General features: G+C 43.8%; 1 protein-coding gene across 4 annotated transcripts; it reads right to left on the bottom strand.

Annotated features, from left to right (window-relative positions):
* Window positions 1-1,894: 1,894 nt before the first annotated feature.
* LOC135260947 (mitogen-activated protein kinase kinase kinase 3-like) lies at window positions 1,895-52,115 on the bottom strand. Of its 4 annotated transcripts, none has more exons than XM_064346703.1 (19): window positions 51,637-52,115; window positions 38,130-38,217; window positions 37,103-37,150; window positions 36,439-36,483; window positions 28,296-28,402; window positions 26,327-26,364; window positions 22,835-22,934; window positions 21,449-21,559; window positions 20,923-21,040; window positions 19,169-19,302; window positions 16,173-16,246; window positions 15,412-15,473; window positions 13,452-13,517; window positions 12,819-12,974; window positions 12,178-12,326; window positions 10,694-10,825; window positions 8,771-8,900; window positions 7,988-8,165; window positions 1,895-6,723 (listed from the first exon to the last, which is right to left on the bottom strand). In XM_064346703.1, the coding sequence occupies exons 2-19, from the start codon at window positions 38,146-38,148 to the stop codon at window positions 6,495-6,497; spliced, it is 1,896 nt and encodes a 631-aa protein (XP_064202773.1). In that variant the 5' UTR covers window positions 38,149-38,217; window positions 51,637-52,115; the 3' UTR covers window positions 1,895-6,494. The 4 variants fall into 4 exon arrangements, with proteins under 4 accessions (XP_064202773.1, XP_064202774.1, XP_064202776.1 ...); XM_064346704.1 differs by having other exon boundaries at window positions 51,784-52,115; XM_064346706.1 differs by lacking the exon at window positions 51,637-52,115 and adding an exon at window positions 50,798-50,821.
* Window positions 52,116-62,474: the final 10,359 nt, after the last annotated feature.

The raw sequence follows: 62,474 nt of genomic DNA, 5'->3' as shown, positions 1-62,474 counted from the left end.
TTTGTAAATGTGCTTATGGGTTGCCACTGTGTCCTCTAACCTGCAGAGGATAAATTATTTCTAGAAATTCTTCAAATATTTTTTTCCTATTCGTTTTCAAAGGTCACGTTGCTTTTTTCAGTTTCTCAGACACATTTGGAATCTACCCCGAGAAGAGTGTAGCCTTGGATATGACTGTTATTATCTGCTTATCTTGGAGACGGAATCGAATCCACCATGAATAAAATACCTGGGATCACTGTGGCCTAAAAATATTTCCCCTTTCTCTTGAGTGAGTAATATTCAGTACAGTAATAGAAGACAGGTGGCTCTTTTATGATAATGTATTAAACCATGAATGCTTTTTCATACCAGTATTAGCTCATCACCTCTCGATGGCATCCTGTCTTTTCAGAGTGTCAAGTAGAGTTCCTGGGGGAGCGGCTTTTATGTTGCTTTTCCCTTCATCCTCTGTTCAGTTATTCTCTCTGGCTGGCATTTTTTTTTATTGTGTAAGAAGCCAGTATGCATATCCTGTGATAGGATCTGTGCCCCATCTCTAAGGAGGCACACATCATCACTGCCTAATAAAGAATACGGCTCTGTTCCGAGCAGTGGGTAGCATTACGCAGTTTGGACACGGTGTGATGTTTAGAGGCACTAGAACGCAGTCGAGTGTTATTCTGGTTGATGGTTGCTTACCTGCGGAGGGTAATGTCTGTCCAATGTGCAGAGTGCATGATGATGATGAGATAAGACTAACGCTGAGGACACAGAATGGAAATACAAAATGTTACATTTTGTTTTGTTTCACTGGAAGTGTCAGAGTGGTATTAATGGAATATAATAAGCAAAGGCACTTGCTTTGTGCTGAGACAACATTATCTGTGTCTGAATCTGTTCAACCAACAAAAATATGCATCTAGATGGTTAGCCTCAGCAATGCACGAAATCAGCCCTATATACAAAAATAACCTGGCCCAATATCTGTGTGCCTTCAGTGTAAATCAATAACAATGATCTACAGTATCTATGCAATGCAAGGTCAGTGGAGAGTTTAGTGATGTAACCAACACTATGGCTTTAGCAGGCTCGAAACTGGAATCTATCATTTGTGGAAGAGGGTGCACATGTCTGCCTTATATCTAGCGCCGCTTTGGAAATGTCACCTTGTTCTCCTCACCATCTTCAAGTGTACTAAATTCAGCTTAGAGAAAACGTCAGTCAAGGCGCAAGTTTGCCACTGCATTCCTTAGAGATCACACCGAAAGAAGATGGAATGAGGACAAAAGGAAGGAGTGAATAATAATAATAGGCCAGTAAAAATGACTTGATAGCCTGTTTGCTGAAAGAACTGAAAGATAAGGGAGATGGTGGAGGGAAACAGTAGAAATGAGATGTGAGTGTGAGAAGTCCGGCTGTACGGGAGGACAGAAGAAAAGTAGCTGGGGGAACTCCGGAGAGGAAAGAGACTGAGAGATAAAAGGCAGATAAAGAAGAGAAGAAAACAGTCCGCAGCCAAGAGTCTAGGCAGGAGTACAGAGAGAAGGAAACAGAGGAAAGGGAGGAGAGATGGATAGTAATAAAAGCGAAGGGAGGGAGGGAGGTAGTGGCGAGAACTACATCCTAGAAGGTCAAACTGGGCTCTGAACAGACAGCTGATGAAGGATTGACCTATTAAACACATCGCAAAACTCTACAGCTCAAACAGGAAGCAAGGTTTTCCCAGTGCCTTGAGCAGTGCTGAGAGACAACTCCCTTTTACAGAGCACGCCAGGGAAGAGGGTAAGACCTCAGGAAGACGAGAAATGTTTCAAAAACACAACGCTACACAGGTCAGAGTCACTTTCTACCCTGCAATTCTCATCCTCTCGTCTTCTATCATTGGAAGAAAACAAACACACAACTCAAAACATTCTGGTCTGAAAAAATGAGTTTATTTCATCATCCTTGTACAATAATTCCTTATTTGGCAAAACCTTTTTGTGGTTTGTCATTAGAAGGCATACAAATGTCAGTGAGCCTCACTCAAAACAATTAATTCCATACCACCTTCATTCTGTGAAATACCTGGTCTACAACCACCATTCATTACAATCTGCAAAGACTAAGCAAACCATCTCAATATACAGAATAAATACCTGGACTCCACCCATTTGTATAAAATTGAATACACATTCCATCATCAAATGCAAATAAAAGAGGGGTGATTTATTCCTCCCAAGATCAGATTTGTAGAAGGCACAAACAAAACATCACAATCTCCGGCTATTCATGACCCTTCAAGGAATTGTGTGTGGAAAACATAATGTTCAATCCTACTTTTTCATGTTTTAAAATCATCCATTGTTCATTTGCAGTTTTGAGATATTAATCCAAACCTCAGCTGATCAAATATTGGAAACAATCACAGGTCATGGCATTCTTCAGATACTTTCAAAGAACGCATAATTGACCTAGGCATTGGCGACAATTGGTGATAAAAAAACAAAAAAAACATTTCCTCCTATAACCATATCGGGCCATAGGCCATTGTTGCAATCTAATGAATGAAACCAAACTCAAACCCCCCCACTAGGTGGCGGTTCAACTCATCACTTTGGAAAGATACACCGAAATACTGCTGAAATAAAAAAAATCCACAGCCATTCCACCACATATGAATACTGCTGAATTTCAGTTTTTCTCAAGATAATAAGGATCCAATCCGATTACTGCCCCATAAGTTTGATTAATAATGACATTAAAATCATCAGTAAAGTACTAGTCAACAGAATGGAATCAATAATTGCACATCAAGTTCACCCAGACCAAAAAGGCTTCATCAATGGCAAACACTCCCCAAATAACATACACCGCCTATTCATTCGAATGAGTATATCCAAAATAAACAAGCTGAATACAGTCATGGCATCACTGGATGCCAAAAAAAAAAGCATCTGACAGATTTAACTGAAACTTTTTTGCTATATTGAAGAAGTTTGGTTTTGAAGAGTCACTCATTCAAATCTGTATAACTCCATATTCACTAATGGTCTTATTTCACAATGTTTTCACACTGCACTGTGGCACGAGACAAGGATGTCATTCCACTCTCTCCAGCATGTTTACAGCACGGCAAGCCACTGCATCAGCCAAAACGATTATCAGAATACAGACCATAGATTCATCCCATAAAGTAGGTTGGACCTCGGATCTTGATGGTTCACGTGTAAACATGTATATCAATAAAATTATAATAACATTGACCTCCAAAGCAGGGCTTGGGGAGGTGGTGGGCAGGGAACAAAAAATGAGTTTGCTTCATCATCTTCCTGGTATGACAATTCTTTATTTGGCAAAATCTTCTGTGGTTTGTCATTGGAAGGCCTGCGAATGTCACTGAGCCTCACTCAAAACCGTTCATTCCATAGCACCCATCATTAAGTGGTACACCTGCTCTACAATAATCTTCATTAGAATCTGTCAAGAGCAAACTGTCTCAATACACAGAATACATTCCTGGACTCCACCTATTTGTATGAAAGTGAATACACATTCCAGCATCAAATGCACATAAAAGAGTGGTGATTTATTCCTCTCAAGATTAGACTCGTCGAAGGCACAATCAAAACATCTCTGGTTATTCATCACCCTTCATGCTCAATTCTACGTTTTCACGTTTCAAAATCGTTTATTGTTCATTTGCAATTCTGAATGATCTGCTCCTACACACCAAAAACAAGTTATATTTTGTCATCGTATTATAACGTAAATGACGATTAATGAGTTTAACATCAGACGGAGGAGCCATCAGGTGTCCTGTCACATGACTCGTTCTCAGTGTCGCCGCGCTCTAAAGCTTGCCACCCGACCCTGACCGTGTTGACGGCGCATCACCGGCCACAGCGAGGCAGGGAGGGCTCCCGAAGCAACGTTCTCCACGAGACGCACGAGAAACACGCGAGACACGGCCCTGCCTGCCCCTCCCTGCGCCCGCCTGCGACTGCCTGCGCTTGCCTGTGCCTGCCCGAGCAGGCAACGCAGTGCGCCCTCGCAGTGACTAGACGGCGCAGCAGATTGGGAAAGAATTTGGCAGGGTGCATCTTGGAGGACAACAGGCTTGTCCACCCTCTCTGACAGGCAGGACACTGCAGCGACTGGGTAGGACTAAGAACATACCCAATATGGACTAAAAATACCTGCTCATAGAAACTGGTAAAGAAAAAAAGATTGATTTCATATGAATTTTCCTGTGACAATTTTCCAAACAAGATCTTGCTATAACAATTGTAAAGTAAGAAGTTGTGTTTGAGGAAGCAAATGAGTCACACGACAGAAAAAAAATGCTCTGCTCACGTTCCATATTTAGACGAGTAATGACGCAATGATGCAATTGAACTACATAGGGTGTAACACCTCTCCACGTCCAACGTACACTCATCTGTGATCATTTTTTAAAGGTCCCTGGCGTTGCTTAGAGGGGAAAATGAACTATGTTACAAACGTATCTGAGCTCATATATCCAGTGGGAGTATTAACATAGTTAACAGACAATCAAAGAAATAAACAAACTGAGCATTGTCCAGATGTAACTTTAAACACTGTTCAAAAGCATCCAAACCGGGCCCCCTGGCATTCTATGTGCTTAGTTCAGTGGTGCCTATGGTTTGAGGAGGGTATCTATGGTGACATATTGAAAAAACTAATTTCTGTATGATAACATAATTTCCACTGGTTATCACACCAGGCAAATCAAATACAGCAGCTGCTACCCACACTTCACTAGTTAAAGTGCGAACGGTTGGTTTGACTCTATAAATGCATTTAGACATTTTATTATTTTATTTCACTCATCCCACGGGTTGTGAAAAGTTCTGGAGCCATCCAATGAAATGTTCAAGCTGAGAATTATTTCTTGGGCACAAATGAGAAGATAATTCCTAAGACTGATAAACCCTTGTGAAAATACACTATGCTGAAAATATATTGAAGTAAAATTAAAAAAGTATTTTCAAGACACCGCATGACTTCACAATATATGAGCAAATATACAAATTATTGTCACTTTCAGATATTGCAAATGTATTTTTCCACACATTTACAACATATTGCCATGTACATTGCAGCAAACTATTGTACAATATTATATGGTACATTTGCAACTGCTTTCTGGAGCAAACAAAGGGACAATTTAATAAAGATCATATTTCAAATATGAACAGGCTTTAGCACGTAACTGGAGCGAGTTCACTGACTGTCTTTGGCCATTTGCGTCAAGTTCGATTATTCTCATACAGATCAGCCTAATCCAATCCAGAAACCTACTTCATTGTCTGTGTTGGGAGTATTGCTTGCCTTTTCCCTATCTACAACGTGTAACCTACAGGAGGTTTCTATTCCTATGTAAACAGTACAGTGACCAATAAAAACAGCTTGTGTTATTAAATTATTTAAAAAATGAGTTTTATATTATCAAAAATATTCCTTTCCGTAATTTCAATAGATTATTCTACATATTTTTCTCCTTATGAATATACAATAAAAAGTGCAAGGACAAAATGTCATTCATTCATAAGGGTCATTTTCGAGTGTGCATTTTTGAGTCAGGGAGCTCATTTAATATAATACAGTACAATGTAGGTGTGTGTGACCTTCTCAAGACAAACATGTTCACTTCTGTTGGCAAGAAGTAAATGCACTGTGGCACATTTTAACATCAGTCCAATTATGAGAAATGAATGTTAATCATAAAACAACTAAATTAATGGGTAAACCCATAGATTCCATGCCCATTCATTTCACAGTAAAATGTTCAGAGTTAATTCAACTCTGAGTTTGTACAAGTCCAATAGGGATCACATTTACTCTCTTGGTAACATGTACACAATCAGAGTCGATTTAAAAACGAGCAGTTTTACAGTGTGGGCAGAGAACATTTCCTTATGACATGATTGGCATCAGCCTATGTTTTTTTTTCTTTAACAAAGACATTTCTGACCTGCTACTGAGTTCAGGGCATAAGGCATCTTTTGAATGATTGGCAGCTCTTACTACTTCAGGCCAATTTCAATACACTGACCAGTGTTGCTAGGCATTAAAGAAAAAGGACCACTTTGTCAGTGGAAGGTGCAAACTGTTTTCAGCTAAACGCATAAGCATCTCATCTGAAAGCTTTCAGCCACTAGGTGGCACAATGGAGCCGTCAGGGCTCTGGGCTGAAGGCTCGATGGGCTGGGGGAGGGGCTGCCAACTGGGGCGGTGCTGATGCCCTCTCATCCCTCTTGCTCTTGAGAAGGAACATGCGACAACAGCTCGATTTCGTGAGGGGGTATCGACGCCCCATCCCCGTCAGGGACGCCCTGTACCCACTGCACGGGCTGGAGGGGTGGGGGGTAGAGGGGGGAGGCTGTAAGCTACAGCGCGGCCAGATGGCCGGAGCCCCGCAGAGGCAGCTTTCTCATGGACGTGCTGGTGACTCTGGAGGTCAGAGCGGTGCTAGTGGAGGTGCGGGAAGGGGTGGGGGCGGGTGGAGGCTAGAAGCCCCCCAGGATGAAGGGGTGGCTGAGCAGCTCCTTGGCGGTGGGCCGGTGCTTCTCCTGCACGAACACCAACCTCAGGAAGTCCCGGCAGGAGTCGGACACGCCCTCGGGCAGAGAGGGCTTGGTGGGCTGGGTGGCGATCTTAAAGATGGCGGCCATAGCCTCAAACTCCGCCCACGGGGGCTTCTGGGTCAGCATCTCCACCACAGTGCAGGCCACGCTCCTGAGACAGACAGACAGACACACACACACACACACAATATGCCACCCGGTCAGCTTAATCAAGCGACAATGTAACTGGAGGTCAAGCTCATCTAGGCAAGCTAACATTAAGTATACACAACACAAACAGCTGCCTTGTTGAAGTGTTTTGGAGATGTTATGACCTGAGAATGCGGACAAAGACAGGATTTACGGAACTTGTTGAGCAGGTTTGGGATGAGGTAATGCAGGAATCCCTGGCCTGTAAACCAACCTGTCTCCCAGGTAACAAGGCTGTGTCACGATTTCATTTTGGGATATGCATGAACGCCGACACACTTAATATTAACTGTAAGTTACTGCACGACTCCAGAAGTACAGATTTACTGCTAAAATATAAATAAAACAATAATTGACTGATTTTAATGTATGTTTACAAATACACAGATTATATCACCCACTTCCAGGAAGTTCACCTTATACTGTATTATTAAACACATAGTGATCTTTTTGAGATTCCTTAAGGATTTCAACATCAAAGTCATGCCCGGACAAAGCTTCAATCTCTAAAAATAGTTCATTGTACACCAATGAAAACGCAAGCAGTCTATACAGACCCCAACTGAAATACACAATGGATTAGCCTTTAAACGGGAGCCATGCACAGCACCCATTGTGCCTGCACTCGGGGCGACAGGGTTAAGGTTATCAGAGGAACTCAGACCCGCCAAAAGGCCCGAGGCGTTTCACGTTCTGCCAAAGTGGGAGTTTCACAGATGCGGCTCAGTATCGAGCGGCCAACGTTTGGCCCTTTGTCAAAATTCTTCCTTCACATTGCAATGCAAGTATGAAGTAAGTCTAAAGTTATTGATGTCAGCAGCACGAAGCTTTTTTTCCATTAACGCTGACAGCAATGCGCCTGCAAGGTAAACTTTATGCAGAGTCATTCAGTGAACAGCAGCAACCACATTCATTCCCGGACAAAATTTGTAAAAAAAAATATGGCTTTATGCAATAGCTAGCCAGAAAAAAGTAACATTTGATTATATGTATATGGTAAAAACATGAAAATTACCATTTGAATCCACAAAAAAAACAGCTAATAGGATTATGCAGTAAGATGATCCTTCATCAGGCTTCATCAGAACAATATAATCTGTGGTGGATAACAGCTGCATCAACCAAGCGAATGGCTTTGTTAATCATGGGGGAAAAAAGGCCGCTCTGTATTTTAGAGCACCTGGAATTAATGCTTGAACCACTGAAGAGCCGTGGGGATTCCTCACCAGACATCTGCCTTCCGTCCGTATCCCTCCCCGCTGATGACTTCCGGGCTCATCCAGTAGGGGGTGCCGGTGACAGACTTGATCCCCGTTCCGGACATGCAGATGGTCTGGATGCGCTTGCTGGCACCGAAGTCGCCCAGCTTCACGTTCCCAGAGGAGTCCCTCAGAATGTTAGCGCCTGTCAGGCACAGAATGGCACAATAAATATCTACTTCATGAAATGATGACCAAAACATTTTACATGTAAGAACACTGATTCATTTTAATTGTATTCCACCACGTTTAATGCCTGGCTGTTAGGTCTTTCTCCTTCACCCTGCTTTGCTGTGATTTGTAAGCAAGCCGGCCTGTTCGACTCGCCTTCTCAGACGTGGCTGTCTGAACGGTGACTAACTGGCCCCAGAATGGCAGTTCCTGGCAGAGCCATTCTCACAGAATAAAGACAAAATATAAACAGAAGTGTCGTCTGTTCCTGTCACCTGTTTTATTTCCTAAAAAAAATTATTATGGGAAACTTCCACTGTTGTCCAACCCCATGATAAATATAAACTAAATGGTTACTGTTAGTGGACTGACTGTTCGCAGACACTTTGTGGTCTTATATTTGTAAACTGAGGAATTTCAATTAATATTATTTATGTTTTTTTTTCTTAGACTTTAATTTATTTACATCTGTCGACATGTGAAGGAAATTTAACCAAATATGTTCTCGCAACAGACTTACATACTGCACCTTTAAGATCGCGAGTAGAAGATGGTTACAAATTGCTTGCCGTGTGTTACCTTTGATGTCTCTGTGCACGATCATGTTTCTGTGGAGATAGAAGACCCCTTGCAGGATCTGCCGCGTGTATCTCCGAGTCACTTTCTCCGTCAGGGCGCCGTATGCTTTCAGCTGATCCTTCACCGAGCCCTGTCCCCAAAAAACATAAATATGAATGGGCTTGACAAAATATGAAATATTCATGCAGTACTATGAATTTTTATGAATTTGATTTCCCATTAGTTTCCTGCAGAACTGTATTTCGAGTCATTTGTCCTCTGTTGGTGCTAAAAGACAGAATAAAAGTATAGTATAGCAGTATTCTTGGCAAAGCTGTCTGCTGCACATTTTGCAATACAGTCCCGGTGGACATTGTGAATTAACAATAGACTGGGTTACACAGTTTAATTTAACATTTAAAACCTTCACATAGCTGCATATTTACTGGGGCATTTCTGTCTAAGCACCTGGCCATTTAAACTGCATATTTAAACTGATAACAGGTCCAGTTCTTTAACCACTCTGCCACACCACTGCCCACATATGTACACTACTGATTCTGGTACAGTGAGACTCTGTGTGCACTGTGACTCTGATACACTGTAACTCTGGTACACTGTGACTAATTCACTGTGACTCTGGTACACTGTGACTCTGATGCACTGTGACTCTGGTGCACTGTGACTCTGATACACTGTGACTCTGGTGCACTGTGACTCTGATTCACTGTGACTCTGGTGCACTGTGACACTGGTGCACTTTAACTGATACAGTGTGACTCTGGTGCACTGTGACTCTGATACACTGACTCTGATTCACTGTGACTCTGATACACTGTGACTCTGATTCATTGTGACTCTGGTGCACTGTGACTCTGATACACTGACTCTGATTCACTGTGACTCTGGTGCACTGTGACTCTGATACAGTGTGACTCTGGTGCACCGTGACTCTGATACACTGTGACTCTGGTGCACTGTGACTCTGGTGCACTGTGACTCTGGCAAAGTTCACCATTCCCCCGCAGTCTTCCCAAAAACACCCTTGAGATGTGCTGTTTTTTTCTTTTGTTCTTTTTTGTTACCCATTTTTTATGCCCAACATAGAAACCATTTTTCACAAGAAAAGTGTTCCACAGATGTCTGGAGGGTGAAGCCAAGCACGCATTTAGACAAACACAGTCTCTCTCACACGCACACAGGCACGCGCACACACACACACACACCCACACACACACACAGTCAAGCACACATGGAGACACAAAGAGGTCTGCTTTTCCACTGTAGTCTTCAGGAAAGCACCTTCCGGAAAGACGGTCCAATCCCTCTTCACTCTTTCCTTACTGGAAGCTTCCCCTTCCAAACTCCAACTTGCACAAAAGTGGGCAGAGAATCTTATGGAGGTATTGCAGCGGAAGGTGGGGGGGGGGGGGGTTAATGTAGTGGAACAATGCCAAGGCCCTGACCGTAAAAACCAAAAGCTGCCAGGAATCTCCTCCGTAACATAAACACCCCCGCCCCCCCCCCCGGCCTCAAACAATGCATGACTAAGACGCTAGCTGATGCGCTGCAGATTACCGCTGCCCACTGCTACAACACCATCCATTAAGGGACAAAGCAGCGTCCTCAAACGCACGCGCAGTAAAACGAGCTTCAGAGAACACGCATGCTAATCTGCGTATCCCCAACTGAAGGGCTGGATGCTGCAGCAACGGGTAAAAACAAAAACGAGTTTATATTCACCTAATATTCGGTTTAACTGAGCATTACAGGATAGTCCACGCCTCCGATGTTCAATGATTAAATAATAAAATTTGGCATAATAACTTATTCTGAGTAATTTATTAGGAATGATCTGTTTATATGGTATTTTAGTTCCTGTGTATGCAGTAATCCTGTGGGGACTGTTTTCTGAGGTTACTGTGTCTCCAGGTTCACACTCACCCCTGCCATGAACTCCACGAAGATGGAGAGCTTCCTGCTGTCGGGGTCACGCAGGCAGCCGTAGTACTGCACGATTCGCTCATGCCTCAGTTTCTTCAGCAGCTGAATCTCACACTCCAGAGCGTTCACTTCCTGCACAGAGGGAGAGGAACCAGGAGCCAAGGCATGTAAGCCACAGTAAGCCACAGTAAGCCCCTACAGTCTCTCTGATAAACCACGTCCCCCCAGGAGTCTCCCTGACAGACCCCACCCCCGTACAGTTTCCCGAATAATCCCTGCCCCCTACAGTCTCCCTGATAAACTCCACCCCCTACAGTCTCCCTGATAAACTCCACCCCCTACAGTCTCTCTGATAAACTCCACCCCCTACAGTCTCCCTGATAAACTCCACCCCCTACAGTCTCTCTGATAAACTCCACCCCCTACAGTCTCCCTGATAAACTCCACCCCCTACAGTCTCTCTGATAAACTCCACCCCCTACAGTCTCCCTGATAAACTCCACCCCCTACAGTCTCCCTGATAAACTCCACCCCCTACAGTCTCTCTGATAAACCCCACCTCCTGCAGTCTCTCTGATATACCCCACCCCCCTACAGGCTCCCTGATAAACCCCACCTCCTGCAGTCTCTCTGATATACCCCACCTCCTGCAGTCTCCCTGATAAACCCCACCTCCTGCAGTCTCCCAGATAAACTCCACCCCCTACAGTCTCCCTGATAAACTCCACCCCCTACAGTCTCTCTGATAAACCCCACCTCCTGCAGTCTCCCTGATATACCCCACCCCCTACAGGCTCCCTGATAAACTCCACCCCTACAGGCTCCCTGATAAACTCCACCCCCTACAGTCTCCCTGATAAACTCCACCCCCTACAGGCTCCCTGATAAACCTCACCTCCTGCAGTCTCTCTGATATACCCCACCTCCTGCAGTATCTCTGATAAACCCCACCCCCTACAGTCTCCCTGATAAACTCCACCCCCTACAGTCTCCCTGATAAACCCTGCCCCTACCATCTCCCTGGTACAACTCCACCCCCTACAGGCTCCCTGGTACAACTCCACCCCTGAACAGTCTTTCTGATAACTCCATCCCTGAGTATTGTCCCTTATCAGGGTTGACGTTCCTTAGATACACAAGTGTTCCATGGAGCTGTGATTCAAGGTTCTGTAATTTAGGTTTCCAGGATTCAGGGTTTAGAGATCCGTGCATTGCTTCTTTTCTTTTTCTGGGAGTGGTCTGTGCTTGAATTCCACAACCCTCCCACTGTAGGCATTTATTAAACAACTCTGACAGGCTTGAGGGTTTCTCAGTCATGATTTTTTCCTTTACTGCGCCCAGTCACTTACTGATAATCTCGTAACTGGTGCCAGCGAGCTCTGTAATATGTAAATGTGCATAACCACCAAGCTCTTTCACCCTGCTGACACCTCTCCACCCTGAAAAGGGACAGTTGGGGCACTTGATGTGGAACGCAGGCTCACCTTGCTGGTCTCCTTGCAGTCGGGATCAAAGGGCACCTGTTTGACTGCCAGCTCCCGGCCGGTGTCGGCGTCATAGCACAGGAACACCTCTCCAAAGGCCCCACGACCCAGCAGCTTCCCCAGCCTCCAGTTCACAGGAGCGTGAGAGGCTGGAGGAGGAAAAAAAGCCTTAGGCCTGTCTGTCACATGGGCCAATCAGATCGGAGATGCCCACACCCCTGGCTGGCTCAGTTACAGTGAAGAAGCCACATTCTTATTCAATGACAGACTACCAGAATGTACTGATAGTGTTTATCCAGCAGGAGGCAGTGTTGAGAAACAAAAAAACATCTTTTTTAGTAAATTAGTCTTCCTGTTTGGGAGAAGTTTTTTGTTGAGGGGTAAGTTAAAATTATTTTCAAAACAAACAAATTGTTGCACTTGATTTATGACAAATCAAATTATAAAGTCATTATTCAAGTATTTCAAGTAAGTTAATGGTAGCACTCATTAAAATGATTTCTTATTCTATAATGAGAAATAAAAATTGAAGTTATCAGTGACTGCAAGCACAAGCATGGCTGATTAAACCTTCTGGGCTGATGGGTTTATTGTTTTATGATAAGTGAAGAGGAGGCGGTGTGTTAGGCAGGAGGGCTCACAGTTGGAGGGGGAGGTCTTGTCGGGGGGCCAGCCCAGGAAGTTCCGGTCGCAGTACTGCAGGGTGCTGTCCCCGTTGTAGCTGCGGGTTCGACTGGAGGGGACGGGCGGAAACAGGCTCTCCTGAGGCATGAAACTGCGTGGGAAGGTCCTCCGACCTGGACGGACACACACACACGCACATGCATGCACACACGCACACACACACACACAAACACACACACACACGCACAAAGTCACAGCCAGAAAAAAAATAACTGTGAGTCAGGGCTGATTGCCAAGAAGAAACCAGTGCAGTCGTTGAGCATAATGCTATTCTCTCTATACACTCTTCCTCAAAGAGGAAGCAGACCTGAGAACTTTTATAAAAGCCAATATCATAAACTAGGGAAACATAAAGCCCAGTACTGCAAAGGCCCAGATTCAGCAGACCACTGCAAGCCAGTAAAAGTAAGTCAAAAGTAATAGATTCTGACCCGCATTACCTCTAACCTGGTCAAATGTACCCTGCCCACACACCAAACACACTAAACACTTTTAGTTCCCCTAAATGAGGTCATGCGCCAACAAAGCCATCACTAAACACGCAGACAAGACTTTCTCTTCCCCCGCAAGACGGCCGGGCCTGGACTCACCGTCATCTTTCCTGTGGCTGGACAGGTGAAACTGCCTGGGGAACGTTCCGCCTTTGCCGTGTATGCCTGCAGGGGGGGCAGTGGAGCACAGCGTTAAGACGCACCAGCGCAACCGGAGCTCCGAGCTGCCTGCTGGCTGAACACGCGCTCCCCTCTATTCAAAGCGGCGGCGTGTGACTCTCAAACGGCCGTGGGACTGAACAAAATGGGGGCCGGTGGGATTGAAAGAGGCCCGGTCGCCGCTTAGACAAGCGTCAAACCGGAAACGGGCCGATCCGGCAGAGCCAAACGCCGAGCGCCCGGCCGTCTTTTCCGTTTCGCAGAGAGCGAACGCAGACGGGGCCGACCGCCGCTGGCTGCCTGATGCCGCCATGCGCCAGCTTTACATGGGAAACGGGCTTAGGGGCCGGGAGGCACCGCACAGAGGCCTGCTGGGATTGAAAACAGCTGTTAAGTGAGCAGAGTAATTCTCTCTCTGTTTGTGTGGTGGTTTGCCATGGAGATGGAACTATTTATGTCTGTTTTGCAGGGGAGGGAAGAAAATTCACGTTTTTCAACGCACCTCATATCCCCCTGTTCTGGAAACTGAGAACCTGTTTTAATCCATGTGTCCAGCTTTACCTCACTGGTAGAAGAATGTTGACTACACGTGCATGTGTGTGTGAGAGAGAGAGAGAGCACGTGTATGAGTATGTGTTTGCGTCGCCTGTTCTGCACACGTGCGAGTGTGACTCAGTGTGTACGTGCACATAACATCTGTACTTCTTTAGTGTTTGCATATTGAATGTGTGTGAACATCTTTGCACTGAATGAACGTGTACAGGTTCAGTTAACATGGCTCTGTTTTACGCATGTAGCCACAAGTCAGCGTGAAAAAAATGTATGGAAATGCAGGCATAGGAGTTATGTGCTTTTTCATACGTCAGTGGACCAATTTGCCTAATCTTCGCGGGTCTTTAGGCCACGGTGGAAACGCAGTCAACAATGGGATGAAGGAACCTTTTAGTGCCTTGAAAAGTAGTACCTGGGACTAAAAGTTCCGGGTACTTTGGGTGGAAACGCGGCTCATGTGACACTGCAGGTGCGTTCATGTGCGACAGAACGTCGCATTGCATCCCTGCGGTGCTGCGTGGCTGTCTGTAACTGTGCATGTGTTACTATGTCAACCACTTCATTCTTATTTGAATTTGGACTGAATTTTCACATAACAAGTGTGCACTCATGGTGGCTCGCTCACCATACTAAGCAGCCATGCTGAAGCGATACATGAATGCTTCCAATCTACTATCTATTCTACTGAATTGAAAGCAGCAAACTGCACGCTGACTAGCAAACAAAGGTTTATTAAATTTGACAGATTATGTAGTACTATTACCACTAATTTACTTACCTTACAAAACAGGGGAAAATAATCAGAAGTGACAGATGTTTAAATTTACCCGAATTCTAAAGTGTGTACAAATTTTTGCATAATTCAGTGGAAACGAGTTTTAATGCATGACTTGTTCTTAATGTCTACTCAATGTACGTATTCAAGATAATAATGAACCACTGTTGCTATGGATACGCAGACAGGGGGTTGTAGGTTCAAGCCCTGAATACGGCACCGTTGTGCATCCTGGTTTTGCACACATTTTCTCCATTAAAATATTCAACAAGAAAACCTGTAAAAGTACAATTAAATCTTAAACATACATATACGCAAAGCACTGCATAAGGGCCACAATTCAGCAAAGCAAGAGCAAAGTGTTCCGCTTTCATTCATAACATTCCGTATTCTACTGGAGAATATGTTCACTATGCAGTGTTACGCAAATAAGGACGTCTCTTAGATGACAAATACATTCATAATGCTGAACTGCAGCATGTGAATCCCTTAAAGCCCGGGACCTGCAGCGCTTGCGGACAGTGAGAAGCAGTGCTGTCATTAACGGGCAGGTGAAGCCAGGGGGAATCTCACCTTTATACTCCCAGGCGATGTTCAGGTAATTATTGTCCCGGCTGCCCTGGGAGTACGACGGGCTGGAATGACACACATAAGCGGGAGGAGACAAATGAGCGGGGCTATTTCTGCCTCTGCCTCCCCCAGCTCCCCACACCGCTCACAGCTCACAGAGCAGCCTGGCCTACATTCCCCATTCTGCAGGGGACCGGACCCTTTCACACGGCACGACCCCAGATCCGTTTACCGCGGGGTAACCCACTCCCCCCCTCCCTGCTCTGCAGGATGGGAGGAAACGTCTGGATCTGATTTAAATGAGGGTTCAGGGTGAACGCGGCTTGCGGTTTTACCAGAACTCTCGGGATGCTCTGCTTTCTGTAGTCCCTGCATCAGTTATCAGCCGGGGGAAGGGGGGGGGGGAGGGGGGCTGGGCACTGAAGTGGGACATCAGATGAACAAAGAGAGGGAAATGTGGGGCAATGGGAAAATGGGGGGGGGGGATCTCCATGCAGCTATTTCCTGCCATTGTTCTAGGGATGAGGGTCAAGCTGAGACCCGCTCAGGTACTGCCACTTCCGGCTACCTCACGACAGTAGCAACTGGTCACCGGGGCAACTGTGTGTGTGTATGGGGGGGGGGGGTAGTTCACCTTTGAAGTGCAGCATGATTGATAAAGGCCAGACTGACACAAACACACACACACACACACTCACAAACCCACACATACAAGCACACACACACTCACACTCACGCTCACAAACCCAAACACACACACACACCTGTCCAATGCCTGATCCAGTGATTGACAGCTGTCAGACAGTGAGTCGTCTCCACTCCCAAAGGGATCCAGGATCTGAAAGAAGATATAGGGCCGATCATTATACAGGTCTCTGCCCTGCTCTTCTTAGACAATCAGCAGTTTGTCTATCTTGTGATTGGGATGGCAGGTAGTTACGCCTTGGCGGGGGCATGCCCCATACCTATACAGCACCGAGAGTTTGGCACTTTTCAGGGTTCCCCACAGAAATAACCACAACAGCCACAGACACTCAGCCCTTAAAAACATTAAATTCTGTACATTCTGACCCCATTTCAACAGACAGAGTTCATAAACAACTTCACATGTCCACACAATAAAGCCCCAAACTAAGGGGATTTTGCGTTTTCTCCTTCTTCTTCTTCTCTTTCTTCTTCTTCTTCTTCTTCTTCTTCTTCTTATCATTCTTATTTTTCCTTCCGCCTATCCCACTTACAACATGTCTCCCCATTGGACATTTTACCGACACCAGCCAAATCTTCACCTACACGACCCAATCAAAAACTTACATACACATGCGAAATACCCATACCTTTCTACTCTGAAACATTTCCAGTACAAACAGCTAGTCTGCCTGTGGCCTCGTGGGCAAGGTTACAGTCTTGGGAACATTGGGTAGTAGGAACATGTTTCTTTAACCTGATTTTACCCTCACTAATAATTGTCTACTACTTCTCAATTATTGCTTTTGCACCATATCTACCCGCTGTTCACCGAACGTATACACTGCATTATGACATACCGTCTGCACGTTCAGTTATTAACCGGCTACAATACTGCAAAGCCATATGGATTCAACCAGAGCTCTTCTGTGCTTACTGGTCTGTGTTCTTCTTTAAAACCAAGGACAGGTTTGCTAATGATATTTCACGCATTGCATAGCTATGTCATGGTGCTGCAGTAACAAATTCACAGACTGGTAAATCTCCGGTTGAAGGATTGAATCCCGCCTCGCCCTCAGGCAGATAATTTCCTCTTTTACACTAACGTTTTCTTACGCTTATATTTGCTTTACCAAAACTCACTCATGGCCACCCATATGCATTTCATGACGGCAAATGTATTCCTTTTATTAAAAAGTTACACCAGTTCACCACTGTGCTATTTCTACTAACTATATATCTTTACTTGGCTACCGCACAAAACCTTCTTATCAGCAAACGCCACGTTTCTACATTCATGTTACCTCGCCCTGTTCTCTATCTAGCCACATACAAACAATTACTACCCGTACGTTCTGGAACTTCCCATTAAAACATTACACTTTTTAAATCATGACTCACTCATAATTATAACTACTACTACTGAACATGAGAAAAGCACATCAGTGAATAGATTTCACACGTTACTTACCGCTCCACTTCAACGACTAATGCTTTATACAGACTGTTATATATACTGTTCGATAAGGAAACTAAGCTCGCTCATGGTCACTTCATTTACTTCGCACTATAGTCTGTGATCATGTCAACCTTCACCTACATGCCCATTCTGCTAAAAACATATTGTTTCAACTACGCAATTTAATTTTTTCTCCTAATTTCTCTCACTCTGTTGTTATTTTCTCATATGCAAAGCCTGCTGGGACATATGCGTCTGCTCCTATTCTCCACTATCAAGTTTTCCGGTTCTAGCTTAGCAAAACAGCGAAGATGATTCCTACCTGCAGATAAGCCAATCAAAATGCCTTATAAACCTTACAAACACTAAAAGTGCATCTCCATGAAGTAACAGACAACGGAGAAGGACAGAAGGGTTCTGACTCACAAGTTCTGACTTAGGGAGCTCTAATTCTACGGGCTTGCTGATTCTTTTGTCAATCAAGGCTCGTTGGATGGCCGTCAAATCCGTGAGTACATACACTGGCCATATTTCACCTGCGTTTTTGATGCGTTTACACTTACGCCACCGCACCCTTTGTCACAGCTACTGTTTTACATATATAGCAAACCGAAACTGCTAAATGGTACACGCTCATCAGACTGTACAAATTCACACAAGGATAGCCATAATCCACAACCGTTTCTTACAGGGTCACTTTGCATTTCTCACTCTCATAATAAAACACTTTGCAAAAAGAACTGATATCTCATAAAAAAAACACGTTTTCAACGTACAAAAATGCCAAGTTACTCACACGTACAAGACATACACCGTCTATAACTCATTCACTGCCAAAATCCAGGTCTGCCATTAAAAGTATTGATATCAAAATGACGCCAAGTTATGGTACTACAAACTTGCCTCACCGAAATTAAATAAGATGTATTCCAAAGCAATGCTACCCAATATTTCCTCAATTCTTTCAAGTCACTTGGCCCTGTGTTTTGTAATCTCACCATTTTACAATGTCATGCAAACTTTGTGTCAGATCAAAGTGTCAAATATTTCGAATTGCCTCATGGAACACATTGAAATTCATGTAGAAAACTGCTGGTCAGTTTTTGTATGTTGAAAACGTGTTTTTTTATCAGATATGGTGAGATCAGATAAGCACAGAGCGTCAGAGAAAAGTGTCACAGACTCATACTCTAAAAGAGAGTTCCTTTCACTTCCTCATTTCACAGTGAAAATAAACAGCTCTGTCACCAGTACACATTATCCTCTCATAACATCCACCTTCCCACTGAAATGCAAATCGTCCCTATTACATTACATCACATTACAGGCATTCAGCAGTCCCTCTTATCTGGAGCTCATATCTGGAGTGGCTTACACTTAACTGGCTTTTTAAGTTAAAAAGCCAGTTCCCCTAAGCAGTATAATACCCTGCCATCCAGTACCCCTATCCGGTAAAGGGATTGGGTTGGGGGGAGGTAAAACCAGAGAAGGGGTAAAGGGGAGGACTCAGGCTGTGGTTGAGGAAAGGAGAGGGGGTGGGATTAGGGTGAAGGGGGGGACTCAGGCTATGGATCAGGAAAGGAGAGGGGGTGCGATTAGGGTAGAAGGGGGACTCACGCTCTGGTCCAGGGTTTCGGGGATGAACTCGCCCTCACTGTGGATACTGGTGTAGGAGCCCTTCCTGGCGATCTGCTGCTGCTCCTCCGGAACGCTTCCAGGAGGGGGGGAACTGCGGCCAGTGTGCAGAGAGCCTGGGGCAGAGACAGGAGGAGGGGGGAGAGACGGGCTGTCAGCGATCAGGGAGATAAGGAAACGCCTCACTTCTCAGAAATGCCGTCAGCTGTCTTCAACATCCCACACGCTGAACACCCCTCCCCCCGCCCCCCCAAGAACACACTGTAATGTCATCACTCACAGAAGTATGAGCGGTAAACTCGAGCACTTTTCACACCAAACAAATAAAAAACAAACGGCACCGGCCACCATGCAGGGCAGAGAATTTCCAAAACACGGCCCGACAGCCAGGGCGATGAAGAGCTTCGCAAGGAGCCCCTGTTCCGTGCCGTGGCCCCAATCTTCCCATCACCACGCAGAGGGGGAAACAGCTGGAACAAACCCCCCCCCCCCATGGGGTTATCACAGACGCCCTCACACGCAGCTGCGGGCCATCCAGGCGTGACCGCTATAGACCGGGTTCATATCGACGCTTAAAGCGCGCGCAGCAGAGGCGTGCCCCACGGCTCCTCCTGGTCGCTCTCCACATTACGGCCTCTACTGTGTGAGCGGGAGACCAACTCGCGCTGGGGCAGGAAGTCCTGAGGTTTAAAGCTGCGCTGACACAGGAGAGCTGCGACTGCACATGCACATACACAGAATGGTTCTCCCAGCATGCACTGGAAGGGACTATTAAAACTGAGGCACCGCCCCATTTTTCCAAGGCTTCACTGCAGTCTGTGTGAGAGGGGTCTGTTCCAACCTACCCTCCTCTCAATACCAACGTATGCACACTGAAACCAAAAGTGTTTCATAAACAAATGGACAAGAGGGGAAGGATGGTCCTTCCCTACAACCGTGTGTTTGAACAGAGGGCAGGAGCCACCTGATTGGATGTGGAAAACTGCTATAATGTCCGCCGTCGTTTGATAGGAAAGATCGGGTAATATCTCCGTCAAGACTGCCTTCTACGAGCGACAAATCACCCTGCAGCTTAGCCAGAGTGTTTGAGTCTGAAACCTGCACTTCCTGATTTAGCCGCGTTGCTTGGCATCGCCGCACGTGCGTCTCAGCTCTGTTCTGCACACCGCCCATCAATCGGTCGCCTTGGTCACGCATCGGCAGTTCCGGCTGCTTCGCTTTGGCACCTTGGTTACGCGTCGCTGCGGACCGGCGGTGGAGATCGATGTCTCTGAGCAATCTCACGGGGGGCATTAGCCTGACAAATGATCCCTGGGAAAAGCAGGTACTTCTTCTGTGGCGGATAAGCATGCGTGGGGGGGGGGGGCGCCGCCATCGCACACCTGGGCTAATTCCATGAAGGATACCTGAGCGGGATGTTAAGGTACTGAACCGCACCGCTACGTGAGCAATGTGCAGACTGAGCACCGGCTCCACAAAACAGACACACATTAAGGGCTCATCAGGCAGCTCTGACAATGTGGCAGAGAGAGAGAGAGATTGGGTAAAGAGCGATAAAGGGACACTGTAGAAGTAGACTGAGATAGAGAGAAGGAAGACTGAGAGGGAGCGAGGGAGAGAGAGGAGGGAGGACAGTTTAAGAAAAAGTGTGGAGAGAGAGAGAAAGAGAGAGACAGAAAGAGAGAGGAATGCTCTGTAAGTTTTTTTTGACAGCGCACTGTGGACTGTGGGCTCACCTGTGGAGTGCTTGCGTACCCTCTCTGAGCCTTTGTAGGGGGAACCCTTCAGGTCACCCAGCGATTTGGATGACCTCATCTCAGACTGCTTATCATCCCTGCTGCTGACCTGCAGGAACTGCTCAGAGGGAGGGAGAACGGGAGAGTGAGCGCCCCGCCTGGAAATAATCAGATAATCTAGATAATCACCGCATAATTACTACTCAGCTGGTTTTGGGCCTAATGTAAATCTGAAAGCACTGCTAATGGCCACTTCACACTCACATGCTGTTAACAGACTTATACGGGTCAACCGCTAATATATTTAGCATTTTTAAATATATTTTCTAGACAGGAAACCTCTATAAATTTTCCAAAGTGGGTGCGTACATGCAAACATGCAAAACCTCTTTAAAATAAAAGCAGTGGAAGTTTTTTTTCCACTCTGCTTCCAAGCTGGAATATAAACAAATAATTACATCCTAGGAAAGCCTAGCCAACAAGAGAGTTGTCAGCAGATGCAAGACGTTCAAATGATGTGGCTCACGTGGTTCTTTGGACTCTTGACCAGGACTCTCAGACTGGCAGAGGCTGGGGCTCGGTCCAGGGTGTGCACGGCCCGGTCCAGATCCCCCTGGCACTGAAGAGGCAGCAGGACCTGAGGGACAGAGAGAGGGGCTGAGTCCAGTACCACTCAAGACCATGGCACTGGATGTACAAGCAGGGGGCTGCAGGTTCAAATCCTGTTAGAGGTGGGATTCTTGAAATGACGCTTGTGCTCAATATCCTGTGTAAATGTGCATTATACAGTTAATCTTATAGGACATGGGAATATACATAAACCCTGAAAATAAGACTGGGTTTGATTCAGAGATGTCAAGGAGCACTTTCAGCAGGGGAAATGTCCCACACAATACTGAGAAATGTCCAATTTATTGGGCAATGGCCTGTTATTTACAATAGCCATCCCCGCCTCTGTTCAGTCAGTTTTTTCTGGTAACACTGCAAGTAACACTGGTAACAGTGCAACTTTTATGAGTGAGTATTTAACAGTGTCGAAGGTGAATTGGAAAGCTGATGCCCCACCATCCAATTCGTTATTTATTTCATTGTAAGTGAAACCAAAATATACTTGTTAAAGTATGCCTTAATATCATAGTTATTACCAATATACTTAAAACCTTGAGGGCATTTTAAGCTTGAAAATCAGCTGGGTTACAGAAGTCAGCTAATAGCTTACTAGTCTCTGTGAATGGTGTATATTAGCCTCACTTGCAAACTGTACTGTGATGACATGCAAAATTAATTTTCATTCAATTTGTCAGAAAGCAGCTGGGGTTAATTACACAATTCTCCTTCAATCACTAGTTCCTTAGCGACGAAAAAGGCTGTACTGATTAGGCTGAACTGTATCGGAAAGTGCCACACTGCTTTGGGTCTCCCCTTTGTCCTTGGTTCCATTCCACCGTAGAGGTTTACAAATTGAACAAAGGCCTTGTTGGTGACCTCACACCACGAAGAATCTCAGATTAAGGGAAGTGCTCGCGGTCAGTCAAATTGAATAGTGAGTGTATTCATGCCACAATGCAAGACTCTGTAAAGCGTAAAGCAACTGCACTTGACCTTGTGTTAAATGGAGCTGTGATATCTTGAATTCAAACCCACGCTTTTAATTCCAGTTGCCTACCACTCAAACAGCAAACTGTTGGTCTTGTCAGTTCAGTCACACGCTCCATTGAACTGGAGCACAGCTCACATAAATCACTGGCAAAGTAGGTCATCTGACAGCAAGTAATGTTAAAACTTGCATTCTAAATATACTCGGTAGTATTAGCGCTATTCTGGTGTTGCAGCCCTATATTTTTTTCCACCATTAGCTAGAATTCTCAGTCTGAGAAGCGGTTCTCCGGGCAGTCCAGGGTGAGAGCTCTACCTCTTTATCAGCGTAGAACAAGTCCATCTTCTGTCCAAAGGCATTGGTCACCTTCTCAAGGAGCTCTTTGTGCTTCAGGGGCCGCTGGCATAAGATTATCCTGAGCGGGAAAGAAACGGTGAGCTCAGCCACCTTGTTTCAAGGGGCTGTGTGCATTTTCACAACAGACTTGTATAGTGTACAGCAGGAGTACTCCAACTGTGTCCTGGAGAGTTGCAGGGTCTGCTGGTTTTTTGTTTTCACTTTAAAATCGGATCAAATCTGACCTAAGAAACCAGATAAGATGAGTCTATCGAGTAGCAAATGGCTTTAGTTTCTAAATTAAGTGCTGAGCAACACTGAAAACCAGCAGACCCAACAGGCCTTCAGGACCACGATTGAGAACTCCTGGTGCATACACTGGGTCCACAAATTTTGGGCTTCCATTTCTACAGCATGACTGCTTGCTGACACAAAATCTGCCTGCTCACCCTGATGCCCCTTATCAAACTGTTCCCAGATCAACTGCGCTCTTATCTTGACCTAACAGGTCATCTTGCATCACTTCCTGTTTACTTCCTGACTCACGTCAGGCTGTGTCATGTGTGCTCAGCTTCAGCACATCCTACATCTCTGACTCTTCTATATCTACAATGGAATTCAATAGCTCCCAGATTCACCTGTGCTAGGCTACAGCAGTCATCCATCTTAACCTTTAATATGTGGGGAAACACTTAATCCTTGTTCAAATCTTGCACGGGAGGTTCCCTCAAGCATTGTTTTTTCTGACATCACTGAGACAAATCACTTTTTAGGCGGAGGGTAAGGTTGGAGTAGGAAAAACTTCATTGTGGGACACACATTTATTTGCAATGAGCACAGTTCAATATTTTTATAAAACGACTTTGTTGGTCTGTGAAAACAATGCAGGTTTTTTTTTGTGTGCAAAGCAATAAATAACAAGCTGAACTGTACTGTTATCTTGTGAGCCCAAACCTGGATAACATCTATCATGAAGAAAAAGATCTATTTGTTATTCTAACCACAGCTATAACCATACGCAGTAGCTATAGTCACTGGGATTATGCATTCTCTGTAGACAGTTAGCGGTTGAACCAGGTCATTTCTTTCCACAATATCCAGAGTAATGCATTAGTTAATAAAGTAATTTATGTCCTCTCTTACGTATTTACCATTTAATGGTAAAGGAAAACATAACCCATGCATTACACTTACACTGTACATGCATTTGCCAAGTTTTTGACTGGGGTTTCTATGTTCATTTGAGTAGTCTCTGTTCTAAACAGGGCTCAGTATACTAGTGGCCTGTGAAGACAGATTAGCCAACGAAAGCGCAGGGGACCCAAGTGACTGACAGTTTGGGATGAGCTCACGGTGCTATGAGGTCATTAATGAGGCTCAGGAAAAGGAGTGTCCTGGCCTGCACTTGTAGAAAGAGGCTGCTAGCCCTGAGCGATGACCCCCCAAACAGACAGCGGGGGCCCCCGTCACAACGCCTGCCAGCCCGCAGTCTCGAGGAGGTGGGGAGGTGGGGGGCGGGGGGGCACAGGGCTGATGGAACGCTTAAGGTCGTGGAACAGTAGAAATGCTACAGGAAGCTGTTTTACACCTCTGCTCTCGGCTCACCGAAACACAGGCCAGCGTCCCCACATGGAGCATTGCCACACTCCCAACGTCTTCCCTTAACCCAGAAAACCTCAGAAACTTGCACCATTACTCATACAGCAACAGCAAGACCACTGATCTAAGGTCAGTTTAGCCTTTTTCTTTACAATAGAGGAGGTTAGGGTATGGTCCAGGAGAAACCTAATCCTAGATCAGCACCCCTATTCAGAGACGCTTTATGAATGTGCCTGCCCATGAGACAGATGGACAGGGCTGGATATTCTGTTAATCAAAATGCTTTCTAATCAAATCTCCACAATATCTAAATGAATCTCATTGCTCACCTGCGTTCAGTGATACAATTCTTAGTACAGAATGCAAACATTCAGTGGCATCTGGTCAGAACAGGAGGGTCATCATTTATACCCTTATTTGGTGGGAGGCGGTAGACTGCAGCAGTCGCAGCATTGAGGAGAGGGGGGCCCTCCAAATGAGACGCGCTTCCTTCCTGTGTGAGGGCGGCACAAGATAACGAAGCCATTTGCCCTTTTCACCCCCGGACGCGACCCTTCAAAGCGTGGAGCCTCTTCCCTCCTCCCCGTTCTGCCCACTTCAGTTCTGCAGAATTAAGTCGAATGCCTTGTCGACTGTGTCCAATTAGGACTGTGGCGTCTGATGCTCTGAGTCGACATTCCCCTGGCTGTGGGTTTTCACTGAGAGCCCCTGAGAAAGGGCCCTCTCTCCAGCCCGTTTCAGCTCCGTCTCCGCAGCTCGCCTGAGCGGATTTACTTAACGAACGGCGATGTCATCTTACGCGCGGACCTCCATCTCGCCGGCCGCATGCAAATCAGTGCCGCCTCAGTGCTTCAGCTCACAACAGAAAGGGATCTCAGTCAAATCAGGGACTGTTTTCATTTTGTTTTGCACACAAAGCTGTTTTCACAAAACCAGTCAACACATCCAAGATGTTTTTAAAGGCCTTCACTTCTGAGGAAGCAGTCATCCCCCTGCCTGAACCACGGTTCTTCCCAATTAATTCACAAAGTGCCATCTGAAGAAGTGTCATCTGATCTGGCCTCAGGAAGAGCACACATCATTTGACCAGGAGCAGTTTAAAAGGTTCTTTTGATTAGCCAGGACCTTTGGCAACCACAGTGGAGCAGCTTTGTTGCATGGGACAATCTAGATGTGAATTGTGTCTGCTGTCATTCAGGACAGCAGCATAGAGTAAAAGCAGGACTTGTAGTTTCCCACATCTGCCATTTGGGTGGTCTGGCAGAGAACTAGTCCGACATCTGCATTCACTCGATCCATCATGCATTCCAAAGCATAGTATCTCATTTCAGAATAAAACAATGCAGGCTCTCGGAATGGTAAAAATATTCAAACGAAACCTCCAAATGACGTTGCACATGCCGATGAATAATCTCAGGAAAAACAATCCAGAAAATTCCAGAATAAAATGAAGTTCAGCATACTTTTATACGAGGGTGGAAACAAATGGTTCATAAAGCAGCCTAACTTGATGAAGGAACATTCTGCCTTTTTTCACCTCACAGGTTCTGAGAAAACCTCTACTCAAGCTTAGAACACTGGCCATAAGGTCTACTACAAACTGTCTGCTGGAAGTACAGAATGAATACAGTCTGGACTTTTCTACTCCCACTCCCTGATGGGTTCCCCACCTGTCAATCATGTGCTGTCTGATTATTCCTCTCCCCATGCCTGTAAAGTGCCTCCACTCAATCGATGGCTGAGTGACTGAATGACCCTGTATTTTTCAGCTTTCTCTATGTGCAGCATGATGCTATCAGCTTCATCTGCTCTCACCCACATGAGGTCTCTGTTATCACAAAAAAAAAAAAAAAAGGGAAACTTCCAACTCACCTTTTCTCCTTCTCGTGCTCCAACTTTATTCGCAAGTCCTGAGGGTGCAAAAAAGAAGAATCAGCACATAATGTGTGAATGCATACAAGAGTGTTGGACATGTTCTGATCTGTGCTTCAAGGTCAGGAAATGTTGTGTATTGAAACCCGAAAGCCAATGTTATGGTTTCCATAGCAGTGACGAGAGAAAAACAGGAAAACGAGGACTAGAGCATCAAAAATGGAGGGCAAAATTCCTTTGTGGAAAAGGAATGAAAAGGACAAAGGTCAAATGCTAATAAAAGCACATTCCTTGACGTGGACCTTAAACCTGGAGCTGTGTTATTTATATAGCACACAATGAACTGCAGAGCGATAGGAATGGGAAATCACCCTGAGGACTTAGGATCTCACAGCACGTCTTCTGTGATCATAAAAATTAGGAGTCAACTCAAACCATTAAAATGTTCAGTCTGTAGTCATAAATGAACTTGGGACACAAGTCACATTGCACCTGGGTAGGTAAGTATGAGGTCATGCAATAGGAAAAGAAACCTTGCCTGCAGACAGGGGTGATAGCAATGTAACACTAAAGACAAAAGGGCTTGTGGGCTTCACACTAGCTTTACTCAGAAAACACAGTATTTTGAGGACTGCTGCAAAAGAATGAAATCTTCTGGACTTGAGATCCTTTGAAACATGAGGGATCTCTCTCACGTGACAGCAGTTTCAGTGTGGAAAGAGAATCCTTGGTGACCACGAGGCAGAACGCCACAGCTTGCACCGGCATTAAAACCAGGCTTTGTTGCCGTGCTGTCCGAAAGCAATTGTTCCAGAAGCATTCAGGTCTGCAAACTGTTTGTGTGAACTTGGCTGTTTTTTTTCTGTCTGAGAAAGGATGTAACACTACTACCACTTGTAGGTGGAGCAGATGGGGTATGACTACTCTTCTGTGTGTGTGTGTGTGTGTGGGTGTATACTTGCGCACACGCATGTGTGAACAATTTAACTATGGATTTGCATGGTTGATAACTCGGAATTAATGACGCAAATATTTTGGGGCTGCTACATAATGCACACATAATTACAAACAGGCTTCTCATTTGATGATGAAAGGAGGGGTCCTCTGGTTTTAAAGGGGCCCTTAACTAGGCCACCTGGCAAGAAGAGACAATTGTCATGGGTAGAGGGTGAGTGAATTCTGTGCCAGTTCTGCCTCAGGCAAAGTTCAGAACTAAGCTGGTTTCGTCATCCCAGGTGATGGCAGAGAGTGCATCATGCAGAACGATGCGAAATAACAGCAGAAAATACACTCAAGCTTCCAGTCACCTTTCAGCTTGCATGCTGCCATGGTTTCAGGCTCATATCTGGAGTTCAGCAAGGGAATGTATCACAGAGATTTTTGGTTATGAGTTCATGCTGTACTGCTGGGACGAATCTCGATCAATTTTTCCTCCCGCTCCCGCTAACTCTCTGCAGGCCACTCTCTGAGTGGCTCTGTTAAAATGAAGTTCTATCCAAATGCCTTCCTAACCATTCTAAATCACTTTTTTTCTGCATCAAAATAAATAATTGGGAAGTTGGCTTCACACAGAACTCTACCAAGACACAAATGAGGAAATGGAAACATGCCTCTGCTTTAATGCAGAGTGAGGTAAATTCCCTGGAATTAAGCTCTGCACACTGCTCATATCCTTTTTACTGCCCCAGGCAAAATCAAACCAAAATAAAGTACCTCGCCACAAGCGCTCTCTTGTTGGCTATGTCATATAGTGACACTTCCTTTGGCCAATTTTCACAGAACCCTCCACTGACCATTTATAGTCAGAGGTTAAAATGCAGTACTGACTCATCGGGCAATGAGGTAATCATCACCCCTGAATGGCAGGGATAAGTAAGGATGGTCAGGTCTTCAGCAGGTTTCCCATTCATGGTATCCATGAGACAATGGAAAGGAGAGCAGGGAGGACTGTGGGTAAGCAGAAGCGTACCTGTTTGAGGGGCGGGGCCTTGGTTTCAGGCTTGCTGCCACTGAAGTTGCAGCAGCGACCCAAAGCTGCCAGGTCCTTCATGATGGAGTTAAGAGCCTTTTCATCATCTGGGGACACAGAGGGGTCACAGAGGTCACACAGCGGTGCATACTGGGGTCACACTGGGTATTTCTGTGACACACAGTCAGAAACACTAAGGGTTGTAGCAGGTATTCCTTTTCCTCAAAGAATCAAAGTCACCTGAACTTTTCTGAATAACCTATGGAAAAGCCCTGGGACAAAACACAGCCATGATACACAAACAACACCATGGGAACCCACTGCTAGACTGCCAGCTCTAGACTACTGCAAACCGCAGGCATACCTCAAAATATTTGTAAATAGCATGCTCAGGACATTCAGTATGAAGCCATCTTTAATAATAAACTTTATTTTATAATGACTAAAGGGGATATAACAAGATATTACACCAATAGTTTATGATGTTATTCAGTATGGCATCACAGTCAAGTTTTGCAAGATAAATAAACAGAGCTCTGGGGAGAAATTATTTTCAACTGGTGACACAGCTGCACTAAATGGCAACAGGCTACAAACCCAGGTCCCCAACTGAAAAATAAGAAAAAAATTCAGAGACATAGACCAAACCATAGGTGTACCAAAATCATCATTAAAGACAGCGCTGGTGAGCTCAGTAATTGCAAAGAGCCTGGTAGGCCAAGAAAGACCTCTTGATGACTGAATAATTCTCACAATAATGCAGAAAGGCCTGCAAAAACTCCTGTTCAACAAATCAGAAACACTCTTCAGGAGCCACGCTTGGATGTGCCAGTGATTACTGTCTGCAGAAGACTTTATGAACAGAACTACAGAGGCTACACTGCAAGGCACAAACAACCAATTAATTAATTTCCCTGTTGAGGCTATGCCAGGCATGTACTGCAGCCATCTTCAGTTCTGGTTTGTTTTAGAGATGTTTGCCTTCAGTCTGGTCTTCAGCAAGTGAAACGCATGTTCAGTTGGATTAAGGTCAGTCAATTGGCTTAGCCAGTCAAACAATTTCCACTTTTTTGACCCTGAAGAATTTGGTTGCTTCAGCAGTGTTTTGGTTCATTTGACCTGCTGCAAGGTGAAGCACCAGCCAATGAGTTTTGAAGCATCTGGTTCGATCTGCGCAGGTGTATGTACAAGACGTGTATGTACAACTAAAATTTCATCCTGCTGCTGCTGACAGCAATCACATCATCAATAAAGAGAAGTAAGCCAGTTCCAGTACCAGCCATACACTAAGCCCAAGCCATAACACTACTTCCACCATGTTTCACTGGTGATCATTAGCAGTTTTCTTTCTCCACACTTTCATCTTTCCATCACTTTGGTACATGTTAATATTAGTCTCCTCTGTCCATAAGACTTTGTTTTTTTAATATACTTTTTAGCAAACTCTAAACTGACTGTTCTGTTCTTGAGGCTTACCAGTCATTTGCATATGGCAATGAACCCTCTGTGGTTTTGTTGACATAGTCTTATAATAGTATTCCAATAAACATGTATGCCTACACCCTGGAGAGTATTCTTGATCTGTTTGATAGTTGAAAATAGTTTTTTCTTCACAACTGAAAGTATTCTGTCACCCACTACAAGGGCTTTCTGTGGTCTACCAGGTTGTTTGCTATTGCTCAGCTCACTTTTGTTAAGAAGCATTCTTGCTTCTTAACAATGTATCAAACATATGATTTTGGCACACCAATGTTTTGGGTTTATCACTGATCAATTTATTCAGATTTTGCAGCATCATGAAGGCCTGCTTAACTGGGCTGCTTTTGTTAGCTTTCTTGTGCATGCACTAAAAAATATCACATTTTTCAAATAGCCAAAAAGAAACATCCCCCCTGCAAATCTTCCCACAATACTCTTTGATTGGCACACATCAAGAAGCTGATCAGGAGGCTGAATCCTCAATCTGATGGATTTTACCCATCACTGGAGAGTCTTGTTGGCACTGCAGTCATTCTCAGGGTACTGCTTGATTAAAAGACTACTTCACATCACAAGCTTAAATGTGCCTTTTAGATCCCTCCCTTTTTTTATATGAGAAACAGTGAGATGGCAGAGAGATCGTCTTTTCTGTTATAAAAAGCACCATCTGTGAAGACCAGTTGCAGATGAAGCCGTGCAGGAAACCAAATATAGTGCTCTTGAGCTGATCATTAATCACTACAACCAGAGCAATGCAAAGCAGCGCTTAAAGAACTCTTAAAGAGTGGCATGACCTGACAGGATGAAGTGATTTTGCATGAAACTATGTGCCACAGTCCAGTTTCAGAATACATGAGTACAATATACTTTCAGCTGACAACAGCTCAGCCTTGTGTCTTGAGTAAAGAAAAAATGATATTGATAAAATTATTTCAAACTGGTATTTCAAATTGCATTCTATTAGACTGTGATATTGAGTCAGATAAATTGTGGCAGATTAACTAACATGGGTGCCTTCAGGTCTAATATCCTGTTATCTGAACTCAGTGGCAGAAAGCTACTGAACAACGTGTTTGCAAAAAGGATCCTCATTACATTACATTACATTTATTTGGCAGACGCTTTTATCCAAAACGACGTACAAAAAGTGCATTTCATGGTCATAGACAACTGCTAAACACAGGTTCAGTAAGGTACAATAATTATTTTGTACAGCTATTTCTAGGCAAGAACACAGTTTAGTTCACACAGTGAACACTATTCAGACCTAACCTCTGCAAAGCCAACTAGGCAGAAGAATAAGCTACAGTATTAGGACAAATACAAATTACCAAAAAGTGCTGGGATGGAGCAACATGTAACAAGTGTCTCAAAAATACTCAAAAAGGATACTATCGGCAAGTGTGGAATATCTGGAAACCACAATCTGCAGCTTCTATTACTGTTATAACCTGACTGAACTGTCTCAGAAAATACTGAGTTGTTTTAAACACATTAAATTTGTGCGCAAAGTAAGTCACCCAGGGTAGTGAGGTCAGAATTAAGCTGCTTTCAGTGTCCCAGGAAATTTGAACGACGATGGTGACATCACAAATAAATATCAGCGCAACAGACTTGAGAAGGCATCATCATTCAAAACAGCCTCCCGTTCATCTTCTTGCTACAAAACGCTTTGTAAGAAGAACAATCAAGCTGATGGGGAAGTCATGAACTAACATTTTTAGCTCTGAGGATATCTAATAAGCATATTAGCTGAATCAGGTAATCATGTTTGAAATGCAATTTGCCACAGCCATTAACACAACAAGCATCTTGACAAAACGCGAGAGAGTGTCATTTCCATGGTAACGGCAGCAAAAATTTACAAAAAAATATTGAGAATTCCCTCCATTTATTCTGCACTTGAATCAAGCCCCCACCCCCTCAAAATGGCAAACACACAATTATAAAAAGCAACCTGATGAACGGGTACATTCCAATAAAAAGTGGCAGCAATATATTTGTTATCTGTTAAGTTTTATTCTTCTGATATTATTCATTCTTGCCAAAAATACATTTGTGGTGCCATATCTGCCGTTTAAATTTATTTGTGTAAACTAATCACAGCAATATCCACAGCCCCTGTACTCAAACACAATAAACAACGGAAGACTGCTTCATAAATGGAAAACAAGCTTCAGACAGAGAAGCGAAACTGTGTCGGCATCCCTCTGAGGCTGAAACAATGTCAGTGTGTCACCCTCCTTCTCTACTCTGAAATCCCTTTTGGCGAGGCTGATGAAAGAGGTGTTCCTCAGTATTCAAAGCGATAACCTCTATTAAGCCTGATCAGGAAGTCTAGGGACAGCAGACACCAATTAGCTGGCTCGTAGGTAGACTCTGAATTATATATGAGAACAAACTAAAAAAAAAAAAGAGTCTTTGCAGGGAGAGAGAAAGAGAGAATGAAAGAACAAGAGTGAGTGAGAGAAAGAGAGTGACAAGGAAAGAAGGCAAGAATAAGAGAGTGTGTATGAGAAAAAGAGGGAGAGTGAGAGCCACAGAGAGAGAGAGGGAGGGAAAGAGAGAGCAAGGGTGAGAGAGAGAGAGAGAGAGAGAATAAAAAAGGAGGTAAACGAGGGTGTGAACAAATCTGGTTGACGGAGTTGTGAATTTCCTGTGCTGGATTGCCCTGGAGCAGAGAGCAGAAGGCCAGACCTACATCAGTGTCTGAGTCTCCGCCAGGCAAATAGCACTGTGGAAAAAGCTCTGCCAGCACACAGAGAATCAAACCCAATATTTACCGTTATAACTAAGATATATTTTTAAACTAATGCAAAAAAAAAAATAGCCATTTCTGGAGTCATTCTAGAGTCCAACTCTGTTACTATTTGTTCATAGAAGCACCTGGAACAGGTGTGATGATGGGTCCTGAGAACTGGGAATATTCCAAGGATGATGTTATTTAATGAGCCCTTTGATGTGGGCTGAGTGCACTGGTGACAATACTGAACTGACGAAGCTCTTCTGAATGAGCCTGAAACCATGGGGGTTCTACTGTCCCCCAAGTTCTATCGGTTGTGATTCAACGTAGTTTACAAGTCTTTACAAGTCATAAGAACTTAGGACCCTGAGAGAAAAGCAGCAGACAACCTTGGCTATGCCCATCCCACAATACCTTTTGCCAATATGCTTCAGTGATAAAAGAAAGGCTTTTATTGACCCAATACCAATCCAGGAACAGAATGGTATTATATTCAGCCAAGCTCAAAGGTAGGAGAATTTAGACTTAGACTTTCTTCTCTTGTTCCGAGTCTAGATTTGCAAACCCACCAGAAAAATGTGGAAACCCTGCCAAGCATTTTGTAAGAACACATCTGTGTTTGTTCCTCGTCTCTATTATCCTTGTTATCTCTGTAAAATAGTTATCATTTTCTTGAGAAAGGCAGGACATTTGAAACTTTGACTTTGTAAAGCAAGTGCATAAACAACTTCTATGAGAAGAACTACAGCTTTGATCTCCACAATTATTCCAAGTGAATGCTTGTGAGGTTGGCTGAGAATGTGCTTGGCAATGGGTGGATTCCATCCCTTACAGTACCATGAAAAAGTATTTGTCCCCTTCCTGATTTCCTCTATTACAGCATATTTCCCACAATGCATGGTTTTAAATCTTTAGACAAAATGTAATATTAGCCAAAGGGCAACTAAATGAGCACAAAACACATTTTTAAAATTATTATTTCATTTATTTAATGAAAAATCTAATCAAGCATCTATATCACCCATGAGAAAAAGTAGTTGCCCCCTTAGTTACTCAATCAAATAACCAAATTTAATTGATAATTAGATTCAACTGATTGAACACAGTCAGGTTTGATTGCAGTCAGCCCTGTTGTATCTAAACCTTATGCATACTGAACCTTACCATCAGATTGAATTCTGTCTTGATTTGGCTCGACTCCACAATTCAAACACATGTGAATCCATTTGCCCCAAACATTATGGCGCTCTGAAATGGGGGGTATAAAAAGCAGTGCAATTCCTACATGGTGAAACCAAAATGTATAAAAATACCCATAAATAAAAGATGAGAATTTTCCACAAGTGAATTGTTTGATTACAAATCCAAAACTGTGGAATACAGAGCCAAATCAAGAAAAAAATATTTTGGAGCTCACTGTACATGTGTGTGTATAGATACGATATGTTTATAGTTTTTTTAATTAATGTCCATGATACTTGTCTATTTGTATTAACTAGAGCTGTTCTAAGTGCATTCAAAATAATGGATTAACCCGTTCCCCTTTTCTTTGTTTATAATGTATTGTGTGGGGGTTCGTTCAACTTCAAAGGCTTTTGTTTACTTTTTGTTCTTGGTTGGATATCAGCATATGTATTGCACTGTGACCCCCATATCGTGATATGTATTGTATAGCGACCTTTATATCGGGATATGTATAGCATTTCAATCCCAGTGTCAGGATGCACACTGCATTTTGAGGCACATGACAGTACCCAGTCCTGCTTGTTCTAGAGCCTGGATTACAACACGATAAGCAAATTAAGGGGATGTCTGTTCAAGAATAATCCGAGTTGAGGATCACCTCTGAAGCAGGCTTGTCTTGCCCCGTCCACCCAAGGCCCTCCCTCACCACTGGGAAATCCCTGCAGAGTCGAGGTGGCAGTAGCAGGGGAAATTCATGCAGGCCTGGGCCAGACCCTTAATTAATCACAGAGTCCAACACGCCGGCGACTGAAGTGTTGACTTCAGGCAAAAAGCCCAGTGAAGCCTTGCTTAACACCTCTGTCTAATTTCCTGTCTGACATTTGATAACGGAGCAGTGAACTCAAAGCAGGGAAATGTGCTAAAGCTGAAGGAAAGTCCTTCTTAAAAGGAAAGCAACCTATCAAGTGTGATAAAACTGAGTCAACGGTTCAGCAAATCTAAGCTAAGTGTATTAGTATGGATTGTAATGGTTAGTTTACCTCACAAACCATTAATGTTTTCTATGATAATACGATCATGCACAATAAATTTAGTATGACTAGGAATACATCATTTACACCTGATAATTTGTACAACTAGCTACAGTATGATACTGTATGTAAAACTGACACCTGTAGAATGTAATATATGACAGCCAAAATCACGCATTATGAACTCCACAGGTAATTAGTATTTTTTTGATGAAGTGAATAAATAAATAAATTAATTGATTAACAAACGAAACAGCAATTGAATGAATACATGAATGTGTTAGTGAGATAGCAAATGAAGGTGGTACTGGTTGACCGAACAAGGGAAAGCGTGAAAGAATGGAGTTGTTGAGTGAATGAGTAAGTGAACAAAGAAGCGGGTGAATGAACAAGAGAACAAGTGAGTGAAAATGTGTAAATAGAAGCTCCTTGCTTTCCCATCAGTGTCAGTAAAACAATTTGAGAGCCACAGAGGGTCTGTGTGTCCAGGCAAGCCACTCTGCTACGTTGGTCAGAGGAGGTAGTATAGATGGTGAGTCCCAGAGTACCCATGACTCAATGAACACACATCCCCTCCCCTCACTCCACCCCAAGCCCACAAAGACCTACAGTTCTCCTTTTGTCCGTCTGCTCACCCCCTCCTCCGGGACTGGGGCCTAACTGCCCCTCGGGGTCCTGGTCCAGGGGCCTAAAACAAATGTCTGGGGGCACACGCCGCCCCTGTGAGGCATGCCTGCTAAATAAAGGCATGACATCACTTTGCTTTCCCTGCCCTGAGCCCGCCAGGCCTTCCTATGCAACAGGAACTAATCAGAGCTCTGAGGCCTTAACCAGGACAATCATGAGATTCTATCTCAGCATCTCGCAGGACTCCGAGATACTGGGATTCTGTGTATGTTTTCTTTAGTGTGTATGTTTTTTTTTTGTTACCATATTTAAAACTTCAACCCAGAGTTTGAGAGTTTGCGGGACACTGTTGGTTGTAGAAAGACTGCAGAAGCTGCGGAAGTTGGGCAAGCGGTCACTCCGCTGAGGCAGACACTCAGAGCTGTCCCAGCAGGTCAAGCACCGAGGGTCGGCAGACACTGAGGATCTCTCTCCCGGGCTGGTGACTCATCGCTAAAGGCATTCAACTGGACTAATTAGTCTGAAAAAGTCCAGACTAACGGCTCGTGAGACAAAGCCTCTTGAAGCCCGCAGTATAGCTCTTCAGTTCCTCTCGATTAAAGACAGGAAACGCTGCAGCCACATTCTCATAAATACAAACTTCCTCCGCTATCTAACCCACACATGATCATTTGTCAAACCCAAACTCTAAAAACTCCACTGTAGTCACTAAGGTTACTGGATAAGACATTTCTCCGTTGTTTTGCTATTATTTCATTTATTTATAAATGAGGCTACTCGGATTTCAGTTCGATCGAGAGTCGGCCACCCTACAGATGTGTCACAGTTCCTGCCCATTTCGCTGTTGTTTTGACGATCTACCATCACCACATAAAGATGATGCAATTAAACTGCTTGTTTAACAATCTTGACGTCTGTCTGCTGTTCTTCAATAGGTGAGCACCCCTCTCTTGCACAAATAACATCTTGGCCATGCTGGAATGTTTGAAATGCAGCAAACTGGACTGGGCTGTGATGGAGGTAATGTCAGACTGCTGCAGAGAGAGACGTGCAGTCAGTCCTGCACGCGACCGCTCACCTAGCGAGTTCCTGTGATGGCCAGGTCCAGTGGAGACACTGTCATCTGTGGGAGGGAGAGCCAGTCAGTCAGACCACACACAGCCAGCACCGTGCACTTTCCCCAGGCAAACCACGGGCTAACGCCAGAGGCTTTCACCAGGAGACCATTTCACTAATGCCAGAAACTTTCACCAGGAGACCATTTCACTAATGCCAGAGGCTTTCACCAGGAGACCATTTCACTAATGCCAGAAGCTTTCACCAGGAGACCATTTCTAGATGCGACAAGCAAAACAATGAAGATGATGATTTTTTCCCTGAATTTTCTTTTTTGGAAGAAGGTGAGGCTGAGATTCTCCCAATCAACTTTTTCTCATTTCATTTCAGTTCAGTTAACAGCATGGCTTTACTGCATGCACCTTCTGTTCTGTCTTTATAGCATTCACTGGCCTGTCTGAGGTGCGCTTTACTGATCTGTCTGTAGAGCATTTACTGACCTATCTGTAGTGCATTTACTGACCTGTCTGTAGTGCATTTACTGATCTGTCTGTAGAGCATTTACTGACCTATCTATAGTGCATTTACTGACCTGTCTGTAGAGCATTTACTGACCTGTCTGCAGTGCATTTACTGACATGTCTGAGGTGCACTTTACTGAGCTGTCTGAAGAGCGCTTTACTAACCTGTCTGTATGTGTGTGAGTAGGCCAGTCCTCTGTGTAGTACTGTGACCTAAAAAGACAAAAAAAAACAAGAAAAGAGCCGTCAGAAATTTTGGGGTGTGGTAATTTAGTCATGGTGACTATTATTTTTAACTGCATCCATTCTCTGAAAAGAGACTGTTTCTCAAGCTCTGGCAAAAACGTGCCAGAAAGATGTTAAGACAGTCAAAGGCGTTTCCAATAATAAATAATATATAAATAATAGTAATAAATAAATCTGCTTAATAGGCTAGATCCTAAAAGGCACCTATACACAGTGACACCATGTTCCTCATTATTAACAGATATTTTGACTGTTGGTCCATCAAATTCTCTTATTTATCATTCATTGCGTTGCAGCACCTCTAAGCAAACGGAAATTGTTGTGAGCAGAACAAGTCATTTTTCTGTTACAGTCATTGTTACTTGCCACGCTCCTCTAATAACTGAAAGAATTGCAACTAATCTCAGATGTTGACCGATCTTATTTGTTCTTGAACGCGCGTACACACATATGGGTGTGTGCGTGGGTGTATGGGCGTGTGCGTATGCCCTAAGCACGTGTGTATGTGTGGGTGTGAGCGTGTGTCCCTTTTGGATAAAGCGCCGTTTCATCTCCAAGGCTACCCTGTATTATCCACACAAGGACGCAAACACATTCTACACAGGAGCCACCTGGAATTCCTTCTGTCCACCCACTCGCTATGTAAACACATTCCTCTCACATATCTTTGCTGGGAGAAAAAAAAAAACCTACAGTGCATTTATGGGAGGGGCAGGCTATTCATCCATGTCCATGAGTATGACCCCCCCCCCCCCCAGCAAGAGGGTGCATAGAGGCTCAAACTGCGGACCATTAATACGTAAACATATCCGCAGAGTGTACGCCAGATTTCCCTCACCGCCACGGCTACAAAAGCCAGGGTGCTATCGGTGCTCAATCCTCTCTGCTGTTCAGTCCCTGAGCTAGCAAAAAATGTGCGAAGACTGGCGGCTATTCGACTACTCACCCATGTTCACGGTCATCATCGGGGGCCTTTCTCGGGAGAGGCCAAGAGCGGAGAACGGGACACCACTCGCTCAGCAAGGTTCCTCACCCTGCGAACACATGAAACAGTCAGAGCCAAAGCCGGGGACATCCACAGACACCATTACCATAAGAATCCCCCGGAAAACATGCCCACAAACGTCACCCTTCCAACCTGCTTAACTGCAACCTGAGTAACCACTGTCATCATTACCCCACCAACCCACTGGGGCGCTTAAAGGGAAATTCTTTCTGCAAGTTTTAAAATTGCAGTGTTGTGAAACGAGCACTTCTAGAGCTACACTGGATCCTTTACGGTTTATGGCACCTAGCCCATAGCAGGTAAATTAGCACTGCTCCAGTAAATACTCACCCAGGCCGTATTAACGGATAGAACTGCAGTGTTAAGGGGGAAAGTAATGAGATGTAAAGCAAGGTTTTTCATTTGCATGCTACAATTTAATGTATGTACAAAGGAATACAAGCCTGTTTATCTAAACACAAATAAATAAACTGCATAGGGAACTGTAAGAGTTTCATTTAATCCTCTTTGCTGTAATCCTTCTGGGAAAATATAGTTGGCACAAAAGTTGCATCAACTGACCAGCAAGCAGATTTCTGGGATAAAAAGTCGCCTTTGACAAAATTCCATACCCTTTAAATGATGGGAGGATTTTTACATTTGAAAAATGATTAACATGAAGTGGCAGGAGATAGGCCTAAGTCCAAGAACACAAGAGCAGCCAAATGTAAACAATGCAGAAGAAAATTACAAAAGACTTTCTCTGACGTGGGAATTCTTCAGGCAGCCAAGAGTGGCTTCCACTTCTATAAATGCTTAATTGTATTTCAAGTTTTGACATATGAATAAATTTCTCCTTCATGTGTGTCTTACTCACAATGCACACACTCTCAATGATGACTACAGCTGCTCCAGATTTATACTGATTTTCATCCTCTGGTCAGAGAGTCAAACTAAGCAGCCTACTCCATTTCCTAAAAACAAACTAGTTTCTGCAGAACAATTTGTACTTTACTTTAAAACATGAATTACACCAGCAAGAAAAGGCATGAAAAAGATTCATAAGCATGCTGTGCATACAAACAATGCAAACAATGCATACTCTTTTTAGCCTGCTACTGTTCATGAGTAGAACAGGCTTATCAAGTTAATTTAGCTGCAGTGATAAGGTGAACACATCTGTACAGTAAACAACAATTAGCCTCAACTGTAATTGGATTTGTCAATCTCCAACACTGTTGCTGGAAGCAATTTCAATGACAAAACCACATTAAGGAGAGAGTCCTGAAGTACTGATCTGTTTAGTCTGAAGCATATAAGGAGGGCAGTGAAGTGAATATCAGGCAGGTAACACACCTGCAGGCTCTCACAGAATGGCTGATTGGTCCATTAAATTTAGTTGAGAACAATAACAGAATAACACGCTGTGGTGTGGGGATGGCTGGTTTAAGCAGCCACACCTGCCCTGGGTCAAGCTAATTAGACCTGGCCAATTGGATAATTGGTTAATAATTAGATAATTGGCCAGGCTAATTGGACCCAGGAACAGGAGTGGCTGCACCTGTGCGTAGTGAGGTAATCACTGCGCACAGGTTAAATCTGCCATCCCCACCCACATCAGGAGCTTCTCTGTCATGACAGTGTTTGAGACCTGCTCACTTGGCTGTAACATCTTGCCAAACCCTCATGGAATAAATGTGGACTGTTTTAACATCATCTCCCTGTGTCTCTGTGCTGGAGGGCCCCAAGGAAAGCCACTTCGGTGGCCTGTGGCAGGCGTGGTTGCCACAGTGGCGCCCAACGTGGGGCTCCTCCGGCACAGCAAAGAGGCACAGGAGGGCCAGCCAGGAAGCACACTGGAGGAGGGGCGGCTGAGGTGTTCCCGACAGGGCTTCGGGTGGATCCTCCGGGCCAAAAATGGGGGGCTGAAGATGACCAGGGAGGGGAAGGAGGCAATCCTCAGCTGGGATGCTGAGGAGCTGCACCTGGCCGGGAAGGCAGGTCAGCGACGGGCGGTGCACGAGAGGTGGTCGCGCCGTGAGCTGGACTTGGCCGGGAAGGCGGGTCAGCCACGGGCGGCGCACGAGCGGTGGCGCGCCGTTTGCTTCCTTTCGTCCGTTTGGTGGTTTTTCGTTCTTTGTTTTGGCCTGGTTGGTTTGCCCGGAGCCCATGAGGGGATAAGCCTGCAGCCGCCCGCCAGCAGAGCCGACTGGCGGCCACCACAGCCACGAGGGTTCCTGGTCCCCAGCACCACAAGGCCAGTCCACCAGCCCACCAGCCCAGCCACCCCACCACAGCCCCTGGAACAGCCCAAGCCGGTGACGCCCCCACCAGCCAGCAGAGCAGCCCAGGACTTCCCGTGCTCCAGGAGGGAGGAGGAAGAAGGGCTGCCTTGTCGTCCGAAGGAGGGTCACCGCATGTACTGGACTGTTCCGGGGCCACCCACCCTGATTTTTTTTTTTTTAATTTTTGCGTGTTTGGAGTTTTTGTTTTTGTTTGTTGTTTTTGGCTTTGTTGGGAGTGTGGGGGTGGGGGTGGGGGGTAGGCTTCGGCCAGTGAGTCTCCCTGGCCTCAGTTTGGCGTTGGGGGTATGTGGTGTGGGGATGGCTGGTTTAAGCAGCCACACCTGCCCTGGGTCAAGCTAATTAGACCTGGCCAATTGGTTAAGAATTAGATAATTGGCCAGGCTAATTGGACCCAGGAACAGGAGTGGCTGCACCTGTGCGTAGTGAGGTAATCACTGCGCACAGGTTAAATCTGCCATCCCCACCCACACAGGGAGCTCTCTGTCATGACAGGGTTTAACATCTGCTCATTTGGCTTTACCATCTTGCCAAACCCTCGTGAAATAAACGTGGACTGTTTTAACATCTTCTCCCTGTGTCTCTGTGCTGGAGGGCCCCAAGAAAAGCCACTTCGGTGGCCTGTGGCAGGCGTGTTTGCCACACACGCCATTACCTCAATTACCCAAAGTGACAATTAGTACAATTCAACATATTTGAAGCATAATTATATTAAATTGAATTAAATTATACTTCAAGTAAACTATTTTTACACGGGTCAGTAGCACTTCTTTATATATACCAGACAGAAATTCAGTTCAGTGAGACCATATGTCATGAACAACTGAAGAGACACAATGACTCTAGACTTATTTGTAAAAACCATGACTTCCTGTCACGTCGCTTCTGCGGTTGGCAAAAACATCTTCCCAGCACAGAATAAACCATTTTCGAAAGGCAGCTTTCCTCTGTGGAAATTAATGCACTGCTGTTACTTTTCCAGCCCGAGTGTCTGCGGGTTTGTCTCCTCAAACGCAGCGGGAGAAAATGTCCCCGAGCCAGAGCCTCCCTCGCCGCTGCCACAAAGGCTGTCTGTTATTTTCCGGACTGAGAGCCAAGGGTCTCGCCGGCGCTAAAGTTTAGCGTCGCCACAACAGCGGGGCAGCGGAACTGCAAATGCGCCAGACAGCTACAGTGTGAACCTGACAGGAAACACAGCCGCCACTCCAAAAGAGCCCCGCAGGTATGAAAGAGGGACCGTGGGCAGGGTTACATTTTTAGGCCACGCCTACTAGAACTGGGGTTTTTATGAAAGTGCATGAGATGAGATGCTGGAGACTGGAAAACTGCAGGTCCATCCATTGGTGCAGGAGCTAGGAACCCTGAATAGGGAAATGCTTCCACTTAGCCTAATTTCACAAGGAATCATGACCTGTGTAATCGCCACTCTCTCGCTGTTTACTGTAGCTAATGAAAAGCAGAGAGGTCAGGGTTAACGAGGAATGATGTCACGAATACGTTCAAGCAGTAATCTCAGCAGTAATCTTCACAAAAGTGCAAGCAAGAAATTACATTCAATTTTATCTGTCAATCTGTCAATTTTAGTATGCAGCACAGTCTCGGCAGAAACCCATTCATTAAGACTGAGCTGGCTGTGTTTTCGAGAGAAAACGGCAGAATTTTGCTGTGCACAAGTATCAAAGGGAAAGGAAATCACATTCCTTCCAAATACACCTTCGAAATCCTTTCTGCCAAACATCTCTCAAACTGTCAATGTGCCGTGACATGCGACATTCAAGAACGAGACAATGCTACAGAGCTACAGGGTAGGTGTGCCCCTCACTGGGGGTAGAACTGGCAGAGGGAGCAGTCTAAACGCTGCACTTCTTTTTAAAAATCTACGCTGCTCTTCATGCCAGTGGGCGGGAAGGCAAGCCATCTGTTGGCCGCTCTGTCCAATGCGAGCCGCGAGCCGCTCCTGCTTTCAGCAGGTCGTCCGACTCCCTCCCACGCCAATTCTTGGCAAACGCGAGCAGGGTGACTGCCCTGTTCGATTCTGACCTTAGCGCACCGTGGCTGAACTCAGTGCTTGCGGGTCCTACACTATGCTTACTGCTCGAAAAGAAAGAGGAGATAAAAGACAAGCTGATTGCCATGGAAACGTTCAGCCATTAGAAAACGTGGGCTCCGACGTTGAGAAGCAATGATGTCTTGTGCCACTGGAAGCTTTTACAGGGAAGGAACAGTCACTGTGCTGCAGTCCTAAACTACAGCACAAATCCCCATTATTGCGTTACTGAAGCATTTCATTATTGGGCAATTTGGGCCTAATCAAAACAGTCACATACACGCATAAACTTCAAGGAGTGAAAATACACACCTTATGAAGCCAGAACTCTCCAAGACAACAAATATACATCCAGAGAAAATGAATCTGCATTCTCTACTAATCAAAAGTGATAAAATATTGGAAAAATTCAGTCAAAGTTAAACTGATCTTTCAGTGAATATTGTAAGAGCATGCATGTTTTGAATGGCAGTACCAGGGCCAACATTTTATTTGTGAAAGTGTCCAATGCTTAAACTTAAATTAAGACCTAGGACTTGGAAAGGAGCATTTACTATGGAAAGAAATCCATGACTCTGAAAACCCTGCAATTTGAAGTGGAAACCTGAAAATAAAGTTCTGAAACCTCAAGACCACCACTTCTTAAAAAGTCAGTTCTGACTTAGCCAGTAATCCTCTAAATATATATTGCATGAAAAAACCAACAACTCACAGACATCTAGTCTAATGCCAATGGAAAAAGAATGAATATTACATATGCTGAACAACTAGGCTACATTTCTGTAACAGATACAGATTCAGTTCTCAGTTAACAGTTGCACTCACAGTACAGTTAAAGGTGGTCAACTGAGAAACAGTAATTAGATGAACTGGCTAAACCATTATACCTTTATAAGCTATTCTGCAAGGCCCATGGACATGCTTAGTGCAGTAAGTACATCTAAACCCTTTTCCTGAGGGTATTTGCTGCCAAGGATCTACTGACATTTTCCAGAATATGAAAACTTCAACAAAAAAAAGAACTGCTAGTCCAGATAGCTTACATTACACTGCATAACAGCTGCTTAATAGCAGCTATTATCCAGAGCAACTTACAAAAGTAGAGAACATCAGTGTTAGTCTCAGGAACACAATCATGCCCGATCATCAAGCAGGTTAAGGTTTTACGTTGCTTATGCAAGATTAACCACTGATAAGTTTTAACACAGCTCTTGAGTGGGTTTCATTTAAGGCTGGTCTCAATGCTAAGCTCGGCAGACCCCTGCCTTCCCCTTAGCTTTGTGCTTTCTTCTCCAGCTGTAGCTCTACAGAGTATGACCTCATGTTCAGCTCCAAGACTGGGCCCAAGGGAACCCGCTCTGACGTCAATTTCAGGAATTGGTGAAGTGACTGGTAACACCACAGAAGCAATAGCAGATTGAACAACAGCTGACATGGCATAAAGACAGCATTTAAAACAGCATTTAAACAAGTGCACACGCGTGCATGAACGCACAGGCATACAATCTCACACACAGACACATACAGACACACTCACACACACGTACATACATGCGAGCGCACACACATATACTCACACACTCACATATGGGCATGCACTCTCACTCACTCACACACACACACACACACATATGCACGCACTCTCAATCACTGTAGTTCCAATTATGCCCAATTAATCACAAAGGATGTCTCATTGTTAAATGGAAGGAAACAAATTAGCTAGAAGAAGCTCGTCTTAAGACTCAATTGAGTTTTCACCATTGTGTCAACTTGTTAGCCAGTGAGTAAAATGAAATGAAATTCAAAAGCCAGCGAGGAGAGAGGCAAACTTAACCTCACCACAGCGCTAACCAGACAGAAAGAAGAAAGCTGATGAAATCTAGATATCGATTTCACAATGGAATGGGGACGGAAGGTGGTTGTGTCAGCTTTGAATCAAAACTCGGTCTAACCAGATTCTGAAGGTGGTACAGCACAATGCCCCAGGCATAGAGCATACAAAAAACATCTGCGCAGCATGGCGTGATCGACTGCATCACACGGAGGAGGAGGTTTTACAGCCGAGGGACATCCCCTCCAGATATTCCCCCATAAACCACAAAACAGTTCATACTATCACATTGTATACAGGCTATATAGTGCAAGGTTGAAAAACTATACATTTATGTGCGTATGTGTGTCTTTGTGTGTTTACGTATGTATGTATCCCAGGGATTATCAATCTTGCTTTAGATTGCACACCCAGCATACAGTATGCACATACCTGCAAGTGCACGTACGTAAACACACACACACACAAACAGATTACAGTAATCAGATGTGTAGAAAGGTGTACAAAAGGGAGGGAAGTCAAGGCTAACGGCTAAACATGACAAAATTATAAAAGAAAAATTATCAGGATTCAATTTTTTTTTTTTTTTTTTCACAATGTCCTTAACTTCGATGTACAAATGAATGGAAATGCAACTGCACAAATACAGTTTGGAGAGTTTTGCCGGTTTCAGAACCATGAGTGCTTGATACCCTGCATTCAAAAACAGTAGTTACTGATCCAATTAGATGAATAAAGTTTTTAATAGGATGAAGACAGAAGATTCACTGCCTGTCCAGATCTACAGTGTAGCCTTAACCCTAATCAGAAATACTTCAAACGCTTGAAAATGAGTACAAATCACTTAAATGGGCAATCATGGAATACATGACTACGACTGTGCACTTAACCCTCAACTCTTACTCCTGGTGTATAGCTGTAACCTATAACACACAAATCACTTATGACACTAACAGCCTGGAGCCAGACAGAAAATACTACATGTCTAATGCATGAAGTCATAAGTAAGCTTGTTTTTACTTTTTTACTCCTCATGCTACCAAGAAAGTCCCACAGCGAGTAATATCTCCCTAGCAATGGGGTGTCCTGGCCAAATCTCTAAAGATTTCACTGGCTGTTCATTTGTGACTGATGAGCCGAACCATATAAACTAAAGCATTTTAGAAATGTGTGGCCTTTAAGGTTTTGACAACCTGAAGTCATTTGATGAATTGTTTTTTTTGGGGTTTTTTTTTTAAACATTGCCCATGCAAGAAATACATAAGTGTGGACTTAATTTCGGTACTGTCATCATCAGACTCAGGAAAACTTCACAAAAAAAAAACATGAGAAATGTGAATACAGAAGTAGGGAAGTACTGTGAGCAAACCCAATGACGCATACCCATAGACGCTTAATTGAAAATTGTGAAATAATCACCACGAACGACCAGCGTGGAACCTACAGTTAGTTTAAGCTTTCATTTTTAACACAGCATGAATTTCCCCCCTCCAGATTTAATACTGAATTTGCAGCCAGACAGAGACCCATCTCAGGTGCGCCGTTTGTGATTAGTAAGCTCTTCAAAGACTTGATTTAAAACTGGCCTTCAGGGGACCCGGCAGTCAGTCCATTTCCTGCCCCAGGACATAAATGCTTTGCTAAGGATGGCCTCCGTCAGACGATTGGTATTAGAAACACGAGGAAGATCCTATTGCACTATGCCTCCAGCAACTCTTATGGGAATTTTGGATCTCTGAAGCCTTCCTGGACCCCAGAAGACCGGGAGACAAAGAGAGGTCTGAGGTGGTGTGTGTACCTGGGCTGTCAGTCTTTCTATCGCAGCTCCCGGTTGGGGCTGTATGTGAATGCAGTGGTGATGCCAGCCCTGCAGCCCACAGGCAGCCGCTCCGCCCGCGTCTTTACAAGGCTCTTTCCATTGACACCCGTGGTATAATTCGGAGCAATCTCAACCTCAGACCGAGTTCAGGCCCCATCTGTTGCGTGGGTTTTCACTTTCAAATGATGAGAGGAGCACTAGGGGCAAACGTCTTGCCTCTTCTCCTCAACAGCTGAGAGGCAGAGAAAGAGCAGCAGGAATCCAAACAAATACTGTCAACCTTGTGTTGAGAACACAAAGCCACCCAACTAGGCAGGGGGCAGGTAACCCAGGTAACCCCTATTCCTGAAATAACGGAGACAACTTCCAGGTTCTGTTCCACTGGAACTCTCCATCGCATAACTGGTTCAGCCAATACAGTAAATGAAGGCACGGGCCCTCGATGCACTCTGCAATTCGGTGGCTCACATTTATTGAACGTACGACTGGATCCAATAATTTAATTAAGTGCTGGAAGAAAGCAAAGAGCAGATCATCACAGGCATGCCAAAAGCCAGGCTGCCCACTCCTGATCTAAACCCTCAGGGCAGTGCCAACGCGGAGTTGGACATCAATTCTAGGAAAGGGGGATAAACTTTTTAACTGCTTAAAAATATGAGGGACACAAAGTGACTCAAACTGAGTCAGCTTGCCAGTAGTGGACAAAGGCACTTTTCCACCACAAGTGCATCGTAAAAAGCCCCCGGGGTACACAGTGCTTTCTTCCTGTTTTTCTCAATCAGAGAGTTTGTTTATGTCCTGCTATAAAAAAGTGTTCAGCAGGACAGAAATGAGAATGGGTCCTCTTGGCAAAACAAGTATTTCTTATTAAACTAATAAATATTGTGGTTTTCCAGGAGAGAGAGATAACAGAGCTGAAGGTCCGCCAGTAAATGTGAACCTTTCTGAGCATGCGGGGTGGCATTAACAAGACCGTCTGAATGGAGACAAATGGGAAGACTCAGAGCATCCATTGCAGTAGAAGGGCCCCTTTAGAACATGAAATACTCTACTGTAACACATTAGAACAGTAATACTTAAGGAGTTCTTTTCCAGAAGAACCCAGAAACAGAAGTCACAAATTGGGTTTCTTTTTGTGATTTAACAGTACAGAGGAAGGCAAAAAAAATCAAGCATGGTAGGACGGTTTAATTCACCTCAGAGCTGAAGGACTTGACCACTCTGCTGCCCTGAACACACTAAGGTTAAGTGTATTCCTGCCCTGCAAAGACCAGGTTTGAGACTTCTCTCTGCACTGCTACATAATTAGCCTCGCATTCTGCTTGGCATTTCGTTTGCCTTTTTACTCAGCTCTGGGTTTATATCATCAGAATTTAGCATAGTCAGCGCTGGACAGTGCACTCCGGTCATGACCTTTGGCACGCAAGTTTGCTGCACATCAAGTCTAATAAAACAGAAGGCCCGCAGACCATGTAAACAGTCTTACTCATCAATGCACAATGACCACTGGTAAGTTAAACACAAATACAGCCAAAAAAAAAATTTTTTTTTAAAAAAACTATAACTGACAGACAACAGTAGAGCTACATACGTGCACAACTATAAAAAGAGATGGTGAGGACGTAACCTGCAAATTACCAGGGTTTCCCCCAGAAAACTTGTCAGGCCCGGTGGCAAGTATCTTTTGACCGGGCCCGGCGCGGGCCGGCGGCCAAGTGTCTTTTTTGATGGGGGGCCGGCGCGGGCGAGCGACAGGCTCCCATTGGCAGCATTAAGGAAGGGCCCTATAGTTTCTGTGATAACAGAATCACGGACGGAATCACAGAATTGAGAATTTAAAAAAGCTATAAAACAGATTCCATAGGGCCCTACATTAAGTCAGTGCTAAAAGCTGACTGGAGATTTGAAAATATGACTGCGAAATGTGAATGTTGTTATAAATAAGTCATTTATTCAACACACATTTAAAAAAATAAACTATTTATAGCATAGCAGTCTTACAAAGAATCTGACAACAATGTACAGTCTTGGAATGCTGTGTTTTCAACAACAACAAAAGAAATTTAATTTAATTTAATTTAAATAAATAATATCAAGGCTTTTGCACTCTATAAAAAACTTGAAAAAAGTCCTGATTGGCTACTGATTCTTACAGCCTTGGAATGCTGGGCACATTTGAACAACAACAAAAGAAATTTAATTAAAATAAATAATATCAAGGTTTATGCACTCTACAAAAAACTTGTATTCATGTCCTGATTGGCTACTGAATCTTACAACAAGCCTTGGAATGCCGGGCACATTTAAACATTTAAAAAACTGTCCAAGGTTTTTTGACTTCTAGGCAGTTTTCACGGTCCGGAAAATTTTTATGACAACGTTGTCGTGCACATTAATGTCATCAAGCTAACGTTATTAATAAACAAGTGAATTAGTTATTTCGTTGGCGATTAATAAGTCATGTAATGTTACAATATATCGAACGTTACATTAATGCTACCAGTGTAACGTTACCTACACACTGCTTTATAAAAAGAATGTACTTACCGACGAGATGAAGTGATAAAGCAGTTTGTGACGAGGTTAGTTAGCCTACTAAATAAGAAATGGTGGCTTGCTAGGTAGCGTTAGCTTGTGATAGTTGGAAGCGTGTTGAATGCAGAGACGGTAAAAAGGTTGAATGTCACTACGCACAATGAGGGTAAAGAACACTGATCTCAGACCTGCTGTTTTCCTATTGCGTTCACGTTTTAACCAACACAACATATGTCGCTGGTGAACTTTCCAACCGAGCCGACCCACTGTAACTGTAGTTTAAAAAAACATCTTAAAAATGCATAAAATTTTTTATTTATTTTTTTTAATCCCCGATGCTTAGGCCCGGCGGGCCGCCGGGCTTGCAATACACTGGCGGAAACCCTGAATTAGGCTACTCTTTTTACAGTGTTTTTCTTTATTTTCTTCAAGACTGCTACGTGCTGGAATACAATCAGGCTCTGAAATCCAGAGTGATGCAACACACGCACGCACACACACACACACACACACACACACACACACACACACACACAGTGAGGCAATGCATTTCTCAATGACATCACCTCGGAAAGCACCTTTCATGCATTCTACAAGCAGAGCGCAAAGCAGAACTGCGCAACAATGTTGCTTTCCCATGGCGTGCAGGGGAAATGAAGCCAGCTGGAAAAATTTGGTGCAAAACCTACAATTTTATTAGATGGGTTCTCTTATCCAAGGCCAGTTACAAAGCGTGCATTTCTAAAATGTTTGTCCCTTATGTGGCTGGATATTTTTGCAGATACAATTTAGGATACAACATCTGCTCAGGGGTAGTGAAGCATTACCAGTGCCCTAAATTGAACCTACAACCTCTCTGCCTTTTTGGTCACAAGCTTTAACCATCAGGCAATTCACTGAAAAAAAGAAGCTGAAGTCTCCTCATTTTTTAGTGTGATAGGGCACGCTGGTCTCTGGGGGTTCCTGCGGGAGGTCTGGCTCTCGTCCCGTCCCCACAGTGAATGACCGCTGTCACTATTCCCGTCTGCCACAACATGCCGGGCCACTGACTCATACTGAGCTCTGAGGCACTCTGCTCTGGCAGAGACAATCTCTCCTTTTACCGCTCGGCTCACATCCACGTCTTCTTTAACGGGCCAGCAAACACTTTTTGGTGCAAGCAGAGCTTGTCTGAACAGATTCCAACTGTCCCAGCACTAGCGCACAACAAGCAACTGCAGCTGAACTGCGTGCATATCTGCGTTCACTCACTCTCAGTCTGTAACTATTTCCATTTAGACAGGCCACACAGTGCTACAGGAGAGCTAGCACCCTTCGGGGAAGAGGAGTACCTCAGGGTTCAAATTGCACTCTGGCTTCCAGGGGTCATGGGGGATCAGTGATTGTTAACGGGGGGGAAGCGATCGCAGATTGGAGGGGGTGGCTCAGGTCTCTTTCGGGGGAATGCTGGTCTCTTACCGGGGGCTGAGGTCCCCCTGGCTCCCCAGTAAATCAAGCCCTGGAGTAGGCTACCTTATTGATTTCATCAGCTAAGAAGTGTGAGTGGTGTCACATCTGACTGCTGCCAGTTGTTTTACATGGCTATGTTCTCCAAGGGTCCAGTCTGTACATATAACGGATGCATTTACTGACTGATTAGCACTTTATGTCAGGAAAGACAGCTACAGTGAGTTTTTGTAAGACTTACTGTAATTCACATAATAAACAAATGACCATTTTCCACAAAGTGAATGTCGATGTCTGTTTGATAAGATCATCCCACTAGAATGCCTTAGAATATTATGTATAAAATATTATGTGGCAAAACAAAGGCATATGAAAAACGCATTCATGCTTATTACTGTAAATAACTTCATTGATTTCATGCTTCCAATATCAATAAGCATTAGCTGTTTACTTTTTAGTAAAAATATTCTTTTTTAAGCTCAAGGTATAACCGGAACTATTGCTAAATATTGCCACCGTCCTCAAATATGTAAATATTTTGAAACTGCATTGTATATTCAGGTATCTCTATGATGATCTAATGATTCATTCAAATACTAATGCCATCCGACATTTGCTGAAGAATAATGACTTTTTAAAAAAACTTACTGTGATGAAGAATGCCCTTTCACTGCGCGTAAGGTGTTCAGGTGTAAAGAAGTGAACCTGAGGTAATTTTCCATAAGAGTAAAGGGGCGTGCCCTTTAAGTCGCGCGGTTAGCAACGAACCTGTGTCCGAGGTCTCCGTAAATTTTGGGGGTCGCACATTCGATGCAGATTTACACCATCTTAAGCAAACAGTCAATCACTATCACCATAAATGGTCATTCATTATTATCAAGTACGTCAACTGGCCAAATTCTAAAGAGAAGAGCTGTGTTTCAAGACGGAGCCAAAAAAAAACCGCTTGCAGTGTGGCCAGGAAAATGCTATTCCACCATGTAAAAAAAAAGGTTAATTTAAACTAAGCGGTTTTCATCCGCTTCCCAAGGTTGCATATGTACATATTTATTTCCGTAAGAACCGCACAGGTACGTCACGAGTTTCAGTCAACAAAGGGTAGTAGGATATGCACTATTGTTAAATTGCTAATGCTCATTAGTAATTACTCTGAAATACAGACAGGTAGAGGACGAGGTGCAATAGTAAGGCTGCCCAAGGCATTTGAAGGTAGAATGCCATAATTTGGTACTGCAAGCAAGTTACAAAATGTCGTCGCAATGATTTAACCAGATCAGTCTATTGAAATTATAGATTGTGACGACTGGACTTTTATTATGTTAGTCATATTGCACAATCAGTTGTAACAAATAGCCTACTTAAGAATTCAAAAGGTAATTTGCCTTTTATTCCCGGCAATGACTAAAACTGTTGCAGCTATATCAGGTTAATTTTATGACGAATAAATATTCTGATTTAACATCCACTTAGTTTACTTGTGCGCTCACCTGTTTAGCTAGATGTGACAGCTCATGTCACGTGAAACTAGCTTATTGGGAAAAAAACAACAACAAAAAAACTATCCCAAGTAGCCTATTGTTGAAAAATCTCATTAAAAAAGTCAATCAAATAGGAAAGCCAAAGGAAAATCCCACCGATGTGTGCTGTCTCCGGCAAAGACCTGCCTCCCCCGTGGCACTAAAATCCGGATATTGAAATAACTGCACACGGATGAAATACGGTTGTCAGGCGTGTTAAATTTACAAGAACGATTAAATCCAGCGTTGCAAAAACTTTGCATTTAAAATCCTTCTCCGAACATTGTCTATAATCCAATCTGACCACCAAGCATTCCGTGAAAGCTGCAAATTAGTCCTGCTTCGAGTAAAGTTTCTTTTCTTCTCAAGTCGCTCGGCTTCGTTCGACGTTGCCACAACTAAGCAATGGTTCTGATGTCAGCAATAACGTGAGCTCCAGGAAATGGTGACGGCGAGCGGGTTCACTCAGTGCCGCTGTGTCCCTGAGTGTGGAATTACTGCCCCCAGCTGGACGCACGAATTGCCTGCCGTGGGAGACGGGCACTATTCAGGCGGCACTACAAAACGTGGAATATTCTTTTTTAAACGAATTGTTTTAAGGTTTTAGAAGTGTTAGATAATTACTCTGAAACAAATGAACATATTTTATATGAACAACTTAAAGAAATGTGGCGACTTATAACCTCGTTATGGCACTTGGAAAACAAATTTTTATTTTCCTATGATTCCTGCTGCGAACATGCCGTGCAAGATTATATTGGCCTTTGTGTTGTAATGGTAGTGCAATGTAATGCAATGTATAATAAATGCCTGAATTGGGCAGGGATAATAACGGGGCTTAAAGAGTCTATGGGGATCAAAGTGAGTGCAACAGGTGGGATCTACATATTGGTGATGGTTGGTGTTATCCTTGTCCTTTCTGAGGTCATGAAAGGCACTACTTCATAAATGCACCCACGATAACATGTTTTGCATAGGCTAGCATTTTCTCGACCTGGGGGGATATTTTGATAGATGCTATATTTAATGTCAATTGCGTTGGTTATTATTGAAGTAATGGATGACATTGTGAAACGTTTCCCAATAGCGCATTATCTTGAAGCTTCACGTCACATGCAAGTGTCAGTGATTAGGTATGTAAAGAGACACAATTAGCTAATACTTGCCGAACATAATTAGTTTCTGAACTCATACACGGCTATATTTAAACGCATATCTTGTAACGTAAAGATGTGATTTTTTATGGACTGATGTTAACATTTCTCGCACCGTAGATTCTTCAGACAATAAGCCAAAAAACTCGCCAATTGGGGAAGAAAACGCGTTTGTGCAGGCCCAATTGCCCCGTTTCAGGATCTGTGTTTACAAAAAAATATCTGGAATTATAACGCGCAAAATGTCTTGTAGTTTAAAATGTAACCATACCGATACTAAAAAAAAAAAAAAAAAAACATTTCCACTAGATGGCGGTAAATGAGCACTACACAAAAATGGATAATTGTACAAGATAAGTTGTTTCCTTATCTAAAAGTAGTCGGCGCCTTTCTATAGCTGTTTAAAACGTTTTGAGAAGGGAAACGACTTGTCGTTAGAGAATTAGAGTAATGTTTTAATTTATTGTTGTCTAATTAACCTTGGGTTTTTTTGTTGTTGTTTTTTTTGGTTCATTACTATATATCTGCTTATTCTGAGTTTTGCCAATTAATTATGTTAGAACTGAATGTCACAACAACCTTACATTTATTAATTTACTGATGGCTTCATTAGTAAATTGGTACATTGAATGAATGTGATGTTGAAATGCCCAATTTCTATGATTATTGCCTATTCTGTCTTCTTTGTTCATTCAAAATGAATATGATATCCATATGAATGGTTATCTTCAACTTGGCAGTCACATATTCTTCCTCTCAGGTCAGGGTCATTGGTCAGGGCTCTGTACAGGCCAGTCAAGTTCTTCCACACCAAACTCGGCAAACCATTTCTTAATGGACCTCGTTTTGTGCACGAGGGCATCGTCATGCTGAAACAGGAAAAGGGTTTCCCCAAACTGTTCCCACAAAGTTGGAAACACACGGTTCTCGAGAATGTCATTGTATGCTGTAGCATTAAGATTTCCCTTCACCATGGAAAACAGCCCCAGACCATTTCTACTCCGCCAAACTTTACAGCTGGCACTATGCCATGAGGCAGATAGCATTCTTCTGGCATTTACCAATACCCAGATTCACCCGTCTGACTGCCAGATAGTGGAGCCTGACTCATCACTCTTGAGAACGCGTTTCTACTGCTCCAGAGTGATGTGCTTTACACCACTCCAGTTGATTCTTGGCATTGCGCATGGTAATCTTAGGCTTGTGTACTGCTGCTTGGCCATGGAAACCCATTTCATGAAGCCCCTGATGAACAGTTCTTGTGCTGAAGTTGCTTCCCGAGGCAGTCTGGAACTCAATAGTGAGTGTTCCAACCGAGGACAGACAATATTTACTTGCTGCGTGCTTAAGCACTCGGCAGTCCCGTTATGTGAGCTTTTGTGGCCTGCCGCTTCGTAGCTGAGCTGTTGTTGCTCCTAGTTGTTTCTACTTGACAGCAGCACTTACAGTTGACTGAGGCAGTTCTAAGCAGGGCAGAAATTTGACAATCTGACTTGTAGGAAAAATGGCATCCTATGACAGTGTCACGTTGGAAGTCATTGACCTCTTCAGTAGGAACCATTCTACTGCCAATGTTTGTCTATGGAGATTGCATGGCTGTATGCTTGATTTTATGCACCTGTCAGCAATGGTTGTGGCTGAAGTAGCCAAACCCACTAAATAGAAGGGGTGTACACATACTTTTGGCCATGTAGTGTATATTACACCATTATTAGCATTACATAAACATGCATAAACACTAAATGCCAATCACCAGTGACTCTCAGATCATCTGAATTTAGCATATGTGCATCATAGGGTGCTGTTTACATGGGCTTAGCCACGGCTCATTGGCAGGTGCACATTGACATTGTCACCAGGATTTTCATTACACATGTGGCAGTGTAGCATAATGGTTGGAGAACCGTTGCTGGGCTTGTAACTCAAAGGTTGAGGGTTCAATTCTTATCTGGGGGCACTGGCATTATGACCCTGAGTCACTGTATTTTAAAATATCCAGCTTTACACATGGATTGTATGTTAAAATAATGTGAGCAGTGTATGTAGCTCTGGATAAAAGTATCTACTGAATGCCTGACTGTGATGTAATGGCAGTAGTTTGGCTGTGCTTTGCATGTGCTGAGTTGTGTTGTGTGGAATCCCATGAATGCATATAACACACTGAAACATGATAGGGCAGCTGCAATAAATCACCCCAGCAAATACTTGCTCTTTCAAGATGAATCAGTTCAGCAGACACAAAAGTCAAATCGGTCAATCCTTTAAACCATGGTCACTGATCGTCCACAGTCACGTTTAGAGCTGATACTGTAAACCATGGTCACTCATCGACCACAGTCACATTTAGAGCTCATACTGTAAACCATGGTCACTCATCGACCACAGTCACATTTAGAACTGATTCTGTAAACCATGGTCACTGATTGGCCGCATTCACATTTAGAGCTCATACTGTAAACCATGGTCACTCATCGACCACAGTCACATTTAGAACTGATTCTGTAAACCATGGTCACTGATTGGCCGCAGTCACATTTAGAGCTGATACTGTAAACAGACGCTGCAGAAGATGAAACCCTACAGCGATGGCTGTGCCGAGCAGCTCATTTCAGCTAATCGCTCGAACACATCCAATTCGTTTTGAGATATTACCACGATGGACGACGCAAGCGGCTGTGCTGCACATGGATTAGATAAATCAAGTAATTCCCTTTGAACTTGAATGGCTTCTCGGTCCTGCTCTAATTTGAGCTGCAGATCTGACTGTTTTCCACTGATTCACATGACAGAGCAAAGAATCTCTCCAGATAGCGGCAGAGAATTTGAGCATTAAAGCACTTCACGGGTGAGATCACAAGGGTCTGTGTCTTCATGGTCTTTCAGGTTTTTCTCATTTTGAACTTCCTTCATGACTGCAATGTTTTTTTCTCTCCACAGTGCTTTTTCTCAGTTAAAGACCATCTTTAAATGTACTTGCACCATAAGATAACAGCAAGACAACAATGGCCTGTACTCAGTCTTACAGCAGTTTCTTAGCTTTTTTTCTTAAGTTTGTTGTCTGGCATTTAATTGCAACTTTCAGTTTCCTTTGGAACTACAATACACATTAAGTTGTTTAAGTATGAGATACTGTCATATTTGAATTCATTGTTAAATATCATACACAAGTAGGACAAAATGTACTGTGGTGTGCTGAAGGTCTGTACTGAGCAAAGCACACTGACCCTGAAAGGTCATAAGGTCTTGTACAATAAATGTGCTACATGTTATTCATCCAAAATTATGTGGCATGGACGGTCCTTAGTTTCTGTTTTAAAATTACTTTTGGCTTTCGTTTCAGAAACGCTTGTGTGTACTTTTAGGGAAGACTGAAATGGCAGTACATCATGTCCCACAGTTTTGCAAATCATAGCTTGTTTACTTCATCATTTGAGGTTTGCATACCTCCCATATTTCTAGTCTTTCTTTTTATTGTAGCTTGTGTAAAACCATACAAGGATTTGTGGTCGGACTATGAGGGCCAAACACACAGAATACCAACTCAAATCCACGGGGTGAGATAGGTATTCTGTGAATGTAAAGAAAAACATTAGCCTGAATAAAATATATATTCTATGTGGATTAAGGGTCAATTAACCATTCTCCTCAAGCATTTTATGGTCTGTTAGAGCCCGTATTCATACACACAAAGATCCGGATTTTGTTCCTTCATTTAACATTATTTTTAAACAATAGAATCTCCAATGTCTGGCTATGACAAATTATTCATCACCAATATGCTTAGGAGGCCTGTTGGAACTGGGAGACCGTGAACAGCCTGAAGAGGGATCCAGACCTGTCACTCACAGAGGGTCCAGAGCTTCTGCTTCTGTCCCACTCTGATGCCGACTGGAGGTCTAGCGTAGGGGGAAAGTGGTCCAGCTCCGCTTCTTGGGTTGGCTGTTGTGTGAGCTGAACCCTAATCACATTCCACATCTTAACTGGTCTAATGAGTTAACTGGCTGTGTGCATAATTATGTGCAGGCTGCTTCTGGTCCCAGGACACGGGGTGCGTCACTACACTGTGAATGCTTGGGCTTGACTCGCTGCCAAACAATCCCACAACCAAGGCTTTTTTTTTTTTTTTAAAAGAAATGTTTTTGAATTAAGGCAGGAATGAGAAGTATGTGCAATCCAAGTTCCAAACCATTATATGTATGTGGCTTCATGTTTAACAAGTATGCAAAGAAACCGGTTCTCTTTTTTTGTTGAATTTAATTTTTAACACAAGGCTGCTACTAGTTGGAGGGATTCAAAGCTGTGTTGTGGTGAGTGTTTGTATGTGGGTGATGGTTTCAGACTATGTACCTTGTGTAAGGTTAGCAGAGGTGAAAGTGGGGTTTGTGGCACGGCTGAGACGACCCCCCCACCCCCCACACACACACACACACCCACACACAAACACACAAGCATACTCAGACACACTCACACACGCACACAAACACACACAAACAGTGTTCCTCCAAGGCACTTCAAAGTTAATGTGTCTCCAAAATCAATCTCCACCTCCATGACCTGCCTGTTCACAAACTAAAAAATATCATGCATAAAAAGGGGAAAGTTTGTATAAGGCATCACACATTCAACAGCAAAATCCACTGCAGGGCACAAACAGGAAAGTTACTGAGATTCGGAAATCCCCTGTTATCTGCATAAAACGGTATAGCCCTGCTACTAAAATGACTTGGAACTATCGGCTACTATAAAATGCACTGAGCCAGGGCTTTCCAAAAATCCCATTCCTTGTTCCTGATTATGTAACAGGAAGCGGAGAGACGCTCTAAATTAAACTTGGACATCTCCGTGACGATGGAGACACAAGACTTATTGGCTCCATTTTGAGGACGGGACATAAAATTCATAAAAACATATCAACAGCAAGTGTCATAATTGTTTATAGGAATCTGGAGCTGACGGTTTGGGGGGGGGGGGGTGATTCAGCAAAATAAAATAACATTCCCCTTCAGCCCTATACCTATCAAGTTTGAAAGCACACATTCAACAAAGAAGGGCATTGTGGGATGCATTTTTTGGTGTACTAATCATTCCTTGGCACGCTTTGACGATACTTTGGCGATACCTACATATGACATTACATTTTTATCATATCACAGTAGAACTGGACTTGCAGTCCTCCACCTCCCATCAAGCAGTGTGTTCAGTGCAGCTCAGGGCCCTGCACTTTGAAAACCAACACAGGAGATGATAGGATGTGCCCATTCCCATCATGGAACTATGGTGACAGGTGAAGTCAAACCATTGTTAAAACCAATTACAAATACATTTTCATGATAATACCTCTGTTTTACAACCAGTTTTTTTCAATGTAGAGATACATCATAAATTCAGGAGTAGGTCTCCATCTGGTAAAGGAGAACAATAAACATTTAATTGGCTGTCATGAACATGGCTTACATTTGATTTAGGTCAGAGTTGCCCAACCCTTACAAAGAACACCTCGTTCAAGAGATCTCGTTCAGCAGCTTATAAGTAGAATCAGGGAGGACAAATTAAGGTTGAAATGAAACCCTATAGGACAGTAGATCTTTAGGAACCGGGTTGGGCAGCCCTATTTCACTTTTACTTTAAACATTCATCTGAAGGAAAACCTGCCTTATGAGGGCTTACTTTGAGCCCTCATTTAGACCTGGAGTAGTTGTAATCATTCTATATTCTGTATGAAACTAGAAACTCAAGTTAAATCAAGACCATACTAAGTCTAGGACTATTAAAGCCACTTTGATTTAGTCCAGCTTGTAATCTATGGCAGTGCAACAGGCACATAGTACGGTGGCCTAATAATATATTGTTTTTTCTACAAAAAGGGGCCAAGCCATTAAACATGTGCATCATGCATCCATCGTTTCACCTTCATAGTTGATGTGTAACTTAATAGCGGAGTGGCACTGAATTAAAATGAGTCCAGGCCCAGAAATAAATGCAAAGAAAATTGAGGAGTGCTAATCGGACGATTCACAAGGGAGGGGCCACAAGCTGGAAAACCTGAGCCAGCTAAAGTGTCGGGGTAGAGCTTGTTGTCATGGCAACTCTCGCCAGAGGCAAGAGGCACCTCCAGCACCCAAACAATAGCATTATGATATATTGTCCCAGTATTATTTACTCAGATCCAAGGCTGGTGCCCAGCTGTACTATACTCTATAGCAAGGTCCTCAGCTGACCTGTATCACCCTTTTAAAAGCCATGTTGATGTATTGCTGTGACCTGAAAGAGATACTCCTCAAACATCCTGTTCAGCATGATGTTTAAGGAGCAGACTTCACCTGAATTGCTGTAAAAAAAAAAAAATTTTTAAACACAGCACATAGCTCATGAAGGCAGCCAGTACCTCCTGCCATGCATGTTAATCTGCTGACAGCAGCTTCCTCTGTTTCACTAGTTTTGCCAGGCTCCGCCTCAGACTCTGCAGCTGTACGCTGCATGTGACAAGCCCTGATCCTTTCAGGCACAACGAAGGCCCACAGATTTTGTGAAGTCCCGCCTGCTGACAAATAAGGGATCTGTTGCCCGGAGGAGAGTACAGTGATCAGGGGTAAACAGCAGCACATCTCGTGACAGCTTTTGAAGTTCAGAGTACATCCATCGCACAGTCACGGAGGATAAACAGGGGACACACAATATAACCTCTATGGTGCTTCCTCTCAACTTTAAGCAACAAAGAAATTTATATATGAAGCAAGTGTATACATACTTACACATCATATTTACACATCATTTGATGGCTCTCTAATGAGAAATATTTTGGATGGATGCGCAATGCAAAATTAAATGATGTGCAATACTTGCTAAACACCCTGAACTCTTTAAGGGGGAACCTGGGCAATAGTATTCCCTGCTTCTACCCTGCAAAACCTGAAATCACCAGTTGTGTCTCCGTTTCTCCACCAGCACTGACCCAGTCAATACTGCAGCAGAAGTACCTGTTCCTGGTGTACTCACCTGCAAACCACTGGCTATTTTACTTGCTACAGGCCAACATGGCACTACACAAGACCTACTGCCCAACAGGTGCATCTCTCCATGAAGATAACAACTGACAGTGCCTGGGGAGTCTTCCGGAGAAAATAAAGCAGCAAAACCCAAGTCATCCAGGATTAAGCCTCCCCCATGCAGGCTGGGAATAATTTTGTATTAACACTACAGATTCACAGTCACACTCAACTAACCACAAACCACAATGTTCAAATCTGTAAGATGTAGGCTTATATGGACCATAGGAATGTATTTCCTGGGAGTGCCTTTTAAAACACTGTATGCATGCTTGTTATGTGTTGAGCAAGGAGAAGGACTAAGTTGTCATATTTATTTGTCCGTATTCAAAAGCTATTCATCAGGTCTGTCCCTGAAACAAACGCTAAGCGACGCTAAGCAACAGTTTGTACAGTTGACGGCATGTTCTGGGACAGCCATAGCTTCAGGACAGGAAGTAAAGTGGAGGCTGTGATGGAATGAAGCAAAAGAGTGCCATTCCTCAAACGGTATGGAGAAACCCATAACTCACCCTTTTCAGTACAGATCAGGTGAGGTGACAGTCCTGACATAGCATGGGTAGCAGGCATGTTATCTCTCAGCTTCCTGTAGATTTATGTAGGTTACTGGAGAGGTTCCAGCTCTGGAGTCGGGCAGGGATTCTTTTGCCTACATGGGGGGGGGGGGCAGTTGGGTGGGGCACAGATATAACACGTAATCAACATATTTAGACATTCGGAATGCCCAGACGTATTCATCATCAGCTGCAACCTGTGCTATCGACCTAGCAAAAGCGCCCCTTCTCATCTACAAGCTGGAAGACACTTTGTGTGTGGCTCAACAGACGGACCTCGAACAGCCATTGACCATTAGATGCCGCCATTCCTGTGGACTGAAACCCTCCCATCCCTGGGCTAATGCTAATGCCTAGCCCTGCAGGGCTGCCATCCACAGTCCATACTAGCATGCAACTTATGGTACATTTTGAACAAAATAGAGGCCAGTGTAACACAGAAATTTTATCCAGGGCAACGCCCAGTGTGATTGTCGTTGATTTCTGGGAATTACAACCTGGACTGGGAGGAGCCAGCAGCAGTAGCCCATGTTCATGCAATAGAATGAAAGCCTTTGTGAGCTTGTTATCTTGTTACGGGAGGTAACTCGATTACGTAACTGCCCTGTTGGGGGCGGCTTTTTGTTGCTAATGAGAGGACCTTGGTGCATGGGGTATCTCACCACCACACATGGATCGATTGTGCGCTGAAGAGCGGTTGCAAGCAGTCAGATGTTGGAGAATGTGGGTGTTTGTGTTTCCTCCACTGAATCAGAAAGACCTGGGCTCATAGACAGACAGTCAAACATGGAACACTGCACAGCACTTAAGGTGATTTCATTAATCGCCCCAAATTTCACAGACAGGGTAACGTCTGCAAGAGCATCAAGGAGTGGTCAGTCAGTCTGAGCTAGAAGGAGACCTACAAATAAAACCTTCTGCAAACCCCTCTTTTTTGTGCCTGTACAGTGCGTCAATTTGAAAGGCACTCCTAAATAAAGCACTGAGTCACGTGAGCTGCACTACATAATGCAAGGCGTAGTAGCTGGCATCACATTTCAGTCAAGGCACTTACACTTGTGTTGCATTTTCAAAAGCCGTATGCCTGAGGTTATTTGTCAGAGTGCAGAGGCAGACAGGGTAGCAAATGCATCACCATAACTTTCTGCAATAATGTAATTACATTTTTAAAGCCAGCCCTGTAGCACTCACATATTCGTAATGTCCTTGTTGCGACTATTTTTAGCATACAATGCACACAATGATCTATACCAGCAACACTAATACATCATAAAAATTTGCAAACACTCTTTCCATTCAAAAATCTTAAAAAGAACAGCAGAATCCCCCTGCCTGGCTCATCATAATACAAAAATAAATATCTGACTATTTTCTTTTAGTAATTTTATTCAAATATACGCATTAATTTCTTGTTTATTGTATAATTATATATTTTATGCATAAATGTGCCTCTGTTGCAGTGGGCAGGTCTTGATTTGGGCTTGCGCGAACAGTTTCTGATCAGACTAGAACTACAGACCAATGGCACTTACAATTGTAAAAAGATTTTAAGAACACGGCAAGTACGAAATTGTGCTCTCATTAGCCCGTAATGTAACCCTCCAACTGCGAGCTGCTGATACAGCTTTCACACGAAGACAGCTTTGAAACCATCATTGACACATATCACATTTAAGATTAACTGAATGGTCCTAAATAATCATTTAATTCCAGTCATGCATAATTGCAGTATGTTGACACTGAAACACATGCTTGTTCCTTGATAGGTTGCTTCTTCCAGTAGTCATCTGTTGGATTACATCACTCGTGATTGATTTAGTCTCCTTTAATTTAATTATTCATGGCTTTGTCACAGTCGATTATGTTATGTAATGAAAAAGAGCAGCTGGAGACACATTGTGGATTACAACTTGAAACTGCAAGCTACCAAAACTTCAGACTTTGGAAAGAATTGGGCCTACTAGGTAGACATCATTGGAGGACTCTATTTTATAAGGATTCTACATTATCCAAGCACATGGAAGGTCTGAAATAGCAAAAGCAACTTTCCATAT

Source organism: Anguilla rostrata, chromosome 8 (assembly GCF_018555375.3).
Source record: "Anguilla rostrata isolate EN2019 chromosome 8, ASM1855537v3, whole genome shotgun sequence".
NCBI classification, from domain to species: Eukaryota; Metazoa; Chordata; class Actinopteri; order Anguilliformes; family Anguillidae; genus Anguilla; species Anguilla rostrata.
The sequence above is the reverse complement of the archived record's forward strand: the minus strand, read 5'-3'. Positions and strand labels throughout refer to the sequence as shown.

What these genes read in the sequence shown, in the direction of transcription:
- LOC135260947 (XM_064346703.1), bottom strand. An exon ending in TCAAGAGTCCAAAGAACCAC is followed by an intron (nt 21,041 to 21,448) that starts GTGAGCCACATC and finishes CCCTCTGAGCAG; the next exon opens with TTCCTGCAGGTCAGCAGCAG. An exon ending in ACTGCAAGGAGACCAGCAAG is followed by an intron (nt 10,826 to 12,177) that starts GTGAGCCTGCGT and finishes CCCTCTGTGCAG; the next exon opens with GAAGTGAACGCTCTGGAGTG.